This window comes from Henckelia pumila, chromosome 4 (assembly GCF_033568475.1).
Source record: "Henckelia pumila isolate YLH828 chromosome 4, ASM3356847v2, whole genome shotgun sequence".
NCBI lineage: Eukaryota > Viridiplantae > Streptophyta > Magnoliopsida > Lamiales > Gesneriaceae > Henckelia > Henckelia pumila.
The window spans coordinates 76,512,745-76,577,099 of NC_133123.1; the positions used below are offsets into that span (position 1 = coordinate 76,512,745).

Sequence of the window (64,355 nt, forward strand, 5' to 3'; positions counted from 1 at the left end):
ACCTTTCACAATTCAGTTCAATCCAATTTTCAAGGAATTTCTCGGCAAATCAACACTCTGAAAAGTTTATCTCAGAATATTCTGCGAAATCAACATGAAGCTCAAGCTCTACAGCGCAGTACCTCAGCAACTCATCAACAAACTCGTAGTTCATCATTTCACAGATCCTCTTCTGATCGAAGATAGTTTATCTGTTGTCACATCAAGATTATTATATTATCTACAATTGTATCTCTCCTTCCTGATCTATGCTTTTCAGTTTATCAAAAATAGGGAAGAGTTCGTGACTGAAACTGCATTTGCATAACAATGAATATCAGCTTATTATGATGACAATATATATCAGTTTATCATATAATAAATATCAATGTTTTGATAAACACAAAAAAGGGGGAAATTGTTGGGAAATTTAGTTTTGGTATTTACAAAAGAAAGCCAAACTACTTGAGCAACTACAAAAAAGTACTAAACTGATATTCAGGAAATGATGACATCTCTATGACCAACAGATACAGTTTACGTTGCCAAACTGAATCACTAAACTGAACCACCAACGACCGCGCTAAAAGGGATACAAAGCAGTTCACCTCACTAAACTGATTCCATCAGTTTAACCTTGCCAAACTGATTGCTTCAGGGATACAAAGTAGTTTACCTCATTACCGGCTAAATCGATGTGATTAAAAATCAACTGGAAAGCGCACCAGATCAAATTATAATATAGTGAACAAAAGTCCAGATGTCGAACCCACAGGGACTGTATATATATGAATACCAAAATATATTTATTTCTACTTAATCTATACTAATGAATAAAGGTGATTCAGATTTTAAACTAATAATAAAAAGTTGCAATTAAAATTAAATTAAATAAAACGCAACTGGAAATTTTAAATTTAAATCAAATTTGGAAAAAACTCGATCAAGGACACACGTAGGTACCAGAAAATTCAAGTAACAAGTAGTCGATCAAAGATATCAGACTTAATCTTAATTCACGAGAATTTTCCTAATTTGTTCGAATGACTATTTCTAGAACAATCAAACCTATTCAAATATTGATGAACTAATATTTCGTAATTCTAATAAAATTTGAATGCATGAATAACTATGAAAATTCAGTAAACACCTAAACCGCATAATGAAACCGAATTCTATTTGAAAGAGTGGGTGCCCGGTGAGCCAACTTGTGGCTAAGGGCTTTGATGACTCTATGTATAAACAATCTTTTGTTTAATATAATTTACACTTTTATAATGGCATGTACTTTATCTTTTATCATATTATTATGTTGTGACATACTATAAGATGTTTAGATGAAGACCTTGAATATACTATAGTGTATGTAAGATGTGGTGGCACATGGGGATGGCTATCATGAAACACATCTTATAGTCACTGTATATTCTAAACAGTTCCTAGTCGATTGAGCCGTCCGTTAATAAGAGATCGCTCGAGATTGAGACTAGCATTTGCGATGCCGAGTACCACGTTTCATTGGTATGGAACATAGAGATGTTCAAAGCATGCAAATGGATATTCATACGATGAATGATCGAACTACCCTATCCGGACTTTCCAAGTGGTTATCACTTATCGAGTGGATGAAGTCCGCGGTTTTGGTTGTACACCATTAGTCCTTACTACTTGAAACATCATTGAGACTCTATATGCTAGTACTGTGCTTTGACTCATTTACCGACTCTATTGGGGTCATCAGGTGTCGGGATTGGGTACAGTTACGACACATATAGGAGTCGATGCTTTGTTGTCAAGGATTCACCACATACTTGCTAGTGTGGATATCATATGCAATCTGAGGAGATATTAGTGTGACGAATCTCTGGCCAGAGTACATGATGTGTTTTACGAAATGGTTTCTTAGTAGCACATGCGATGTCACTATTTGATCTTCAAGATGCATTGCATAGTTATCGAATCTCGAACGACTCTCGATTTACCAATGGTTGTTGATTCGATCGGGATATATGGATGAAGGGACCGTACTGTACGCTAACCAAAATCTATTGGTTCTTGCAGGCACTATCAGTGATACCTAGGGAATCATAGGGCGATGTTGCTAGGCGCTCTTACCATGATTCGATGGGCAAGTCGGAAATTTTTGTTCCGAGTCACAAGGAGTTGTGAGCCCACGGCTAGCTGTATCCCTGAACCATTGAGGGTCACACAAGTAATGGATTTTTAATCCCCGTTGAGATAATTAAATTTAAAGAGTTAAATTTAATGAACAAAGAAGTGAGACTTCTTATTTAAGAGTAGAGAGAGTAAAATTTCCTAAAATGACATAGGGATGGGCATTTTTGGAAATCACTGAATTCGGATTCAGAAAATTTATCTTGACTTTAAAAGATGCAGAAATGGTTTCTGTGAACATTGGTGAAATTGGTTTATCAATCTGAGTCACGATGAATTTTATATTAATTTCTGAACATGCGGGCTTTGCTCGTCAGGCTTGAACTTATGACTAATGGGCCCTAAGCTGTTAGCAGCCCACATTATAAATAAGTTATTGTAGTACAGAAATTATACAACAGAGGTCACAAAATATTTTCGAAAACCCTAGCTGTTTTTCCCATAGTGGCCGCCGCCCCCTCCCTCTCTGTTCTGAAAATTCCAGCCTGTAAATTTTGAATTTGCAGTCTGGTTTAACGGATCAAATTCGTTAATTTTCTTCGTAGAAACTTCTGATAGATTTTATAGTGCAATCTATCAGAGGGATTAAACTTCTGTTCGTGGACCTGATTGAAGAATTGTTCGTCCATCAGTTCCTGGGATATACAACAAGAGCAGAGTAATCTGTTGGTGTCCATAATCTCGTTTCGAGATTCAAGGTAAAAATTTAATTGTTATTTAATTTTTACACGCACAATTTAATCGTAAAGTTTTGATACCCATGATATGGAATCGTTCCATATAAAATTTTTAAACTTCCGCTGCATCGGGTATCAATTCTGATTGATCTGATCACCATTCTCCAACAGTGGTATCAGAGCCAGGTTGCTCAGATCAAGCGATTAAATTAATCGATTGTACAAAAAGAAAATTTTTTTTTAAGCCTCGGTTTTTGAAACAAAATAAAATTAAAATTTTTGACGGGCAAAAACACGGGCAGCGATTGGATCGCTGCCCGGGGCAGCAATGGTCGCTGCCCAAGGGGCAGCAACGGGCTGCCCGGCCCGAGCCCCTTTTGGGGCGCGGGCTGCCCGGGATCGTCCCGGGCGGCCCGGGATCGTCCCGGGCGGCCCAGGAAAATTTATTTTTAATTTTAATTAAAATTTTAATATGTTAAAATTCTATTTTTGGTCCGATCGAAAATTGTTTTTGATTGGTCCACGAGGCGTCGGATCGAATTGTTCGAGTCCGAAAATTTTAAAATTGATTTTTGGATAAATTTGAATTTTTGGAAAATTTATAGATTTTATCCGCTAAATCAGATTTTATGAAATTAATTATTTTTGGTACAATTGATGATAAGATATGATCTTATGGATATATTGAGTAAAATATGATTTTATGTATAAAATTGGATTTTATATGTAAAATATGATTTTATTTGATAAAAAGATAAAATATGATTTTATATATAAAATAAGATTTTATATATGGAATATGATTTTATCCTTTTTAAATTTAATTGCCATTGCATGTTATCCAATAAATTAATTTTGAATTAAATATTATTGGATAAGGATGATCGATTGCCATGACCAATTTTGTAGGTGTATGTTAGGAATTTACATTTGTTTTTATTGTTGTTGGATTTATTAATGGGCCTAGTTTATGGCCCAATATGAATTGTCATATGTAATAAAAGTGGGCCTGGTTTATGGCCCGTTCCCACCCCTTAAAATGTATCCCCTACTTGTCATAGTTATTTATTGTAAATACATTAGACTTAGTGGGAGATGAAGATTTGAAGACGGAGGTGGGCCCAGCAGACAATAAAGACTGAAGAAATATAAATTGGAAGCTCAATGTAATAGGATTGCATTGCATACCTGCATATTACCTAGGATTGGACTTAGACTCGTGATTGGCAACCACGGGTCGATTAGAAATGAAATCGATCATCCTATATAATATATGATATTAACGTTGTATGCATGTTTTAGACTAAATTGTATGAATCCCGCAAGCATACAAATTTTAAATGATGAGACAAATTTTCAAAATTAAAATCCCTCATTTTAAATATGATTTAAAATTGATATCAAGATAAATAAAGAAAATTTAAATATTGTTTAAATGTTCCTACCTTCCATCAACGATCAATGTATGAGATGCTACCTGCAGATACGGTCCGGCTCATATTATTGGGGGGGCCCGTTCGTCGGAAAGCTGTACATTGGATCAACACATGTTGTAAGTTGGGTGGAACTCCCATAGGATCGGCTCATATTATTGGGGGATCCACATGGCGACCGTCCATCACTACTTAATATTGATGGGTCATCTTGACATGTCACAATAAACGGAGTCATATTATTGGGCCCTTATTGGACATGAGGTAAAAACGTGGAGGTTGCTTTGGAAACAATTGGGCTCTACCTTTTGAAAATTATGGTTGGCTGATATTATTCGGGACCATAGTTTGTCAATTGGACTCCATGTTCCCACTAAGGAAAACAGTTTCCCGTTTTCACTAGAGGGTAGTGAAATCGTTAAAATAGTGGGAGTGAGATTCATAAAATAAATTTCGCCTATTTTATGTCTTAGTAAATTAATTAAACAATCACTGATTATTGTCTGTTTCTTTTCAGTATTTCATTAAGATGAATTCGCGCAATCCACTATTCTCTATCCTCGAACAAAATAAACTGACTGGCGCAAACTATACGGAATGGTTCCGTAAGTTGAAGATTGTCTTGACCTCGGAGAAGATGCTCTACGTGTTAGAAAAATCTACTCCGAAGGAAGCACCAGCTGATATAAGTCCGGAAGAGTTGGCCAAACTTGATATATGGTGGGACCATGATATTAAGGCCAAATGCTATATGCAAGCCTCGATGTCTGATGAACTCCAGAGGCGATTTGAGGATACCGTGAATGCTGCTGACATTCACGTACAACTCAAGGAACTTTTTGGGGCTCAATCGAGAGCTGAAAGGTTCGCTACTGTAAAAGAGCTAATGACGTGTCGCATGCATGAAGGGACTTCGGTCCGTGATCATGGGGTACGAGTGATTTGGCTCATTCAGAAATTGGTAATGCTTGATTTGGTATTGGAGCATGAACTCAACGTGGACTTATTACTTCTCTCTCTTCCTTCTTCGTTTGACGGTTTTGTGGTGAATTTCAATATGAACAAGATAGAGGCCTCCCTTGAAGAGATGGTCAATATGCTTGTAACATATGAAGCCACTTTAAAGAAGGATAAACCAGTTCTCTTGGTGGGCTCCTCTTCTTCTGCTAAGAAGGGGCCAAGTACAAAGGGTAAGAAACGTTCTGCCCTACCCAAGAAAACCGGACCCGAGAAGAAGAACAAGACAAAGGCTTCAAACATGGAAAAGTCCAAGGATATTTGCCATCACTGCAAGAAACCCGGTCATTGGAAACGTAACTGTAAGGAATATCTAGAGCAGTTGCGAACTGCGAAGGGTATGTTCTATATTGAAATAAATGTTTCACTTAATACTACTTCTTGGGTATTGGATACCGGATGTGGATCTCACATTTGCAATGATTTGCAGGTGATGACAAGAAGTCGCAAGCTTAGAATGGGTGAGACCCAGCTGAGGCTATGAAATGGTTCTAGAGTTGAAGCCAAAGCTGTAAGAGACATTTATTTAATTTTGCAGAACGATTTTAAGTTACTTTTGAGAGATGTTTTATTTGTTCCAGATTTGATTAAAAACATTATTTCTGTTTCTATGCTTGATAGAGATGGTTTTTCTTGCAATTTTGTGAATGGGATTTGCAATATTTACAAGAATGAATGTTTGATTGGAAATGGACAACTTGAAAACGATCTATATAACTTAAAATTAAAAGGCGTTCCAATAAATTATGTTGATAAACCGGTAACAACGAACAAAAGGAAAATCGATAGTCAAAACCCGGCAAACCTTTGGCATGCTAGGCTAGGTCATATTTCCTCAAGGAGGATGAACAAGCTAGTGGGAGAGGGCATGTTTGATATGTCTGATATTAACTCTCTACCTACTTGTGAGTCCTGCCTGAAAGGAAAAATGACTAAATCTCCATTCAAGGGGAAACCTGAGCGTAGTCAAAATCTGTTGGATTTGATCCATACAGATGTTTGTGGTCCATTTAGAATTAGTACTCAATTTGGCCACACCTACTTCATTACCTTTACTGATGATTATTCAAGGTATGGGTATTTATATTTAATGAAATATAAGTCTGAAGCATTTGAAAAGTTCAAAGAATTCAAGGCTGAAGTAGAAAACAAGCTAGGTAAAAGTATTAAAGCACTTCAATCGGATCGAGGTGGAGAATACTTAAGTACCGAGTTTTTGGACTATCTGAAAGAGAATGGGATTCTCTCTCAGTGGACTCCTCCTATGACACCTCAGCTGAATGGTGTATCGGAGCGTCGTAATCAAACTTTGTTGGACATGGTTCGATCCATGATGAGCTTCACTGAGCTTCCACCTTTGTTTTGGGGCTACGCGCTTGAAACGGCGGTATTGTTGTTGAACAACGTCCACACCAAAGCAGTGGATAAAACACCATACGAGTTATGGAATGGAAAAGCTCCTAAGTATTCGTACTTGAGGATTTGGGGATGTCCTGCTTACGTGAAGCAGACAGTGGGAGATAAGTTGGATAGTCGATCCACCTTATGTTATTTTGTAGGGTATCCGAAGAATTCAATCGGATATTATTTCTATAATCCTACTGAAACAAAAGTGTTTGTATCAAGGAATGCCACCTTCTTGGAGAAGGAGTTCTTATTGGATAAGAAAGGAGAAATGATGGAACTCGAAGAAATTCGAGAAGAACCCGAAATACAAAATAATGATCCTACACCTCAGGAACCAATGATGGACACGCCTATACCTAAAAGATCCGAGAGGACTTCTAGGCCTCCTATTCGATATGGTCTTCTTCTTGAAGGGGATCAAGATGAACCTGACGTTGGATGTGATCCAAGAAACTTCAAGGAAGCAATTTCTGATGCGGATTCAAATTTATGGCTTGAAGCTATGCAGTCGGAAATAGATTCGATGCATACAAACCAAGTTTTGTCTTTAGTAGATCCTCCCGATGGAATTGTTCCAATAGGGTGTAAATGGATCTACAAGAGAAAGCTTGGGCCTAATGGTAAGGTATTGACCTACAAGGCACGATTGGTGGCGAAAGGTTATACTCAAAGACAAGGAGTTGACTATGATGAAACCTTTTCACCAGTTGCAATGTTCAAGTCCATAAGAATCCTTATTGCCATAGCTGCTTGGTATGACTATGAGATATGGCAAATGGATGTGAAGACTGCATTTCTTAATGGAAACATTAAGGAAGAGATCTATATGATGCAGCCTGAGGGATACACATCCATGGGAAGCGAGCATAAGGTATGCAAGCTTCAGAGATCGATCTATGGTCTCAAACAAGCATCAAGAAGTTGGAACCAGAAATTTGATGAAACAATAAAGGATTTTGGTTTCATCAAGAACCCGGAGGAACCGTGCGTGTACAAGAAAGTAGTTAAGGATGTTGTGACATTCTTAGTACTTTATGTTGATGACATCCTACTCATTGGGAATGATGTAGGGATGTTGCAGTCAACAAAGATATGGTTATCAGGTAGATTCTCGATGAAGGATTTGGGTGAGGCATCCTATATTCTAGGGATACAAATCTATAGAGATAGATCTAAGAGAATGATAGGACTCACTCAAGCAACCTACATCGACACCATATTGAAAAGGTTTTCAATGGATGGGTCCAAGAGAGGACATCTACCTATGTGTCATGGAGTTTCTCTATCCAAGTCTATGTGTCCCAAGACTGATGAAGAGATAGAGAAAATGACACATGTACCATATGCGTTAGCCATAGGTAGTATCATGTATGGGATGATATCTACCAGACCGGATGTAGCATTTGCTCTGAGTGTCACGAGCAGATATCAAGCCAATCCCGGTCAAATGCATTGGAAAGCCGTGAAGGACATTCTTAAGTACTTACGAAGGACTAAGAATATGTTCATGGTATATGGAGGAAGAGAACTGAAATTGAAAGGCTATACCGACTCTAGCTTCCAAAGTGACGTGGATGACTCGAAGTCAACCTCTGGATTTGTGTTCATGCTCAATGGCGGTGCTGTCTCTTGGAAGAGTTCCAAGCAGGACACCACAGCGGATTCCACCACTGAGGCAGAATACATTGCGGCATCAGCTGCTGCTAAAGAGGCCGTTTGGATGAGGAATTTCGTCCAAGAGTTGGGCGTTATTCCTGAAGTTGTTGGTCCAGTCCTGGTGTACTGTGACAACACGGGTGCCGTTGCTCAGGCAAAGGAACCAAGGTCTCATCAAAGATCCAAACACGTACTGAGGAAATACCACATCATCCGGGAGATCGTGGAAAGAGGAGACATCACTGTCGAGAGAGTGGCCTCTGCAAACAATATCGCTGATCCACTTACTAAGCCCTTGCCAGGACCATTATTTGACAAACATCGCGAAGCAATGGGACTGCGTAGTATGACTAGTTGGCTTTAGGGCAAGTGGGAGATTGAAAGATTGGGTGCCCGGTGAGCCAACTTGTGGCTAAGGGCTTTGATGACTATGTATAAACAATCTTTTGTTTAATATAATTTACACTTTTATAATGACATTTACTTTGTCTTTTATCATATTATTATGTTGTGACATACTATAAGATGTTTAGATGAAGACCTTGAATATACTATAGTGTATGTAAGATGTGGTGGCACATGGGGATGGCTATCATGAAACACATCTTATAGTCACTGTATATTCTAAACAGTTCCTAGTCGATTGAGTCGTCCGTTAATAAGGATAAGGATCGCTCGAGATTGAGACTAGCATTTGCGATGCCGAGTACCACGTTTCATTGGTATGGAACATAGAGATGTTCAAAGCATGCAAATGGATATTCATACGATGAATGATCGAACTACCCTATCCGGACTTTCCTAGTGGTTATCACTTATCGAGTGGATGAAGTCCGTGGTTTTGGTTGTACACCATTAGTCCTTACTACTTGAAACATCATTGAGACTCTATATGCTAGTACTGTGCTTTGACTCGTTTACCGACTCTATTGGGGTCATCAGATGTCGGGATTGGGTACAGTTACGACACATATAGGATTCGATGCTTTGTTGTCAAGGATTCACCACATACTTGCTAGTGTGGATATCCTATGCAATCTGAGGAGATATTAGTGTGACGAATCTCTGGCCAGAGTACATGATGTGTTTTAAGAAATGGTTTCTTAGTAGCACATGCGATGTCACTATTTGATCTTCAAGATGCATTGCATAGTTATCGAATCTCGAACGACTCTCGATTTACCAATGGTTGTTGATTCGATCGGGATATATGGATGAAGGGACCGTACTGTACGCTAACCAAAATCTATTGGTTCTTGCAGGCACTATCAGTGATACCTAGGGAATCATGGCGATGTTGCTAGGCGCTCTTACCATGATTCGATGGGCAAGTCGAAAATTGTTGTTCCGAGTCACAAGGAGTTGTGAGCCCACGGCTAGCTGTATCCCTGAACCATTGAGGGTCACACAAGTAATGGATTTTTAATCCCCGTTGAGATAATTAAATTTAAAGAGTTAAATTTAATGAACAAAGAAGTGGAATTTCTTATTTAAGAGTAGATGGAGTAAGATTTCCTAAAATGACATAGGGATGGACATTTTTGGAAATCACTGAATTCGGATTCAGAAAATTTATCTTGACTTTAAAAGATGCAGAAATGGTTTCTGTGAACATTGGTGAAATTGGTTTATCAATCTGAGTCACGATGAATTTTATATTAATTTCTGAACATGCGGGCTTTGCTTGTCAGGCTTGAACTTATGACTAATGGGCCCTAAGCTGTTAGCAGCCCACATTATAAATAAGTTATTGCAGTACAGAAATTATACAACAGAGGTCACAAAATATTTTCGAAAACCCTAGCTGTTTTTCCCATAGTGGCCGCCGCCCCCTCCCTCTCTGTTCTGAAAATTCCAGCCTGTGAATTTTGAATTTGCAGTCTGGATTAACGGATCAAATTCGTTAATTCTCTTCGTAGAAAATTCTGATAGATTTTCTAGTGCAATCTATCAGAGGGATTAAACTTCTGTTCGTGGACCTGATTGAAGAATTGTTCGTCCATCAGTTCCTGGGATATATAACAAGAGCAGAGTAATCTGTTGGTGTCCATAATCTCGTTTCGAGATTCAAGGTAAAAATTTAATTGTTATTTAATTTTTACACGCACAATTTAATCGTAAAGTTTTGATACCCATGATATGAAATCGTTCCATATAAAATTTTTAAACTTCTGCTGCACCGGGTATCAATTTTGATTGATCTGATCACCGTTCTCCAACACTATTTCTAGTCAGTTTTACATTATGTAGATAGTCGAAGTGATCAAAATCGAAACCTTCTCTGTCGAATTGGAATCAATTAACATGCAAGCAAATAACTGGCCAGAAAATTCACAAGGCAAATATAAATTCAATAAACAATAAATTCAAATCAAGTCTGAAAATCTCAAATAAACAAACGAGTTTTCTATATCAATTGTCTGGCCCAATCACGTAGCCTTGATCGAATAAAAGCTACTACTCAGCAAAAAACATGATTAAATAAATCAAGTCTAAAAACATAAAATAAAAAATACTAGAGTAGAAGAAAATCTGGAGAAATTTCTTCAGCAGCCGCCGTGTACTTCGCGCACTAAAAAAGACAAAAAGTCTATAAAAAGGGCATAAAATTTCTATTTATTGGTCCGCGCCAGTTGGAATCCTCGTAACATTAAAATTCTCGGACTTTGCACCTCACGAACACGCGCGCGTGCGCATGGCACAGCTCGCGCGCGTAGCTATAAAAAACAGTGAACCTTCAAATGCCTCGCGCGCGCGAGGAAGAAGCTCGCGCGCGCGTGACTTCTCTGCAACTCTCTGGTCATCTCTTCTGTGCGCGCGGGGCAGTAGCTCGCCCGCGCGCGCCTTGGCTCGGATGCCTCTGGATCCTTGAACTGCGCACGCGCGAGGTGTAGACCTCGCGCGCGCTTCATCCGCACAAAAATTCCCGAAAATGCTTATTTTCCTACAAAATTCAACCAGGAAAGTGTAATGCATGCACATAAAATAAAACACTAATAAAACTCACGAAATAACATAAATGCATGCAAAACAAATATAAAATGACATAAAATAATGCATATTAAACACACTTATCAATACCCCCATACTTAAACTTTGCTCGCCCTCGAGGAAGACATGCAACAACAAAATGCATAGATACAAGTATGAATGAGTCATGTTCAAATTAGCCTCAGACGAGTCCTAAGCCGATTTCCCAAAAACTAACACAACTTTCGATCGTCCATAATATATTGTCAGTTGAACGCAAACGTGTGTGTGTGCCATGTCATTCTAGTTTCATGTAACTTCAAAAGAATCTGTCCTAAAAATTCTTAACGACCTATGTCAAATCAGTGCAAGTGTCACAATCCAGCCCTCCATCATCTCAACAATCCCAAACAAAAACATGCACTTTCTTGAGATTAATTACGTACCTCCGGATTTTGCACCCGGTGTTTTTTTAATAAGCCCCAATAATTACCCGCAAACTTAGCTATAACTAAGATAGGATTTGAATTTCAATCCCCTCGTCTATAGCCCGGATGGAGCATCAATCCCATTTAATCCGCAAACTTAGCCATGGCGCAATGATTAGGATTTCAATCATTGTCCAAGCCCGGATGGAATTGTTATTTTAAATTTTAAAAAAAATTTAACCCCATGAGATCCGCATACTTAGTCAATAACAAATATTAGAATTTCAATCTCTGCTCGTAACCCGAATGGAGTTAACTTAATTTTCAACAAAAATTTTACAGGTACGCCCAAGTTCATACATGCAATGTCTAACAATCATCAAGAATCCAAAGGCACTATCATGATCAACAAACACCTGTTGTCGTGAAATGGTCAAACAAACACGAACTTCATCAATTACATCGCTACACTACACTAGTTTCACATGCGTGCTTAAAATTATTCACGAGTCAATTGACAGCTTTTTATGTGCAATCAAGAGCAAAAATTTAGCAAAAAATATTCAACACAATTTCTCTTTTCCACTCAATCATCATTGGCTAACAAAATTCATTCAACTCGCATCGATAATACAAACATCAACAAAATGAAATGCTATGAATACGACTAGATGCAACTAACGACACAAAACGAATGCAAACAGAATGAATACAGCACACGAAACTAAACAACTAAACCCCCCCCCCCCCCCATACTTATCCAAAGCATCGCCCTCAATGCTTCAAAATACAAACAACGACAACAAGAACAAAATGCAAACGAAACAACGAAAAGTGAAACAAAAAGACTCCCCTGGTAACTAGTCGTCGTCTTCTTCTTCAGGAATGGAGGGATCATGTGGTGCAGCCGGAGAAAATTGGGTCGGCATGTCAGACTGGAATGGGAATGGAGGTGGATAGTGTGGTGCTGCTCGAAAGCCCGAAGTATCAAGTCCCAACTGTGTCGCCATGCTGCGCATCATGTCTTCCATATTTTGTAGATGAGTGGAAGTGGCCTGAAAATAATCCATGGCATAGTGGTTGAAAGCAGAGCTCTCAACGGCCATGTCCTGAGCGGTGCGGCGAGGAGGAGTGGCCTGAGGCGGTGGTCGACTGCTAGAGGAGCTCCCAACATGCTGCTGACCGCTATAGAATTCCAAATTGTGCTTCGCCTGCTTAGAAGTAGCAAGCTTCTCATCTACGTTCTTCAAAGGCGGGGGAGCCACTCCTCATCGGGACTAAACTGCACACCCGCCTGGCGACATAGGGCTGTGATGGTGTGGGGAAAGTATAGTCCCACCGTCGGAGTCCGCATCGAATAAAGAATGGAATCGTGGAAAAGAGTGTCCACATCAACCGGCCACCTCTTCGTGATAGCATATACAAGAATAGCCCTATCTGCCTGAACGTCAACTGTTTGGAGTACGGGTAAAAGTCACCGGGCAATGAAGGCATACCACAACGCCGGCTCAAGTTTCATAAAACGCTCCGGAAAATGAGTGAACCGGAGGGGATCGTGCCAATGAACACCCACATAACACATCTCTCTCAACATCAAAGAATAATACGGATTCGCCTTAAAACTCCTAAATTGGCTATCATCCACAGCAGGAGTATCAAACAACCTATTCAATGTTTCGGCATCAAACGATACAAGTGTCCCTCGGACAAAAGCTTTCGAGTCCTCTCGGGCAGGGGCATTAGCATAAAATTCTCGAACCACCAAAATAATAGCTGGTTCGGGTACTTGACAAAATGCAGTCCATTTTCTCTTAATAATCTCCAAAGCAAAGAATTCATTACAATCCAAAGTTATTCCACGCTCACCAATAGGATTGCGATTGAGGAGAGCATGTTCGTACCTTTCTTGGGCTTCCCGAGAGAAGAACCTATTGGAGATGTCCGCGGAGGAAGAGGAGCTGGCATGGTGGTGGTCGACCGGAACAGAGGCAGCGATCGGCGGTGGCTGACGGTGGTGAGAGGTGGCGTTGCGGTGAGGAGCGCTAAATATGAGGATTCGGGCAGAAATTTGCGGACCCAAACTTGAAGAGCGATGATAAACTCCAACAATCTGCAAATTACGAGCAAGTATGTCAAAAATACATGGAGGAATTGGAGAGGAAAGATTTGGGGATTTAGGGTTTATGGGAGGTAGGAGAGAAAAGAGGTAGAAAAGAAAGGGAGAGAAAGAGAAACTCCCATCACTTGCAATCTGCGTCTCTCGCGCGCACGCGCGAGACTTTAAGTGTGCCTCTGGATGAATGCATTGCGCGCGCGCGAGCTTCTCGTGCCCCTTTGTGAGTCTCTGGAGTACTAGCCTGCGCACGCACGAGGAAGGGACCTCGCGCGTGCGCAGTGCATTAGGGCAGAAACTTTGGCCTGCAAAATAATTAAAACCCAACAAAAATACTTAAAAAATATAAAAATAAATAAAATAAAAAAACGAAATAAAACCAAAACAAAACTAAAATAAAAACAAACAAACCATAAAAATAAACACTGGGTTGCCTCCCAGATAGCGCTAAATTTATAGTCTATAGCTCGACTGTACCTCCCTTTTTAATTTAACGGGTCTTGCAAGTCGACGGTGGTATGTGTTTGATCCAAGATACCACCACGATAAACTTTTATTCTTTGCCCATTAACTTTGAATGCTCCTGTGGCAGGACTATAAATTTCTACTGTACCATACGGCATTACTTGCTTGATAGTAAATGGTTCTGACCATCTCGAACGTAGTTTTCCTGGCATGAGCTTCAAACGTGAGTTATATAATAAAACAGTTTGGCCTACCTCGAACTCACGGGAGACAATGCGCTGATCATGCCATTTCTTGGTCTTGTCTTTGTAAATTCTGGCATTTTCATAGGCATCCAACCTAAACTCCTCAAGTTCATTCAACTGTAGCAAACGTTCTTCACCTGTAGCCTGCACATCAAAATTCATAAATTTAGTAGCTCATAGTGCTTTATGCTCAAGTTCAACAGGAAGATGACACACTTTTCCATATAACAACCTAAAGGGAGAAGTTCCTATAGGTGTTTTAAAAGCAGTTCGATATGCCCATAACGCATCATCTAATTTATTCGACCACTCTTTCATGTTCGAATTCATCGTTTTTTCCAAAATTCTTTTCAACTCCCTATTAGAAATCTCAACTTGCCCACTAGTCTGGGGATGATAAGGTGTTGCCACCTTGTGAGTGAACCCATATTTTTTCAAAAGTGTATCAAATTGCTGATTACAAAAGTGGGTTTCTCCATCACTAATTATGGCTCTAGGGGTATCATATCTAGAAAATATGAATTTTTTTCAAAAATTTCACAACCACCCTAGAGTCATTCGTCCAACATGCAAGTGCTTCAACCCATTTAGACACATAATCGACCGCAACCAAGATATATTTGTTCCCTTCAGACGCAGAAAACGGCCCCATGAAATCTATACCCCATACATCAAAAACTTCACAAACAAGAATATTATTGAGGGGCATTTCATGCCTCTTAGAAATATTACCAACTTTCTGACAAGCATCACAAGCAAGCACATAGGTATATGCATCCTTAAACAATGAAGGCCAATAAAATCCCGACTGAAGTACTTTAGCGGCGGTACGACCCGCGCCGAAGTGACCTCCAGTCGAACCTGTGTGACAGTGTGATAGTATAGGGCTTACCTCCTTTGCTGGAATACACCTACGAATTATAATATCTGCACATATCTTAAATAGAAAAGGATCTTCCCACAAAAAATATTTCAACTCAGAGAAAAATTTCTTTTTCTGTTGATACGTTAAATGCGAAGGAAGAAACTTACTTGAGAGGTAATTTACTATGTCTGCATACCATGTTAGTTTTGTTACCTCAAACAACTGCTCATCTGGAAAATCATCATGAATTATTTGCGTTTCAGTTCCTTGATTTTTCAAGTGTGAAAGGTGGTCTACAACTTGATTCTCCGCGCCCTTCCTATCAAAAGTTTTCAAGTCAAACTCTTGCAACAGTAAAACCCAACAAATTAACCTGGGTTTAGCATCCTTCTTGCTCATCAAATACTTCAATGCCGAGTGATCCATGTGAACTATGACTTTGCTTCCCACCAAATAAGACCTAAATTTGTCCAAGGCAAACACGACTGCGAGAAGTTCTTTTTCAGTGGTTGCATAATTCAGTTGGGCAGCTGACAGGGTGATACTGGCGTAGTAAATCACATGAAGTACTTTTTCCCTCTTTTGTCCAAGCACGGCTCCCAATGCAGTGTCACTGGCGTCACACATCAACTCAAATGGAAGATTCCAATCAGGCGCTACTATCACTGGTGCAGTTGTTAATTTCTGCTTCAAAATCTGAAAGGCCTGCAAGCACTCAGCAGAAAAATTAAAAGGCACCTCTTTGATTAACAGATTAGTAAGGGGTTTAGCAATAGAAGAAAAATCCTTAATAAATCTCCTATAGAAACCCGCATGCCCAAAAAAACTTCGAATTCCTTTCAAATTCGTGGGAGGTGGAAGTTTTTCAATTACTTCAAGTTTTGCTCTGTCCACCTTCACACCTATCTCAGACACCTTATGTCCTAAAACAATGTCCTCTTTCACCATGAAGTGGCATTTTTCCCAATTCAACACAAGATTTCTCTCCTCACATCTCTGCAACACCTTTTTCAGATTTAATAAACATGCATCAAACGATGATCCAACCACAGAGAAATCATCCAAAACACTTCTATAAACTTTTCAACCATATCATGAAAAATAGCCATCATACATTGCTGAAAAGTGGCAGGGGCATTACAAAGACCGAACGGCATTCATTTATAAGCAAAAGTACCATAAGGACAAGTAAAAGTGGTTTTATGTTGGTCCTCATGTGCTATAGGAATTTGCATATATCCAGAATAACCATCCAAAAAATGATAAAACGCATGCCCAGCAAGTCTCTCAACCATCTGATCAATAAAGGGAAGGGGGAAGTGATCCTTACGGGTGGCATCATTCAATTTCCTATAATCAATACAAACCCTCCACCCCGTAACAGTTCTAGTAGGAATCAATTCATTATTTGCATTTTCAATTACAGTCATCCCTCCCTTTTTAGGCACTACTTTAATTGGACTCACCCATTCACTATCAGATATAGGATAGATAATACCTGCATCAAGGAGCTTTATTACCTCCTTTTTCACTACCTCTTGCATCGCCGAGTTGAGTCGCCTCTGTGGTTGAGTAGATGTCTTGTGCTCCGCTTCCATCAATATTTTGTGCATGCACATGGTTGGAATAATCCCCTTGATATCAGCCAAGCTCCATCCTATGGCTCTTATGTGCTCTCAAATCACCCGCAACAGCTTCTCCTCCTCACAACCTGTCAAAGAAGATGAACAAATTACTGGCAGTTTTTCATTCTTTAATAAATACAAATATTTCAAATTAGAAGGGGGGTGGTTTTAGTTCAAGAGTAGGGGGCTCTTCGGTGGATGGTTTCAGTGGTTTTGGAGTATGGTTAAGCTCCCCCATCTTGGTATTGATGAGTATGTCGAAGGGTAGACTCCAATCCAAATACCGTGCTACTTCATGAACTTCCTCACTGACATGCTCTTCATCAGTTGTACCTGTCAAACATATTTCTAATGGATCCACAGATAACTGTTCCTGCAGAGAACACTCAACCAAATCATCAGTAATATCAATTCTAAAACAATCAGAATTGTCTGCAGGATATCGAATGCCCTGAAAAACATTAAATATAACCTTCTCATCATTCATACGCAACATCAACTCTTCCTTATGCACATCAATCAATGCTTTTCCAGTGGCTAAGAACGGTCTACCCAAAATAAGAGGGATCTCACGATCCTCTTTCATATCAAGCACAACAAAGTCCACTGGAAATATAAACTTATCAACCTTAACTAACACATCCTCTACAATCCCCCTTGGATATTTTATAGATCTGTCAGCTAATTGCAGGGAGATAGTAGTTGGCTTAACTTCACCAATTCCTAGCTTTTCAACACATGAATAAGGCATAAGATTAATACTTGCACCTAAATCACATAAATCCTTGTTAAAAAATGATTTTCCAATAGTGCATGGAATTGAAAAGCTACCGGGATCCTTAAGTTTCGGAGGGAGTTTTATTTTGTAAAATAGCAGAACATTCCTCCGACAACTTCACAGTTTCAAAATCAACAAGTTTTCTTTTGTTAGACAAAATCTCTTTTAAAAATTTTGCATAACTGGGCATTTGATCCAAAGCGTCTGCAAAGGGAATATTAATATGAAGCTTTTTGAAAATCTCTAAGAATTTTGCAAATTGATTATCCAATAGCAGTTGCTTTGCTCTTTGGGGGAAGGGCAGTTTACTCAAATCAATATTTGGTCGAGCAAATACTACCACTGAAAATCAACCTAAATATATATATCAATTAAGCTCGAATATATCGCAAGTGCACGAGTCAAGTAATAATATAGTGTACAAAGTACGAGTATCGTACCACAGAGATTGATGTCTGACAAAATTACTCAAGTATTATTCTTTAGTTAATTAAGATAAGATGATAATAAATTAATAAACTAAAATAAAAGATGAAAAAAACAAAATAATAAAATTAAGTTCAGAAAATAAATAAACTATTGTTAGGATCTCGGTTCACCTACCCCTTTTTCTTCTCTAATGATTGAAATTCAGTTCTCAAGTCATGCTTTTGACGGAATTCCCTAATCTATCAATATACTCTGTCGAGTTATATTAATCTAATTAACAAATTGCAATAACCAAGTGTCCTTGTGTTATTTAACAATTGCAATTGCATTACGATTTGTGGAATCCTCTAGCTTTCGACCTATTGGACTATGACTATCAACATGTATCCAACCTCATATGTCTATGTAATTTGTAGATCCATGGACTATATTACCCTATCATGTTATAAAATCTCCTTTCAGTATCAATTATAACACATAAAATCAATTCGAAGTTGATCAATCTCCAAATAATCAATAAACACAGTAATATAATCAAGAATTCTTAAAAACCAAATTCAATCTTCAAGAAGAAATCAAAACATAGTTTTGGGGGTAAGATCCCCTAAATCCCAACAAAAATAAGAGAAAGAAGAAAAAAATATAAAACTAGTGTTTGCGGTTCTTGTTTCTGGTTGAGTTCTTCACGCCGTCTCTCTCTTCTCACGTTCTTTTCTCTCCTTGGTTGATGGAGGCTGCTCTCCTTTGCGTTTCTGATGTGTGGAACTTCGGAACCCTAAATTCTCCACCCCTTCTCATGTTCTAACTCTCTCCCTTAAATATGGGTTCAAAAAGCCCATAAAATAAAGCTCCAAAAAAATCGCAACTTTTAATGTTAGAAAATTAATATTTTTTCAGTCCGCGTCGCGCCATGGCGCAGAAAGTCACGCCATAGCGTGAAAAGTTCTGTCTCGATTCTCAAATTTTTACCAGTTCACGCCATGGCGCAGGAAAAATCACGCCATAGCCTGAAAATTTCTGCCTCCAGTTTTCAGCGCGTAGTTATCCTGAAAAATTCATAACTTAAGTTCTAGCCGTCGGATTGACCTGAAATTTGGACAGCAGCTTCAAAACATCTTGAACTTTATTTTGAACGGTGGAGATCGGATTTGGTTCTCTTTAAGTTAAATATGATTTTTCTACCAAAGCTGATCCATAATTCACACTTCAAAAATCCACTTTCCTACAAAATCAACACGAGGAGTGAAATACACACACATGCACTTAAAACACATAAAAATACATAAAATAAAATGAATGCACACAAAATAAACATAAAAATAACAAGAAATAATGCACACAAAATGCACTTATCAACACCCCCATACTTAAACCTTGATCGCCCTCGAGCAAGACATGCAAAACAAAATGCAAACAAAAATATAAGTAAGGACGATTCATAAATGTGCACAGCCTCCGAGAAGTTCAATTACCAACAAAAAAAATCACAAACATGCTCTCAACTTTTCATAATACACCTTCGATTTAACGTGAACATGTATGTGTGAAATGTCCTTCCAGTTTCATGCAACTTAGACCGAATTCATCTCAAAACTGCTTAGCAACCTATGACAAATCAGTGCAAGTATCACAATCTAGTGCTCATTCCTTCCAACGACCTCTAGACTAAACCCACCTTCCTTGAGATAATGAATTACACACCTCTGGATTTTTGCACCTGGTATTGCTTTAGCCCCAATAATTACCCGCTGACTTAGCTATAACTGGATAGGATACGAAAAATCATTCTATTTTTTTTTTCTAATCCCCTCGTCTATAGTCCGGATGGAGCATCAATCCCATTTAATCAACATACTTAGCCTTAAATTTAGTCTTTTATAGGATTTTAATCCTTTCAAGGCCCGAATGGAATTGAAATTTTTTTTTCTAGGTGCGCCCAAGATCATAAGTGTAAACTAGAGCCTCATCAAAATTCATAGAATACAATCAAGATCCACAAACCACCTATTGCCGTGCAATGGTCAAACAGACAGAAACTTCATCAAATCTTTTGCTACAATTCACTGGTCTAACATTAGTGCTTAAAAATATTCACGATTCAACCTACAGTTTCTCATGTCAAGTCAAGAGCAAAATTTTTCAAAAATAAATTTTTTCAACATAAACTTCATCATCATTGGCTATTATGACTCATCCCACTCATGCAAGCAACACAAACAAACAAAAATAAACAATATGAAAACAAACAAGAAACATGACAGATGCAAAACAAACACACAAATGCAAAACTAGTCTACCCCCCATACTTATCCAAAGCATTGCCCTCAATGCTCCAGAACAATGAACAGAATGCAAACAAACACACAATGCAATGAAAAACAAAAATAAACACAATGAAAACAAAATAACACTCCCCTGGTCAATCATCGTGGTGTATATTCATCTGCCGCTGCTGCACCACATTTCTTAGGCCATCAATATTCTTAAATATCACCTTGAAAATCCAAAATTTGAGGGATTAAACATGATCAACTCAACACGAAACGACACTAGATAAAAAACTAAAATTAAATAAACAAAACAGAAAGAATTAGAATTCTTGGGTTGCCTTCCAAGTAGCGCCTGATTTTCAGTCCTTGGCTCGACCCTCAGAAGCACTCATCAAAGAGCGGTTGACGCCCAAAGTAAGTGTCATATGACACCACCAATGGGTGTTTGTTCTATGTGCCCTCAAGCTTGGCCAGATAAATGTGGTTTAAATTCGTCACCTCAACAACACCCCATAACAGCTGGTAAACATGGGAAGAGAAAATCTCTGTTGTCTCTCCATGTTGTTGGGTAAAACTCGTGAATACTTGTCGATGGATCATCTCAAAGTATTACGCCAGATGAATTCCTGCAAGAATAGAATATACAACGATAGATCACGCAGGAATATAATTGAATTAATAAAAAAAAGAAATTAACTAAAGAAAATAATAAAAAGTAAAATTTGTCTATTTCAATCTCCGGCAATGGCGCCAAAAACTCGGTCAAGCAAATACTACCACTGAAAATCAACCTAAATATATATATCAATTAAGCTCGAATATATCGCAAGTGCACGAGTCAAGTAATAATATAGTGTACAAAGTACGAGTATCGTCCCACAGAGATTGATGTCTGACAAAATTACTCAAGTATTATTCTTTAGTTAATTAAGATAAGATGATAATAAATTAATAAACTAAAATAAAAGATGAAAAAAACAAAATAATAAAATTAAGTTCAGAAAATAAATAAACTATTGTTAGGATCTCGGTTCACCTACCCCTTTTTCTTCTCTAATGATTGAAATTCAGTTCTCAAGTCATGCTTTTGACGGAATTCCCTAATCTATCAATATACTCTGTCGAGTTATATTAATATAATTAACAAATTGCAATAACCAAGTGTCCTTGTGTTATTTAACAATTGCAATTGCATTACGATTTGTGGAATCCTCTAGCTTTCGACCTATTGGACTATGACTATCAACATGTATTCAACCTCATATGTCTATGTAAGTTGTAGATCCATGGACTATATTACCCTATCATGTTATAAAATCTCCTTTCAGTATCAATTATAACACATAAAATCAATTCGAAGTTGATCAATCTCCAAATAATCAATAAACACAGTAATATAATCAAGAATTCTTAAAAACCAAATTCAATCTTCAAGAAGAAATCAAAACATAGTTTTGGGGGTAAGATCCCCTAAATCCCAACAAAAATAAGAGAAAGAAGAAAAAAATATAAAACTAGTGTTTGCGGTTCTTGTTTCTGGTTGAGTTCTTCACGCCGTCTCCCTCTTCTCACGTTCCTTTCTCTCCTTGGTTGATGGCGGCTGCTCTCCTTTGCGTTTCTGATGTGTGGAACTTCGGAACCCTAAATTCTCCACCCCTTCTCATGTTCTAACTCTCTCCCTTAAATATGGGTTCAAAAAGCCCATAAAATAAAGCCCCAAAAAAATCGCAACTTTTAATGTTAGAAAATTAATATTTTTTCAGTCCGCGTCACGCCATGGCGCAGAAAAGTCACGCCATAGCGTGAAAAGTTCTGTCTCGATTCTCAAATTTTTACCAGTTCACGCCATGGCGCAGGAAAAATCACGCCATAGCCTGAAAATTTCTGCCTCCAGTTTTCAGCGCATAGTTATCCTGAAAAATTCATAACTTAAGTTCTAGCCATCGGATTGACCTGAAATTTGGACAGCAGCTTCAAAACATCTTGAAATTTATTTTGAACGGTGGAGATCTGATTTAGTTCTTTTTAAAGTTAAATATGATTTTTCTACCAAAGCTGATCCATAATTCACACTTCAAAAATCCACTTTCCTACAAAATCAACACGAGGAGTGAAATACACACACATGCATTTAAAACACATAAAAATACATAAAATAAAATGAATGCACACAAAATAAACATAAAAATAACAAGAAATAATGCACACAAAATGCACTTATCAACACCCCCATACTTAAACCTTGATCGCCCTCGAGCAAGACATGCAAAACAAAATGCAAACAAAAATATAAGTAAGGACGATTCATAAATGTGCACAGCCTCCGAGAAGTTCAATTACCAACAAAAAAAATCACAAACATGCTCTCAACTTTTCATAATACACCTTCGATTTAACGTGAACATGTATGTGTGAAATGTCCTTCCAGTTTCATGCAACTTAGACCGAATTCATCTCAAAACTGCTTAGCAACCTATGAAAAATCAGTGCAAGTATAACAATCTAGTGCTCATTCCTTCCAACGACCTCTAGACTAAACCCACCTTCCTTGAGATAATGAATTACACACCTCTAGATTTTTGCACCCGGTATTGCTTTAGCCCCAATAATTACCCGCTGACTTAGCTATAACTGGATAGGATACGAAAAATCATTCTATTTTTTCTTTCTAATCCCCTCGTCTATAGCCCGGATGGAGCATCAATCCCATTTAATCAACATACTTAGCTTTAAATTTAGTATTTTATGGGATTTTAATCCTTTCAAGGCCCGGATGGAATTGAAATTTTTTTTTCTAGGTGCGCCCAAGATCATAAGTGTAAACTAGAGCCTCATCAAAATTCATAGAACACAATCAAGATCCACAAACCACCTATTGCCGTGCAATGGTCAAACAGACAGAAACTTCATCAAATCTTTTGCTACAATTCACTGGTCTAACATTAGTGCTTAAAAATATTCACGATTCAACCTACAGTTTCTCATGTCAAGTCAAGAGCAAAATTTTTCAAAAATAAATTTTTTCAACATAAACTTCATCATCATTGGCTATTATGACTCATCCCACTCATGCAAGACAACACAAACAAACAAAAATAAACAATATGAAAACAAGCATGAAACATGACAGATTCAAAACAAACGCACAAATGCAAAACTAGTCTACCCCCCCCCCCATACTTATTCAAAGAATTGTCATCAATGCTCCAGAACAATGAACAGAATGCAAACAAACACACAATGCAATGAAAAACAAAAATAAACACAATGAAAACAAAATAACACTCCCCTGGTCAATCATCGTGGTGTATATCCATCTGCCGCTGCTGCACCACATTTCTTAGGCCATCAATATTCTTAAATATCACCTTGAAAATCCAAAAATTGAGGGATTAAACATGATCAACTCAACACGAAACGACACTAGATAAAAAACTGAAATTAAATAAACAAAACAGAAAGAATTAGAATTCTTGGGTTGCCTTCCAAGTAGCGCCTGATTTTCAGTCCTTGGCTCGACCCTCAGAAGCACTCATCAAAGAGCGGTTGACGCCCAAAGTAAGTGTCATATGACACCACCAATGGGTGTTTTTTCCATGTGCCCTCAAGCTTGGCCAGATAAATGTGGTTTAAATTTGTCACCTCAACAACACCCCATAACAGCTGGTAAACATGGGAAGAGAAAATCTCTGTTGGCTCTCCATGTTGTTGGGTAAAACTCGTGAATACTTGTCGATGGATCATCTCAAAGTATTACGCCAGATGAATTCCTGCAAGAATAGAATATACAACGATAGATCACGCAGGAATAAAATAGAATAAATAAAAAAAAGAAATTAACTAAAGAAAATAATAAAAAGTAAAATTTGTCTATTTCAATCTCCGGCAATGGCGCCAAAAACTTGGTCGAGCAAATACTACCACTGAAAATCAACCTAAATATATATATCAATTAAGCTCGAATATATCGCAATTGCACGAGTCAAGTAATAATATAGTGTACAAAGTACGAGTATCGTCCCACAGAGATTGATGTCTGACAAAATTACTCAAGTATTATTCTTTAGTTAATTAAGATAAGATGATAATAAATTAATAAACTAAAATAAAAGATGAAAAAACAAAATAATAAAATTAAGTTCAGAAAATAAATAAATTATTGTTAGGATCTCGGTTCACCTACCCCTTTTTCTTCTCTAATGATTGAAATTCAGTTCTCAAGTCATGATTTTGACGGAATTCCCTAATCTATCAATATACTCTGACGAGTTATATTAATCTAATTAACAAATTGCAATAACCAAGTGTCCTTGTGTTATTTAACAATTGCAATTGCATTACGATTTGTGGAATCCTCTAGCTTTCGACCTATTGGACTATGACTATCAACATGTATCCAACCTCATATGTCTATGTAAGTTGTAGATCCATGGACTATATTACCCTATCATGTTATAAAATCTCCTTTCAGTATCAATTATAACACATTAAATCAATTCGAAGTTGATCAATCTCCAAATAATCAATAAACACAGTAATATAATCAAGAATTCTTAAAAATCAAATTGAATCTTCAAGAAGAAATCAAAACATAGTTTTGGGGGTAAGATCCCCTAAATCCCAACAAAAATAAGAGAAAGAAGAAAAAAATATAAAACTAGTGTTTGCGGTTCTTGTTTCTGGTTGAGTTCTTCACGCCGTCTCCCTCTTCTCACGTTCCTTTCTTTCCTTGGTTGATGGCGGCTGCTCTCCTTTGCGTTTCTGATGTGTGGAACTTCGGAACCCTAAATTCTCCACCCCTTCTCATGTTCTAACTCTCTCCCTTAAATATGGGTTCAAAAAGCCCATAAAATAAAGCCCCAAAAAAATCGCAACTTTTAATGTTAGAAAATTAATATTTTTTCAGTTCGCGTCGCGCCATGGTGCAGAAAAGTCATGCCATAGCGTGAAAAGTTCTGTCTCGATTCTCAAATTTTTACCAGTTCACGCCATGGCGCAGGAAAAATCACGCCATAGCCTGAAAATTTCTGCCTCCAGTTTTCAGCGCGTAGTTATCCTGAAAAATTCATAACTTAAGTTCTAGCCGTCGGATTGACCTGAAATTTGGACAGCAGCTTCAAAACATCTTGAACTTTATTTTGAACGGAGGAGATCGGATTTGGATCTCTTTAAAGTTAAATATGATTTTTCTACCAAAGCTGATCCATAATTCACACTTCAAAAATCCACTTTCCTACAAAATCAACACGAGGAGTGAAATACACACACATGCACTTAAAACACATAAAAATACATAAAATAAAATGAATGCACACAAAATAAGCATAAAAATAACAAGAAATAATGCACACAAAATGCACTTATCAACACCCCCATACTTAAACCTTGATCGCCCTCGAGCAAGAATGCAAAACAAAATGCAAACAAAAATATAAGTAAGGACGATTCATAAATGTGCACAGCCTCCGAGAAGTTCAATTACCAACAAAAAAAATCACAAACATGCTCTCAAATTTTCATAATACACCTTTGATTTAACGTGAACATGTATGTGTGAAATGTCATTCTAGTTTCATGCAACTTAGACCGAATTCATCTCAAAACTGCTTAGCAACCTATGACAAATCAGTGCAAGTATCACAATCTAGTGCTCATTCCTTCCAACGACCTCTAGACTAAACCCACCTTCCTTGAGATAATGAATTACACACCTCTGGATTTTTGCACCCGATATTGCTTTAGCCCCAATAATTACCCGCTGACTTAGCTATAACTGGATAGGATACGAAAAATCATTCTATTTTTTCTTTCTAATCCCCTCTTCTATAGCCCGGATGGAGCATCAATCCCATTTAATCAACATACTTAGCCTTAAATTTAGTCTTTTATAGGATTTTAATCCTTTCAAGGCCCGGATGGAATTGAAATTTTTTTTTCTAGGTGCGCCCAAGATCATAAGTGTAAACTAGAGCCTCATCAAAATTCATAGAACACAATCAAGATCCACAAACCACCTATTGTCGTGCAATGGTCAAACAGACAGAAACTTCATCAAATCTTTTGCTACAATTCACTGGTCTAACATTAGTGCTTAAAAATATTCACGATTCAACCTACAGTTTCTCATGTCAAGTCAAGAGCAAAATTTTTCTAAAATAAATTTTTTCAACATAAACTTCATCATCATTGGCTATTATGACTCATCCCACTCATGCAAGACAACACAAAAAAACAAAAATAAACAATATGAAAACAAACATGAAACATGACAGATGCAAAACAAACACACAAATGCAAAACTAGTCTACCCCCCCATACTTATCCAAAGCATTGCCCTCAATGCTCCAAAACAATGAACAGAATGCAAACAAACACACAATGCAATGAAAAACAAAAATAAACACAATGAAAACAAAATAACACTCCCCTGGTCAATCATCGTGGTGTATATCCATCTGCCGCTGCTGCACCACATTTCTTAGGCCATCAATATTCTTAAATATTACCTTGAAAATCCAAAAATTGAGGGATTAAACATGATCAACTCAACACGAAACAACACTAGATAAAAAACTGAAATTAAATAAACAAAACAGAAAGAATTAGAATTCTTGGGTTGCCTTCCAAGTAGCGCCTGATTTTCAGTCCTTGGCTCGACCATCAGAAGCACTCATCAAAGAGCGGTTGACGCCCAAAGTAAGTGTCATATGACACCACCAATTGGTGTTTGTTCCATGTGCCCTCAAGCTTGGCCAGATAAATGTGGTTTAAATTCGTCACCTCAACAACACCCCATAACAGCTGGTAAACATGGGAAGAGAAAATCTATGTTGGCTCTCCATGTTGTTGGGTAAAACTCGTGAATACTTGTCGATGGATCATCTCAAAGTATTACGCCAGATGAATTCCTGCAAGAATAGAATATACAACGATAGATCACGCAGGAATAAAATAGAATAAATAAAAAAAAGAAATTAACTAAAGAAAATAATAAAAAGTAAAATTTGTCTATTTCAATCTCCGGCAATGGCGCCAAAAACTTGGTCGAGCAAATACTACCACTGAAAATCAACCTAAATATATATATCAATTAAGCTCGAATATATCGCAAGTGCACGAGTCAAGTAATAATATAGTGTACAAAGTACGAGTATCGTCCCACAGAGATTGATGTCTGACAAAATTACTCAAGTATTATTCTTTAGTTAATTAAGATAAGATGATAATAAATTAATAAACTAAAATAAAAGATGAAAAAAACAAAATAATAAAATTAAGTTCAGAAAATAAATAAACTATTGTTAGGATCTCGGTTCACCTACCCCTTTTTCTTCTCTAATGATTGAAATTCAGTTCTCAAGTCATGCTTTTGACGGAATTCCCTAATCTATCAATATACTGTGTCGAGTTATATTAATCTAATTAACAAATTGCAATAACCAAGTGTCCTTGTGTTATTTAACAATTGCAATTGCATTACGATTTGTGGAATCCTCTAGCTTTCGACCTATTGGACTATGACTATCAACATGTATCCAACCTCATATGTCTATGTAAGTTGTAGATCCATGGACTATATTACCCTAACATGTTATAAAATCTCCTTTCAGTATCAATTATAACACATAAAATCAATTCGAAGTTGATCAATCTCCAAATAATCAATAAACACAGTAATATAATCAAGAATTCTTAAAAACCAAATTCAATCTTCAAGAAGAAATCAAAACATAGTTTTGGGGGTAAGATCCCCTAAATCCCAACAAAAATAAGAGAAAGAAGAAAAAAATATAAAACTAGTGTTTGCGGTTCTTGTTTCTGGTTGAGTTCTTCACGCCGTCTCCCTCTTCTCACGTTCCTTTCTCTCCTTGGTTGATGGCAGCTGCTCTTCTTTGCGTTTCTGATGTGTGGAACTTCGGAACCCTAAATTATCCACCCCTTCTCATGTTCTAACTCTCTCCCTTAAATATGGGTTCAAAAAGCCCATAAAATAAAGCCCCAAAAAAATTGCAACTTTCAATGTTAGAAAATTAATATTTTTTCAGTCCGCGTCGCGCCATGGCGCAGAAAAGTCATGCCATAGCGTGAAAAGTTCTGTCTCGATTCTCAAATTTTTACCAGTTCACGCCATGGCACAGGAAAAATCACGCCATAGCCTGAAAAGTTCTACCTCCAGTTTTCAGCGCGCAGATATCCTGAAAAATTCATATCTTAAGTTCTAGCTGTCGGATTGACCTTAAATTTGGACAGCAGCTTCAAAACATCTTGAATTTATTCTGAATGGTGGAGATTGGATTTGGATCTCTATAAAATTAAATATGATTTTTCTACCAAAGCTGCTCCATAATTCACACTTCAAAAATCCACTTTCCTACAAAATCAACACGAGGAGTGAAATACACACACATGCACTTAAAACACATAAAAATACATAAAATAAAATGAATGCACACAAAATAAACATAAAAATAACAAGAAATAATGCACACAAAATGCACTTATCAATATTCTCATTAATAATTGGGTGAGAGGACTTACCTTTCTTGCCCGTAGGCGTCGAGTCTGACTGGTTGGCACTTCCTCCATCCCTTTTTCCTTTCTTAGCTCGCTTGCTTCCTCATCCTCAATATTTTTCTAAAAGAGTGGGTGCCCGGTGAGCCAACTTGTGGCTAAGGGCTTTGATGACTCTATGTATAAACAATCTTTTGTTTAATATAATTTACACTTTTATAATGGCGTTTACTTTATCTTTTATCATATTATTATGTTGTGACATACTATAAGATGTTTAGATGAAGACCTTGAATATACTATAGTGTATGTAAGATGTGGTGGCACATGGGGATGGCTATCATGAAACACATCTTATAGTCACTGTATATTCTAAATAGTTCCTAGTCGATTGAGCCGTCCGTTAATAAGGATAAGGATCGCTCGAGATTGAGACTAGCATTTGCGATGCCGAGTACCACGTTTCATTGGTATGGAACATAGAGATGTTCAAAGCATGCAAATGGATATTCATACGATGAATGATCGAACTACCCTATCCGGACTTTCCAAGTGGTTATCATTTATCGAGTGGATAAAGTCCGCGGTTTTGGTTGTACACCATTAGTCCTTACTACTTGAAACATCATTGAGACTCTATATGCTAGTACTGTACTTTGACTCGTTTACCGACTATATTGGGGTCATCAGGTGTCGGGATTGGGTACAGTTACGACACATATAGGAGTCGATGCTTTGTTGTCAAGGATTCACCACATACTTGCTAGTGTGGATATCCTATGCAATCTGAGGAGATATTAGTGTGACGAATCTCTGGCCAGAGTACATGATGTGTTTTAAGAAATGGTTTCTTAGTAGCACATGCGATGTCACTATTTGATCTTCGAGATGCATTGCATAGTTATCGAATCTCGAACGACTCTCGATTTACCAATAGTTGTTGATTCGATCGGGATATATGGATGAAGGGACCGTACTGTACGCTAACCAAAATCTATTGGTTCTTGCAGGCACTATCAGTGATACCTAGGGAATCATGGGGCGATGTTGCTAGGCGCTCTTACCATGATTCGATGGGCAAGTTGGAAATTGTTGTTCCGAGTCACAAGGAGTTGTGAGCCCACGGCTAGCTGTATCCCTGAACCATTGAGGGTCACACAAGTAATGGATTTTTAATCCCCGTTGAGATATTTAAATTTAAAGAGTTAAATTTAGTGAATAAAGAAGTGGGACTTCTTATATCAGAGTAGAGGAGTAAGATTTCCTAAAATAACATAGTGATGGACATTTTTGGAAACCACTGAATTCGGATTCAGAAAATTTATCTTGAGTTTAAAAGATGCAGAAATGGTTTCTGTGCACATTGGTGAAATTGGTTTATCAATCTGAGTCACGATGAATTTTATATTAATTTCTGAACATGCGGGTTTTGCTTGTCAGGCTTGAACTTATGACTAATGGGCCCTAAGCTGTTAGCAGCCCACATTATAAATAAGTTATTGCAGTACAGAAATTACACAACAGAGGCTCATAATTTCGAACACTAGGGTTTTTGAGACCTATAGTGGCCGCCCCCTCTCTGTGTTTTCTCTCTGAAATCTAGTCTGTGAATTTTGAATTTGCAGTCTGGTTTAACGGATCAAATTCGTTAATTCTCTTCGTAGAAACTTCTGATAGATTTTCTAGTGCAATCTATCAGAGGGATTAAACTTCTGTTCGTGGACCTGATTGAAGAATTGTTCGTCCATCAGTTCCTGGGATATACAACAAGAGCAGAGTAATCTGTTGGTGTCCATAATCTCGTTTCGAGATTTCAAGGTAAAAATTTAATTGTTATTTAATTTTTACACGCACAATTTAATCGTAAAGTTTTGATACCCATGATATGGAATCGTTCCATATAAAATTTTAAAACTTCCGTTGCATTGGGTATCAATTCTGATTGATCTGATCACCGTTTTCCAACATTTTCTCCACAGTATCTGCTTGCAATCTAGTCACCGCCAGAATAGCATTGACATCCTTGGGATTCCTATCAGTATTTTTAGGCAACAATCCTGCTGGCCTAGTAGACAGCTGTGTTGCTATCTGACTCATCTGTGTTTCTAATTTCTGCAACATTGCCTCCTGATTTTGTAGACGGGTCTCAGTACCAGCTACATATTTCATCATGATTTCTTCAAAGGAGGGCTTCTTCTCGACTGGCTTCGATGTATTAGCTGTAGGATCTGCAGCTTTCCAAGAGAAGTTTGGATGGTTCTTCCAGCCAGGATTGTAAGTATTGCTGTAGGGGTTGTATTGCTGTCTCCCTTGATTCCCCATAAAATTTGCATCATCAACTTCAAATACTTGCTGTTCGTCAGGCTGTTGGACTTGCACTTGGTTGGCTGAAGATGTCTGCATAACTGCCATCTGATGAGTAAGAGTATCGATCTTGGAATTCAGTGCTGTTAGTGCATCAACTTCTAATACTCCAGCTTTTTTCTCTTTTTTAGCATCTGGCCATCCAATGTTGCTTTCAGCCATATTTCCAATGATTTCTCATGTCTCTGCCGGTGTTTTCCTGAATAGGCTTCCATTAGCAGCGGCATCCAACATGGATCGAACAGATTGATCGGCCCCATTGTAGAAAGTCTGAGTCTGCTGGCTCTGAGTAAGATTATGTTGAGGACACATTCTCAACATCTTTTTGAATCGAGTCCAAGCAGCATGTAAAGATTCAGCTTCCTTCTGCCTGAATGAGATGATATCGGAGTACATTTTAGCCATCTTTGTAGGGGGAAAATACTTATTCAGAAAGGTCTGAACAAGTTGATCCCATGTAGTAATTGATCCAGCAGGCAAATCGTCGAGCCACTCAACAGCTTCTCCTTATAGAGAGAATGGGAATAACCGCAGTCGCACTGCATCAGATGTTACCCCATTCACCTTGAACGTGTCGCAGATCGATAGAAAATGCTCCAGATGAGCGTAGGGGTCTTCCACAGATGTACCCCCAAATCTAGCCTGCAATTGAATCAGCTGAATAGTAGAAGGTTTCAGCTCAAAATTGTTCGCCTCAACAGCGGGGCGAACTATGCTAGATCCATAGCCTTCAGTTGGCGGACGAATAATATCCCAAATAGTACGGTTGTCTGCCATCTCTACTTCAGATTCAGATTCTGACTCTAGTTCAAGATTGATAGATTTCTTGACTTTTCGTATCCTGCTAAGCGTGCGTTCGATCTCCAAATCAAGTGGTAGTAATTTCCTTGATCGAATGCCAACAGAAGGTACCTGAAAATCACCAAGAAATAATAGTCAGAAAATTAAGAAAATAAATAAGGTCTAATCTCAAGCGAAATAAAAATTATGATATCAAACAGTCCCCGGCAACGGCGCCAAAAACTTGACCGGCTAAATCGGTGTGATTAAAAATCAACTTGCAAGCGCACCAGGTCAAATTATAATATAGTGAACAAAAGTGCAGATGTCGAACCCACAGGGACTGTATATATATGAATACCAAAATATATTTATTTCTACTTAATCTAGACTAATGAATAAAGGTGATTCAGATTTTAAACTAATAATAAAAATTTGCAATTAAAATTAAATTAAATAAAATGCAGCTGGAAAATTTAGATTTAAATCAAACTTGGGAAAAACTCGATCAAGGACACACGTAGGTACCAGACAATTCAAGTAACAAGCACTCGATCTAAGATATCAGACTTAATCTTAATTCACGGGAATTTTCCTAATTTGTTCGAAGGACTATTTCTAGAACAATCAAACCTATTCAAATATTGATGAACTAATCTTTCGTAATTCTAATAAAATTTGAATGCATGAATAATTATGAAAATTCAGTAAACACCTAAACCGCATAATGAAATCGAATTCTATTTCTAGTCAGTTTTACACTATGTTGATTATCGAAGTGATCGAAATCGAAACCTCCTCTGTCGAATTGGAATCAATTAACATTCAAGAAAATAACTGGCCAGAAAATTCACAAGGCAAATATAAATTCAATAAACAATAAATTCAAATCAAGTCTGAAAATCTCAAATAAACAAACGAGTTTTCTACATCAATTGTCTGGCCCAATCACGTGGCCTTGATCGAATAAAAGCTACTACTCACTAAAAAACATGATTAAATAAATAAAGTTTAAAAAAATAAAATAAAAAATACTAGAGTAGAAAAAAATCTGGAGAAATTTCTTCAGTAGCCGCCATGTGCTTCGCGCGTACTCAAAAAGACAAAAAGTCTGTAAAAAAGGCATAAAATTTCTATTTATAGGTCCGCGCCAATTGGAATCCTTGTAACATTAAAATTCTCGGAATTTGCACCTCACGAACACGCGCGCGAGCGCATGGCACAGCTCGCGCGCGCGTAACTATAAAAAATAGTGAACCTTCAAACGCCTCGCGCGCGCGCGAATTCTCTGCAACTCTCTGGTCATCTCATCTGCGCACGCGGGGCAATAGCTCGCCCGCGCGCGCCTTGGCTCGGATGCCTCTAGATCCTTGTACTGCGCACGCGCGAGGTGTAGACCTCGCGCGCGCGCTCCTCATCCACACAAAAATTCCCGAAAATGCTTATTTTCCTACAAAATTCAACCACGAGAGTATAATGCATGCACATAAAATAAAACACTAATAAAACTCATGAAAATAACATAAATGCATGCAAAAAAATATAAAATGACATAAAATAATGCATACTAAACACACTTATCACCTCGCTAAACTGAATCCATCAGTTTACCCTTGCACGTCAGGTGTCCACAACAGTTTACTACCGTGCTATTTCCGGATAAGATCATCCGTACTCTGACATCTCTGCAGAAGGTAGTGCCGCGATACTAAGGGAATGTCGGCTCCAGAAATCGTTGATGATAGTGACAAATCCAACGGGAATAATTCAAATCTCATCAGAAGGACAATTCAAACTTATGACCGTTGGCAATCCAAAGGGTATAAATAGAGATCTTGATCAACATCAGAAGGGTAGTGGAAAAATACGCACTGAAAATTATGTCATTCTTACGAAGAACACGAAAAGCTCTTTTCGATCAAGATCGGATCAAGAAACTCAAAACACAAACGATCAAAAGCATTATTCTGATCATTGAAGGGTCGATCTTTGTGCTAAGAACTTCAAGTTACATTTACTCTATTGTTATATCAGTCTAGGACTGAAACTAAGGTGTCATACTAGGAGTTCTTGTTTAGGCGGTGTTTAAGTCCTAAACTAGATTGGGTTTGTGCAAATTACTTGTATAAATCAAAGTTTTTTAGTGAAATCCTTTCGAAGTGGAAGAAGGGGTGACGTAGGAGTGTTTGAAATCTCCGAACATTCATAAACAACTACTTGCATCATTTCAATTTACTCATCACCAACACACATCCTAAACTGATATTCACTCAGTGTTTTAAATCTGCAGTTTGACATATTTCCGCACATATTTTGTTTGCCAAACTGCATTCGACACTAAGATAAGCCTCGAACTCATTCCTTAAACTGATTGAGTTCAATATTTCCTACTAAACTGCTTGAAAGTATATTCACCCCCCCCCCCCTCCCTCTAGACTTTCAACCGATCCTAACAGATGCCATTGATACAATAGTATGAGCTTCTTAGAGACAAAATAATCCCTCTCTTATACCACTTGTTAGGATCGGTGCAGAGTCTTTAGAACCCGGGGAGGGGGTGAATGAACACTCCTAATTTTTCTTTTCTACTGGGCCTAGAACTTGAATTAACAGCTTTGCAGTCTAGTCTCATTCTGAATGGCAAATCAATAGTCTACTTGTAAAGTGCGAAAACAAGTTATTGATAATTGCTGAAGATTGAGTGATAAAGTAAGGAAGTAACAACACCAAATTTGTTTATGCAAGTTCGAAGGATAACACCTTCTACGTCTCACCTTCTTTTTTCAAAAAAATATCACTAGAAAATTTGATTTATACACTCACTCTTGATACAAAACCCACTTCAGTAGAGCTTATCTACTACCTACTGAAACTCCTAGTACTCACAACATTTTTACAACTCACACACTTTTGAATGAATTTCCTTCAAAAGTTTACAACGCAAATACTCTGATAATACAATGAATCAGATGGACAAATGATATAAGGTTCTGATGTATAATTTGTTGAGTGTGCATGAGTATTTTCTCGAGTATATTTGAGACTGAAGTATATAAATTGATCACTGATTTTCTCTTATCTGATGTATAATTCAGTTATTATTAACATTATTAATCTCATCATTTCACGCTACTATAATAAAAAAATAACTAATTAATCATTAATTTTTTTTAAAAAAAATTACACTACTACAATAGTTGTATTTAAATTATATATATATATATATATATGTTTATTATTATTATTATTATTATTAAGAATAATTTTTAAATTTAATATAATAATAAAAATACACTATATTATAAAGAAAATAAAAAAACTATGTTATTTTTTTAGCCATCAAACACAATATTTTAATTTTTTTTCCAAAACATCATATTGAATTAATTGGTAAAGTTTTAAATTTTTTTTTCTTTTTGGATAAAAAAATTTGTAAATTTAATCATCTATACTATTGTAATATAAGTGAAATCGATGAATAAACTATATATATATATATATATATATATATATATATATATATATATATATATATTAAGAATTAATTTTATAGTTAATATAATAATAAAGCACATTATATTAGAAAGAAAATAAAAATATTATGCTACTTTTTTAACCCACATCAAAACACAATATTTTAATTTTTTTTCAAAACATCATATTAAATTTGTAAAGTGAACTCTCTATACTATTGTAATATAAGTGCAATCGGTTAATAAAATATTTTGATATAATCTATGTATTATTATTGAAATTATTAGCCCTATTTCTCACTATCACAATAAAAATAACTAATTAGAAATATTTACACATATGAAAAAAATTGTGTCAAACATATATATGTAAATCCTTTATCTTTGAAAATTGTTAGATGGAAGTTAAAAGTCATCTATCTGGGTTTAAAAATACAAATTTTGAAATTACTTAGATAAAATCTACAATTATTTTAAAATAATTATGACAACTCGAAAATTCTTAAAATAAATTTTATCTACATTTTCTCAACTTTTAAGTATTTAAAATCTTTAAATAAAAGATACCACAACATCCTCGGCTCCCCCTCGTTGGCCCTGAAATAATGCAACGTTTAAATAATAAACATAACGTTTAAAATAATTTAAATAAAATAGATGAATATTTAAAAATCAATTAAATAAATACACAAACGGAATTAAAAATCTTTTAATTGGACAATCAAAATCTTTTAAATAATTAAGCTATACAGTGAAAATAATTTAAATAGTTAACCGATAAACTCAAGTCATTTTAAATAAATAAGCTGGACAATTAAAATCATTTAAATAAGCAAACTTAAACTTTTAAAATTATTAAAACAAATAAGTTGCAATAAAATCATTTAGATAAATAATTAGCATTTTATTAACGCATAAATCAAATAAAGAATTTAGATCAATTAAACTTAAAAAAATAATCATAATATTTATTTAATTTTATGCATACGATTTAGTAGATTGGATTTCTGGCGCTATAATATTTTTATTTTTCTTTTTAATATTTTTTTTGGTTATCTATTCTATCAAAATTTCTAGTAAAAATCCTTTTGAAAATAGGGGGAAAAAATAGAAGTCCAATGTTCTTTCCATACAATTTAAAGTATTAAATTTGCAATCATGAGCTATTTATTAACAGTAAATAAGCAAATGTTCAATTCTACATATACATTATGTTTAATAATTAAATAATATTAATTGTATTAACAAATAAATTTCGTCGTGTAACGGACAATAATAAAATTAATTTTAAAAAAGTAAAAACAATATAATCGTATTTAATTTAAAGAATTATTAAATATGTTTAAAGAGATTGATTCAAATCGGTAAGAAAAAATATTATTTGATGTGTTTATCAATTTATCAGCATTACTCTCAAAAAAAACAAAAACAAAATTTATCAGCATCACTTTTGTTACCCACTTTTATTTTGTCCAGTAGATTGAAATGTGCTTCCATTTTCTTTTAAATAATTAATATAAATAAATAGCTACATGATTCAAAAAATAAATAAATAAATAGCTTCTAGAAACATAATTTTTCACCAAGTCAAATATTAAATGATAGATTATTATAATTTTTCTAGTTAAAATATTATGTGGTATACTTTGGTGTTTGCCCATATTGCTCCCTCCTTCAGGTTACTTTCGCTCGTCCACATCTATCAATTTAACCTCGTATGAACCAAGAGGTCTTTCATTCTTGTGGAATGAGTCTCGATCATTCTTTTTTTATTATTAATAATAATAATAATTTATTTAAATAATAATAATAATAATAAAAAGAAACACAAAACGCATACTTTCTCTCAGTTTCACCAATCTACCTGATTCAAAGGGCTGGTTAAAAAAATAGGACTCCCATGGGTATTATTTAAAAAATAAAGATCTTGACTTTTTTTTAAAAAAAAAAATGAGTTGACTCTCTTAACCTAAAACTAAACCTATTACCTTAATTAGTTAAGTTAATTAATAATATGTCATCTTCTTCTCCAAAATTCGTTGCACGCTTGTTCTCAAAATCCAAAAATGGATCAACCAAAAAAAAATGGAAGACCATGGACGAGATCTGTAGTGTAGGATTTTTGGGTAGACCATGGTCTGCCCAAATAAATTATTGGTCTGCCATGGTCTGTCATGGTCTACTACCTACAAGGTAGACCATGAATTCTTTTGGTCAGACCATAGTTTACCCATAATTCTGAAAAACCATGGTCTGCCATGGTCTGCCCAAATGAATTATGTGTTTTCCATGGTCTGCCAATTGGGTAGACCATGTTAGACCATGACAGACCCAGAACTCTTCATAATTTTGGGTCTGCTATGGTCTAACATGGTCTACCAATGGGTAGACCATAGGTAGACCATGTTAGACCATGACATGGTCTACCTATGGTCTACCCATTGGGTAGATCATGTTAGACCATAGCAGACTCAAAATTGTGAAGAGTTTTGGGTCTCTCATAGTCTAACATGGTCTACCCTGTTAGACCATACTAGAACCAAGATTATCTTGAGTAGACCATGAATATTTTTTGGTTGACGGTAGATCATGTATTATATTTATTTTTATTTTTTGAAGGGGTATTGTATTTATTTTCAAAAACATGTAAATATAACATAATCGTTAAATAATTTTATTTTTATATTAAAGTATGTATAGTCATATAACATAATTGTGAAAATTAATCGATTAATATGTTACAATATGTATAATCATATAACATAGTCATGAAATCAGTTGATTCATATGTTACAATATGTATATCGCATAACATAATCGTGAAATTAGTCAAATTATATGTTACAATATGTATAATCATATAACATAATAGTGAAATCGGTTGATTCTTATATTAAAATGTGTATAATCATATAATATAATCATGAAATTAGTTGATTGATATGTTACAATATGTATAATCATATAACATAATCGTGAAATCGGTTGATTAATGTGTTACAATATGTATAATCATATAGCATAATCGTGAAATCAATTGATTCTTATATTAAAATATGTATAATCATAAAACATAATAGTGAAATCGATTGATTCTTATGTTAAAATGTGTATAATCATATAACATAATCATGAAATTAGATTATTGATATGTTACAATATGTATAATCATATAACATAATCGTGAAATTTGTCGATTAATATGTTACAACATGTATAATCATATAACATAATCGTGAAAATAACGGATATATATGTTATAAATTATGGATTCATATGTTAAAATATATAAGATTATAGAACATACTTGTCAAATTATGGATTCTTATTTTAAAAACATGTACGATTATAGAACATATTTGTGAAATTAATGGATTCATATTGTAAAATATATACGATTATATGTAACATGCTTGTGATATTAGCAGATTCATATGTTAAAAAAAGTATGATTTTAAAACATACATGTAAAATTCGCGGATTCATAAGTCACCATGTACGAATATAAAACATACTTGTGAAATTAATGGATAAATTATAAAAACATGTACAATTATCAATGAATATTGGACAAAATTTTGTAATTACGTGTAAAATTATGTAATTATCGGTCAAACTTTTGAAATTAGAGGATTCATATGTTAAAATGCTAGAACAAACTTGTGAAATTAGTGGATCCATATGTTGCAACATGTACGATTATATGTCAACATTGGTCAAAATTATGTAATTACAGATAAAAATTATGTAAATATTGATCAAACTTGTGAAATTAGTAGCGAAAAAATTATTTGCCTACCTAATTTTTTTGACAAACAGAGCAGCTAAAAATACAAATAAATGCGTTACAAATAAACATGTATTATGGAATTGATAATCGGTGTAACCCATTATGTTTCGCATCCTGATTTTGATTTTTCTGCGTACCTATTTTCCGCGGCGCACTTTAGGTCTTTCCACAGCGCGCCGGCGCGCCGTAGAAGAGTGCTTTTCGCAGCACGCCTGTTGGGTCTGACAACTTGTGCATGGGTCTGGTGTCAGACCCAAGCACTTGTGTTTGGGTCTGACAAATTTTGGTCAGACTCAAACATGTGCATGGTCAGACCCAAGCACTTGTTTTTGGGTCTGACAGACCCAAATATGTGTTTGGTTAGACCCAAAATGAGGGAAAAAAAAGAAGGGAGAGAAATGAAAATGACAAGAGAATAATTTAAAATTAAAAAAATATGTTAAAATCTATAAAAATAGTTAAACTGAAGGACAAAATGGTAAATGAAGAGATCGAATCATTTTTCTTAAATAAATTAGAATCAAGTCCCTTTTCCCCAATTTTCCCTTCAATCATCCTTCTTCCATTGTTGAAGTCTTATCAAGCTTTCTCCAAGTCCTTTTAGTTATGGCATCCGCAGCTGTAGATTCTCTTAGCAAGCTCTTAAACCAGATCTTACCCAATCTTCAATCCTATTTCCTTCTTTGTCCCGGAAATAAGATGGCATCCCTCCATGACAACCTCGTTTTCTTGCAAGATTTTCTTCAAAATTTCCCGGAAAACAGTGGCGAATGGGATGCTCGAATCCGGGATGCTGCGGATCAAGCGAAAGATATAATCCAATCCCACGTCTCAAAGAAAGACGCAGCTCGAGACGAAGACGAGTTTGGTGCATTCCAACGTTGCATCGACGAAGTTGATTCGATCGTGGCAGAGGCCGCGAAAATGAAAGAAATTCCGGAGAAAGAAGATAATCTGCCTGCCAAAACTTCATCGGTTCCCAAAGAAACCATGGTGGGAGTGGATCAAGACTTGATTCAAATAAAGGATCGAGTCATGGGAGATGAGCAGAATCTCCAAATCATCCCGATCACCGGGATGGGAGGTATTGGCAAGACAACTCTGGCTAGAAATGTTTACGAAGATAAATCGACCGTCGACTTCTTCGATACTCGTCATTGGGTGACGATATCCCAAGAATATAGTGTCCCAGATATTCTTGGAAGCATCCTTTCTGTCAAAGGGGCAGAAGCAGAGTTTTTAATCGAACGTGTGTACAAAAGTTTAAAGGGTAGGAGATATGTTATCGTGATGGATGATATGTGGCATTCAGAAGTTTGGGTTAAAGTCCGAAGGGCATTCCCCGACGACTCTAACGGCAGTCGTGTGATTATTACGACGAGGTTGTCTGAGGTGGCCTTGAACATCGATTCTGACAGCCGCCTTCATCGGATGGGACTCTTGGATGAGGATCAAAGTTGGGCTCTGTTCCGAAGTAAGGCTTTTGCAGACGAGTGTCCTCCTAGCGGCCATATGGAAGAAATTGGCAAATCCATAGCGAGAAACTGCAAAGGACTCCCCCTCGCGATTGTGGTGATGGCTGGAATGCTTAAAGCTAACAAAATGAGAGAGTACTGGGAGAATATTGCAGAAAACGTGAACGTAGCATCCACCATAAATGATGATCGATACTCGAGAATCTTCTCTTTGAGTTACAGTAACTTGCCTCGTCACTTGAAGTCGTGCTTTCTATATATGGGAGTCTTTGCAGAGGATTACGAGATCCCTGTCAAAAAACTGATTAAATTATGGGTTGCCGATGATTTTCTGGAACCATCATCATCAGAATCTAAAAGCTTGGAAGAGTTGGCGGAGGAGTACATAAAAGATCTGGTCGAGAGAAGCCTCGTTTTGGTCGCGCGTAAGAGATCTAATGGCAGGATTAGATGTTGCAAGATCCATGATGTCTTGAGGGATCTAATCATTACAAAAGGTCGAGAAGAAAGGTTTGTTCAGCATTTCACCTACATGGAGAGAAGCAACATTACTCTTTCGAAACTGGTTGAAAGCCAACACCGCCTGATTATTCACACTGATGAATCGGGCTTCATAAAGACCAAAATTCGCAACTCAACAACAGTTCATACTCTTCTATATTTTGGCTCAAAAACCAGTATACTCTCCTCATTTGCTTCAAAGCTAACATCACTCAGGGTGTTGGACCAACTACTTGTAAATTCCAGGATTTTCCCCGACCAAATCTTCGAACTAGTTAACTTGAAGTACCTTGCTTTTACCTATGACAAAAGCGATAAATGCGCGATTTCTCCATCCATCTCCAAGCTACAGAATCTCCAAACCTTGATCATCCGACCGGGATATTTTAGTGCCGATAAAATGTGTGAAGTAATTCTGCCACTTGAAATTTGGAAAATGCCAAGATTGAGGCATCTCGTCCTGATGAGGAATACTTCCTTGAGCTTTCCCTATCGCGATGGGCTAGGTGGAACATACTCGGCTCTAGAAAACTTGCAAACCCTTTCGAATGTAATGAATTTCAAATTCACCAAGGAGACAGTGGAAGGCTTTCCAAACCTAAAGAAACTGAAGATCCAATACAATAGCATTGAACCTAAACACTGGGCAATGTTTGGGCTTGACAATCTTGTCTACCTGCAAGAACTAGAGGAGTTAAATTTCCGTTCCCTTCCTGGCTCCACACGTGAAGGTAGTAACCTTTCGGCTACAAATCTTGCCTTTCCACAGATGCTTAGGAAGCTCACTTTGACGCGCTCTGGAATCCCATGGGAGAAGATGTCGATGGTGGGTTCCTTGCCGAATCTTGAAGTTCTCAAACTGATGAAAGACTCATTCGTGGGTAAGGAGTGGGAACCAACCGAAGGGGAGTTTGTTGTACTAAAATACTTGGAGATGGAGAGCACAAACCTGAGGGACTGGAGGGTCGAAAGCGACCATTTCCCATGCCTCGAGACACTGATTATTCGATGGTGTCACAAACTGAAGGAGGTTCCATCCAGCGTGGGAAACATACCAACACTTGAGAGTTTAACAATGCATACTTGCAATTCGGAAGCAGAGGACTCCGTGAGCCTAATAGAAGCTGAACAACAGAGCCTGGGAAATGATGTGCTCAAAGTTTGGATACTCTATCCATCAGAACGAGTAGAAACTACATCCCAACAGAGGAGACGAAACCAGAGAGTTGCTCGACTGCGACGAGGTCGGCTGCATTCTTAATCTAGCTATTTCAATTTCTATACATATATACTAGAAATCATGTATGTGTGTTGTGTGTTGCAGGTGAAAACATGTATGTTAACAATTTTATTTGAAACAAAATTAGATGGCCAACAAAATGAAAATGACATTGATATTGTAAATTTTCACAATTCACAGACGTCAAGGTTCTCAAGATCTATACGTGTCTCTCCGGATTCGGAAGTCCGTCTTATCTGGTTCGGTCGATCTAAACCCCTATTGATCTCCAGGCCATTTATAAACGATTCGATATAGATTCTTCAACCTGATTTTCTTAATTAATGATCCCTTAACATGTTTTAATATTTAAGACTGTCTGTTTGAATACAAAAATTATTGGCTTAAAAAAGCATTTACATGTAGGGCTGATCAAATTTAATAAAAACCGCCCAAACCGACCGAATCGAACTGCACTACACCGCTATGTTCAATTTTTTGATCAAAACCGCAGTTGAAAAAAAAATAGCAAACTGCGTCGTATATTATGGTGTGGTGGCAATTTTAGAGAAAAACCGCATCGGCCGCACCGCATAAATAAATAAATAAATTGTTTTAAAATTATTTATGATATATATTTTGTTGATCAAAATTATTTATGATATATTAATATAATCATGGATATCGTTTATATAATTTATTTTAAATTCAATAGAGTGATTCAAATTAAACATTACTATGTCTATATCTAATTATAATATCATAATATTGATAGAAATTCAAAAATTATGTAAAGAAAAAAAACTATATTATCATAAAAAAAAATTTCTACTATTTTCTTTTTCAAAAAAAGTTTTGTTTTGCCTTTCTTATAATTTTTTTTTAATCTTGAACGTTGACAAAATATGAGGAGATTTTTATACATTTTCTTTGAGAATTTGTTTATTTATTTTCATGTATTATACCTTGAAACTCGAAAGTAATTTTCGATGGAACAATAAATTTGAGTTATAAGATTCCATGATTAAAAACTTGACTATTGTTTTATGTCATTTATTTTTTTAATGATTTAGAATTTTTTATTATATTTTTAAAATAATCTTTATATTTTCATGTCGGAATGAACAAAAATATATTATAAAATTCTTTAAATATTTTTATATCAATTTATATTTTTTTTGGTGTTATTGTATTCATATATTATGTATTTTTTGTCTACTTGATGATCCTTCTTCTTTATTAAAAAACCCCTAAACCGCCCGAAACCGTCCAAAACCACCCCAAACCTCATATCTACATTTACATGAAAAACCGCGATTAGAAACTATCTTTGAAACCAAATCGTGCATAGCAATTCGGTTTGAATTTTATGAAAATACCGCCCAAACCGCACAGTGATCACCCCTATTTACATACGTCCAGCTTTTTAAAGTGCTTTTATTAAAAAAAAGCAGAAACAATTTTAGTATTTGGATAAATGTTAAAAAGGTGATTTTTTAAATTAAAACAGAAGCAGAAGCCAAAAAAAATCAAAATTTCTGGCTTTTAAAAAAACATTTATTTGGGCTTAAATAAGTGATTTTTTTTAAAAAAACGACTATTGTAACAAAACACGTAACTTTTTAAGAAAAACACTTTTTTAATAGCTTATAAGTTGTTAGGTCTTATTTTAAAATAAGTTGTTAAAGTGTTTGGATAAACTTATTTTAAACAACTTAAATATTTTGATGAGTTTGGTATTATAAGATCTTTTTATTAGAAAAATTACCAAAAAAGATATAATACTATTAATGTAATGTGAATAGATATATATATAAACAAACGAAGTAGTTTTGCATTTTTATAAATAAATTTTAAACTTATATATATATATATATATATATATATATCTATATCTATTTTATATTTAAATTTAGAAAAACTGGAGAAATAAATTAAATGCCAAGATATGAATCATTCAGTATCATATAAATTATATTATCGCTAACCATTATAGTTTATTGTGTATATATTTGTTGTTATGAGGAAAAACAATAAATTTTTGATAAATATTTTGAATAAGAATAATATAATAGGGAAAAGTGACAACCTTCGTTTTTTTTTAAAAAAAATTATTATGTTTTTTTTAAAGTAAAATTTATTATGCTTTGAGAGTTGAGACTATTGATGTGGGGAATTAGCCGGGAAGAGATGATGTGGGATGGGGAAGCGGCATAGAGAGATTAGAGTGTAAAAATATTTGGAGGATAAGATGGAAATTAAAAAAAATAAAGAGGGATTTTTTGGGAAAGAAAATTATTAAAATAATCTCATTTGGAAAAAAGTAATATCTCTTTTACTTTTTAAAAAAACAGTTTATAAGCGGTCAAACATCTTATTTTCACAGATTATAAGTTGTTTTTAAAATTTTTTACCAAACATATTTTTGGAGCTCAAAACAGCTTATAGTCAAACACCCACTTAATTGCATAAAATAAACTCGGATAACTACAAATACTAAGGATTATGACCAAACTAATTATTTAGATGTTTGATTAATAATTTATTAGAATTTTTTATAGTGGTCAATACCAAATGTAATTAAGTCCATATAGCCTCAAGCCCACAAGATTCTCCAAAAATTTATTTATAAATACTCTCATGTGCTCGTTAATCTATTAACATGACCAAGATATTTAACTAATAGATTATTACATTATTTTACCGTATAAATAGTATAAATTATAAAATAATCATAATTTCCATTTTGATTATTTTTATAATTGTTAAAAAGACAAGATCCTTGAATGGACTGAAACTCACGATATACATCTTCGATTACAAAGAAGAAAATTTATTGAACACAGACTAAAGGAAAGCCTTCTGCGAGCCTACATAAGGCTGAGAAGAATAAAGTTCGATCCAGCAAGCTTGGATGTATTCGATCAAACCGCCGCATTGAGTCAACTAGAGGGTGATGCTCTTATGATGACTTCTACTATTGAAATGATGAGAAGGGATTTCCCAGCTGAGGACTCATCTGTGAAACCAGCTCAATCTCTTTCATCTGACGATTGTTCTGATCCAGAAAATTTTGATCCGATCATCAATGAACACTCTGATGATCATGATTCACCTCTTTCATCTCCTACCGTATCAAAATCTCCTCCAAAAGAAACTCAGAAGACTGACCCTGGTTTTGAAAAACCCTTGGCGGATCAATATTTCATTAAAGAAATTTTGTCTGAGATTCAGACTGAAGAACCGATTGTTGATCAAACAATGACTGACTCTCACATTGAATGTCACTGTTCTGAATACATAATCTTTCAGGTTGCTTCCATTGAAATTTCAGAACAGTTAATGGTTTCCAATTTCTCTGAGAAAATCATTTTTGATCCAGATACGGCAATCGTTCCCTTTATTCTACCTGCAGAACAAACTCCAAATTCATCTGCAGAATTTTTGAAGACTGGTTTAGAAGGAAGTGTAGGGTTGGATCTTCCTCCTATCTTCAAGGTACTAAGGATTGATCCGATCCACACTTTATTCAAGCTGATTACTTTTTTATTCAAAAAAAGACTGATACTACCAACTGCAACATTGTCTGAGATTTCTATATCAGATCGAGTGACAACATCTGATATTATGGAAAATATTGTTTCTGAGTCTGCTGTTATCACTCCGCCACTTCTTCAGATATGTGATTTTGCCTTTTCTGAAGATACTGCTCCTTCTTCTCTGCATCAAATTGATGACAAGCCCAACCAATTCCTATCTGAATCTCTCAATCAACTGTTCAATCTAGTGACTGAATTGCAGACAGAACAAACTCAAACGACTACAGAATTGAGAGACTTCAAGGCAAGTATGCTAAAGATTGTAAAGGATATCTCTGAGTCTGTGCTACAAGTACGAAGAAAACAGACAGCAGAATATTCAGATATTCTTCGAAGACTAGATAGCATACAAGCTTCAAATGAAACCACAATCAAAAGCTTCATGACACCTTTGGTACCCAGCTAACGGTCATTCTTGATCTACTATCTGAAGCTGGTGATGCCAAAAAGGGGGAAAAGGCTATCTCGTCTAAAGCTAAGGGAAAGGGAAAGAAGTAACATATCAGAGTAGGACAAGCAGATCAAAGTTTGATGATTTTTTACGATTATTAAGTTTTGACATTTATTTTGTCACAAACGTCTATTCTATCTATGAAAGAATACTTTTGGAAAGTCTTATTGATCTGGCTATTGATAAAAGTAACTTGGTTTTGACATCACCAAAAAGGGAAAAATTGTTGATGATTAAATTACAAGTTTTGGTGAGATCAGATCAAACAAAATCAAGTACTAAAATAAATAAGATCTTAAAGAAAAGGAAATTGGACCTCAGATCTATCAAGAACTAAAAGACTATTACAGATCGAACTCAACAAAGTTGATTCTAATATCCAGATCAAGTTTTCGGTAAAAATTGATGTTCCGGATAAATCGAGCATTTGCTCTATGTTCTCCTCACCAAGAATTACTTCAATAGATCAAATGACCATTCCCTAGAAGAACCATCCAGATCAATCAAAATACGAAGTACAAATCATATTCAGATCATCTACTTATACTTTACCCAGATCAAGTGTAATAACCATCAACCCAAATCAGATCAAAAAGACGGACGAAAGCATCGGTTGCAGAAGTTGTTGAGCTAGACGACAAAAGCATTTATTGAAGATTTAAACATTGGCAAGCTTTCCTTAAAGTCAAGATTTGTGAGCCAATTTATGAGATACGTTGGCGGCTCATTCTCAAAAGATGTTGGCGGCTCACTGGCTAGTCTTTGAAACTATAAATAAGCGATGATTCAAAGATTCAAGGCAGAGTGAACAATACGAGAAATCAAGAACTAAAAGCTTGCTCTTCAATTCATCCGAAAAGTCAACAAGTCTTCACTCAATATTTCAACTCAGAAATTCATCTTACCAGATAAAAGTTTCGAAGCCGTGAGTTGGAGAAAAATATCAAGATCGATCGAGCTCAAAGAAATTCATTATCAAAGAACGATCCAAATCAAAGTCTCAAAGCATATTGTGTTGCTTCCTTTTGTAACTCAAAGCAGAGTGTTTAATCTGCTTAGAGAGAGTGTTGCTAGGAGTTCCTCTCATAGGGTTGATTGGATTGGATTTGTACAAAGTATTGTATAAATCAAAGTCTTCTAGTGGAATCTTTCGGGAAACAGAAGAAGAGGAGACATAGGAGATTCAGCTCCGAACTTCCAGAAACAATTTCTTGCCTTATACTTTTACTTACTGCACTTACAATATTTGATCTGCCTTAGTTTATTTAAGTTCAATCTGCAAGAAATATTCTTCCGCATGATATTATCAGATCTTTCGAGCAGAACAAAGTGTTAAGCAAATTAAATCCTCTGTCTGATTTTTACGAATCAGATCGAAGCATTGATTAAATTTTAAAAAAATGTAGTCATCTCTTCTACACTGTTTTTCGATCCTAACAATTATTTTTAATAAGGCTGCCATAATTAAGAAAGAGTAACTTGGTTGTATGTGACTATCCTAAATTATTTTATTAATTAAGGTTTTGTTTTATTGGTTGAATGTTCAATATATTTATACGCAAAATAGTTAATCATATGTGAATAAATTTTTTAATTCCTCAAAGACAGTGGATAATATAAAATTGTTATAAATTAGAATATAATATTAAATAGTCTTTAAATATTGGTTTTTAAAATATATGTTTATAATTTGAATAATACATGTGGTTTTAGAAGTTTTCTTTTGTGATTCTTCTGCTCTAGATAAGCACATCTCGAATTCAAGCTCAAATCACACCTGTAATATGGGCAATTACTTTATATAATTTTAATTTAGATCAAGATTGTATATGTACTCTAAAAACAAAATACATGTGGTCTTTGTTCCAGAAACAAAAACCAATATAATCGTATTTAATTTTAAATTATTATTAATTATGTTTATAATGAGAACATAGAAAAAATGGTACTAAGAAAAAATATTATTTTATGGGTTTATCAATTTATCAGCATTACATTTCTTACCCACTTTTATATTGTCCAGTTGATTGAAACGAGCTTCTATTTTCCTTTAAAAAAAATATATAAATAAATTGAGTTATTTGTACCAAACACCCCCGTAAAATATTAAAAATGCATACTTCTTTCCTGTGAAATTTTAATAGGCATCTTCAACCCTGACCTTTTAAAAAATTAGCACACTCGCCCCTTCAGATGAGTGATTGTTGCGCATGCGCCTAGCACACTCGCCCCTTCAGATGAGTGATTGTTGCGCACGCGCCTCTCATGCGATTGGGCAAAGATTTTGATATTTTTTTTGCACCAAATACCCCTGTGAAATATTAAAAATGCATATTTGACCCCTTTAAAAATAATTTTTAAATTTATTCAATCCATAATATAAAATTTTTATTAAAATCTAATTATAAAATATTTAGCAAACACTTTTCGTTTTATTAATTTTATTTTTAATTTTAAATTTATTATGATTATATATTTATTTTCTAAAAAATATAATTATTTTATCTTGTTATCATTATTTTATTAATTTTTCTTCTTTTTTCCAACTTTTCGATTAAAAATGCATTCATAAACGAGATTTAAATACCTAAAAGCACCAAAATATTAAATCAAAATGATAATTTTATGCATATTACTTTTTAATTTAGGATTATAGATTTTTGAACCAAAATCTAAATTTTTTAAAATGCAATGCAGAATTTGCATTAAATAATAATACACAATATTTATTAAGATCTAATTATAAAATATTTTTCAAAAATTTTTAATTTTATTTATTTTTATTTTTTAATTTAAATTTATAATTTATAATTAATTTATTTCTAAAAAAATTATTACTTTATCTCGTTATCATTATTTTATCAAATCACTTCGTGTTTTCAACTTTTTCATTAAACATGATTCATAAATAAGGATTTAAATATCGAAAAATACCAAAATATTGAACCAAATGATAAGTTCATTAATGTTACTTTTTTGATTTAGAATTATATAAGCATGTTATTTTTTTATTATTTATTATAAATTGTGCAATGCATATTCTCGAAAAATTTAGATTTTGGTTCAATAATATATAGTTCTAAATCGAAAAAGCAATATGTTTGAACTTATCGATTTAGTTCAATATTTTGGTACTTGAAATTATTTAAATACTTGTTTATGAATGCATGTTTAATGGAAAAGTTAGAAATAAGAAGAAAGTTTAATAAAATAATGATAACAAGATAAAATCATAATATTTTTTAGAAAATAATTATATAATCATAATAAATTTAAAATTAAAAATAAATTAATAAAACAAAAATTGTTTGCTAAATATTTTATAATTAAATTTTAATAAAAATTGTGTATTATGGGTTGAATAGATTTATAAATTATTTTTACAGGGTCAAATATGCATTTTTAATATTTTAAAAAGATATTTGGTGCAAAAAAAATATCAAAATCTTTGCCCAGTCACATGAGGGACGCGTGCGCAACAATCATTCATATGAAGGGGCGAGTGTGCTAATTTTTTAAAAGGTTAGGGTTGAAGATACTTATTAAAATTTCACAGGAGAGAAGTGTACATTTTCAATATTTAATAGGGGTGTTTGGTGCAAATAATTCTAAATAAATTACTTCTAGAAAGTAGTCAAGTTGTTTTTTTTTTTTTTTTTTTAAGTTTTAAATGACAATAATAATATAAAAAAATTAAAACGTATTACAAGTTACACGTCAGCCTACCTGATTCAATCATCTTCTTCCATTGTTGAAGTTTGACCAAGCTTTCTCCAACTCTTTTAGTTATGGCATATGCAGCTGTAGCTTCTCTTACCAAACTCGTAAACCAGATCTTCCCCAATCTTCAATCCTATTTCCTTCTCTGTCCCAGAAAAAAGATAGCATCTGTCATCCCTCCATGACAACCTCGTTTTCTTGCAATATTTTCTTCAAAATTTCCCGGAAAACAGTGGCGAGACCATCAGCGAATGGGATGTTCGAATCCGGGATGCTGCGGATCAAGCGAAAGTTATAATCCTATCCCACGTCTCAAAGAAAGACGCGGCTCGAGACGAAGACGAGTTTGGTGCATTCCAACGTTGCATCGACGAAGTTGATTCGATCGTGGCAGAGGCCACGAAAATGAAAGAAATTCAGGAGAAAGAAGATAATAATCTGCCTGCCAAAACTTCATCGGCTCCCAAAGAAACCATGGTGGGAGTGGATCAAGACTTGATTCAAATAAAGGATCGAGTCATGGGAGATGAGCAGAATCTCCAAATCATCCCGATCACCGGGATGGGAGGTATTGGCAAGACAACTCTGGCTAGAAATGTTTACGAAGATAAATCGACCGTCGACTTCTTCGATACTCGTCATTGGGTGACGATATCCCAAGAATATATTGTCCCAGATATTCTTGGAAGCATCCTTTCTGTCAAAGGGGAGGAAGCAGAGTTGTTAATCGAACGTGTGTACAAAAGTTTAAAGGGTAGGAGATATCTTATCGTGATGGATGATATGTGGCATTCAGAAGTTTGGGTTAAAGTCCGAAGGGCATTCCCCGACGACTTTAACGGCAGTCGTGTGATTATTACGACGAGGTTGTCTGAAGTGGCCTTGAACATCGATTCTGACAGCCCCCTTCATCGGATGCAACTCTTGGATGATGATAAAAGTTGGGCTCTGTTTCGTAGCAAGGCTTTTGCAGACGAGTGTCCTCCTAGCCGCCATATGAAAGAAATTGGGAAATCCATTGCAAGAAACTGCAAAGGACTCCCACTCGCGATTGTGGTGATGGCTGGAATGCTGAAAGCCAACAAAAAGAGAAAGTACTGGGAGAATATTGCAGAAAACGTGAACGTAGCATCCACCATAAATGATGATCGATACTCGGGAATCTTCTCTTTGAGTTACAGTAACTTGCCTCGTCACTTGAAATCTTGCTTTCTATATATGGGAGTCTTTGCAGAGGATTACGAGATCCCTGTCAAAAAGCTGATTAAATTATGGGTTGCCGATGATTTTTTGGAACCATCATCAGACTCTAAAAGCTTGGAAGAGTTGGCTGAGGAGTACATAGAAGATCTGGTCGAGCGAAGCCTCGTTTTGGTCGCGCGTAAGAGATCTAATGGCAAGATTAGATATTGCAAGATCCATGATGTTTTGAGGGATCTAAGCATCACAAAAGGTAGAGAAGAAAGGTTTGTTGGGCATGTCAACTACATGGATAAAAGCAAAATTACTCTTTCGAAACTGGTTGAAAGCCAACAACGCCTGATTATTCATACTGATCAAGCGGGCTTCAAAAAAACCAAAATTTGCAACTCAACAGTTCATACTCTTCTATATTTTGGCTCAAAAACTAGTGCACTCTCCTCATTTGCTTCAAAGCTTACATCACTAAGGGTGTTGGACGAACTACTTGTAGATTCCACGTTTTTCCCCGATCAAATCTGCAAACTAGTTAACTTGAAGTACCTTGCTTTTACATATAACAAAAGCGATAAATGCGTGATTTCTCGATCCATCTCCAAGCTCCAGAATCTGGAAACCTTGATCATCGAACGGGGCGGTCTTCCTGCGGATTATATGTGTGAAGTAATTCTGCCACTGGAAATATGGAAAATGCCAAGATTGAGGCATCTCGTCCTGATGAGGAATACTTCCTTGAGCTTTCCCTATCGCGATGGGCTAGGTGGAACATACTCGGCTCTAGAAAACTTGCAAACCCTTTCGAATGTGATGAATTTCAAATTCACCAAGGAGACAGTAAAAGGCTTTCCAAACCTAAAGAAACTGAGGATCCAATACCATAGCATTGAACCTAAAAACTGGGCAAAGTTTGGGCTTGACAATCTTGTGTACCTGCAAGAACTAGAGGAGTTAAATTTCCGCATCCATGCTGGCCCCGCACGTGTAGGTGGTAACCCTTTGTCTACAAATCTTGCCTATCTGCAAGAACTAGAGGAGTTAAATTTCCGCTTCCTTGCTGGCTACGCACGTGTAGATGGTAACCTTTGGTCTACAAATCTTGCCTTTCCACGGAGGCTTAGGAAGCTCACTTTGAGGCGCTCTGCAATCCAATGGGAGAAGATGTGGATGGTGGGTTCCTTGCCGAATCTTGAAGTTCTCAAACTGATGAAAGACTCATTCGTGGGTAAGGAGTGGGAACCAACCGAAGGAGAGTTTCTTGTACTAAAATACTTGGAGATGGAGAGCATAAACCTGAGGGACTGGAAGGTCGAAAGCCATTATTTCCCATGCCTCGAGACGCTGGTTATTCGATGGTGTTACGCCTTGAAGGAGGTTCCATCCAGCGTGGGAGACATACCTACACTTGGGAGAATAACATTTCATAGTTGCAATATTGAAGCAGAGCACTCCGTGAGGCTAATAGAAGCTGAACAACAGAGCCTGGGAAATGATGTGCTCAAAGTTTGGATAGTCTATCCATCAGAACGTTTAGAAACTACATCCCAACAGTGAAGACGAAACCAGAATATTGGTGGGACTGGACGACAAGGCCGGATCAGAGAGTTGCTCGACGGCGGCATTCGCGAACTGTTCCAACTTCATCCTTGATCTAGCTATTTCAATTTATATACATATATACTAGTGTGTTTTTTACACACACATATATACTAGCGTGTGTTTTTTCAAGTTCATTTTATTTGAAACAAAATGAAAATGGGGAATGGATCCCCTACTGTGGCCCTTGCCACAGTAGGGGGTGCTGTGGTGTTAAAACGACACCACAGCACTATTTTCCTTTTTTTTTTATTTTTTTTATATAGAATTTGATTTGATTTGATTTGTCTTTTGTTTTCTTTTTTTACCTTTTTTTAATACAGTTTATTTTTTTTTTTAGTTTTTTTATATTATCAATTTTTTTTAATCAATTTTTTAATTATAATTTATCATTTTACAATATATATTATAATAATACATCAACTAATAAAATATGTCAATATGAAAACAAAAATAAATAATTATACGTTTTATAATAAAAAATGAAATAAAAAATGAAAATAAGCTAAAAAAATTTTAAAAAAGAAAATTTTGAGAGGGTATAAAAGAAAGATGAAAACTAAAAGTCCAAAAAACTAAAATTTAAATAATATATATAATTTAAAGAAGAAAATTGTGTAGTAGTGCTAAAAAATTATCAGTATAAAAGTATATATATACTAGTTTATTTTTATTTTTTTTTAGTTTATATATTTTAATTTTTTTTTTACACTTTATGACTTTTTGTTTTGTTTTGTTTTTATTTTTAATACATTATAATTTTTTAAAAATATATATATTTTTATATATATACTATTTTCTTTTTATCTTGTCAAATTTTATTGTGTAATTTTTTTTTTATAATTTAACTTTTATACTGATAATTTTTAGTACTACTGCACAATTTTCTTCTTCTATTCATTTTTAAAAAAATTATAACAGGAAATGAGAATATTTAATATAAAAAGTTTGATTTTTTTTATCATTTGCATTTCAGTTTTTTTCTAATTGTTTGATTACCGAGCTTATTTATTTTTGAAGTAAAACATATAATTATTTATTTATAATTCCATATTGACATATTTAATCCATTGATATATTATTATATTATATATTTTAAAAGAATAAATGTTAACAAAAAATTGATACAAGAAAAATTGACAATATATAAAAATTAAAAAATTAAACTGTATTAAAAAAAGATAAACAAAAAGAAAAAAAACAAATAAAATAAAATCAAAATATATATATTAAAAAAATGGAAAAATGGTGATGTGGTGTCGTTCTGACAGCACAGCATCCCCTACTATGGCCTTGCCACAGTAGGGGATCCACTCCCATGAAAATGACATTGAAATTGTAAATTTTCACAATTCATGTTAATTATACATATGTAATTAACTATAAAAATAAACACGCTTGTTTAATTTTTACTTTTTTTAAAAAAAAAAATTTGGTCTGAAACTTTGATGACTTATGTTAGTTGCATGTTTCAGCCTTTTGACATGTTTCTGGACGCTAGAGTTTTCAAGATTCGAATTGTTTCTAGAGTTGAACCCAAATCGACAGGTCAGAACTATACGTGTCTCTCCGTATTCGAAAGAGATTGGATAGTCCGATCTTGGTTAGGTCGGTCTTATCCGGTTTGGTCCTTCCAATCCGGTTCGGATCTCCATGCCATTTATGAACGTTCGGATATAGATTTTACAACCTGATTTGCCTAATTAATGACCCCCTTAACATGTTTTAACATTTAATTGCATAAAATAAAACTCAAGTCACTGCACATACTAAGGATTATGACCAAACTAATAATTTATATGTTTGATTAATAACAGGGGCGTAGACAGAAAAAAATTTCACCATGGGCTGACTGATTCCATGAAAAATTTAAAATAATTTAAATAAAATATTTAAAAATTAAAATATATTAAAAATATAATTTATAATCAAAGAACACTCGCAAAAAATTAATGATACTATAAATATTATATAGTGACAAAAAAATATAATCTACTAAAGATGTGATCAACGTTACAAGTGAGATGACTTTGAAAAAATGTTGGTGGTTGTAAAAAAAATTAAATTTTATATATATAATATATTAAACCATTGCATTCAATTGATATCCTTACAATATACTCAAAATGAAAAATATGATGTCTCAAATAATATAATACATCATGAAAAAATTTAAAAACCACTCAAAAACACCTCATTTATGATCAAAGAAAAGAATAAACTTTAAATATATAAATCCTAAAAATAAATTACTTGAAAATACAAACCATTTCCATTTTCCAATTAAAAAAAATACAAAAATGTCATAGAAAGTCATAGAAACTAAGATTAAATCATTTCAAAAAGTTCACTTCACAATTATTTACAAGAAACCCACAATTACACACATCAATAAAATCAAGCAGTTCAAAAATAACAAAATATAATTTTAGAAAATACAAAAGTCTTGATAAAAATTGAATTTTTAGAGAAATTTAAAAGAAACATGACTGGAAGAATATCTGTTTTCTCTTTCTTTGAATTTTTTTTAACAAATCAAACGAAACAAAACTCACAAATATATTTTAAAAAATAAGTTGGACCAAATATTTGGCTAATTAAAAAATTTAACCTGGGCTAAGAGTACACATATATTATAACTAATAATTTAAAAAAAATTGACCCTGGGCTGGAGCCCACCCCAGCCTTTGGGGTGGCTCAGACCCTGATTAATAATTTATTAGAATTCTTTATAGTGGCCAATACCAAACGTAATTAGGTCCATATAGTCTCAAGCTCACAAGACTGGATAAAATTTTCTAGATTCACAGACTTAGCCTACTAATGTTGTTTTACGTGCTCTTTATTACTACGGATTTGCTTGTCTACTGAAAGTGTCTTATGGTATTGGTTGTCATCATCAAAACTAAATTACTTAACAAACATTAAATCAGACAATGACAAAGAAATAGGAAAATCAGAGTTGATTATAAGATTGGGGAATTTAATTGAACATAACAGGAAAAATAAAAATAAAGGATAAAAAACATTGAATGATTCGAAAATCAAACAAGAAAATGATTTAAGAAATCATAGTTGTTTAAAATATAGATAAACTGTGAAATAATATTTGATATTGAATAAGAAGTGAAAAATATTGTATATCAACTTTCATTTGCAAAATTTTACGACTATTCATAATGCATTCAAGTTTGATATTCACGTACAACGCACATACCTGCTATTAGTTTTTTTTTTTAAATGACCAGATAATTAACTAAGAGATTATTACATTTTGTTTACTATATGAATAGTATAAATTATGATGCCCCAAAAAATATATAAGTCTGATCCGACCAAAACTCGAACCCGAACCCGAACCCGATAGCCCATACTTTAGGAAAATTCCCAAAGCCCATTTAGTTTTTCCATGTTTAGAAGTCCAAGCTAAAAAGGGTTCATTCGATGCACAAGGTAGATCCCATGGTTCAAACCCTAACGCCTGAGTCCATTGGTCCAAGCCCTGTTAGAGAAAGATAGTTGACCGGCCTAGGCCCAAAAATGAAGGTTTGGAATATCGGTAGCATTTGAGAATCTCTAATAGATAGAGATAAACTACCACAACTCCGGGATTATGATAAGATTGGTAAGTCGATTCAAGAGTCCTAGCCGCCATAATAATTGAGTCCTACCTTAGCACAAATTCTATCCTGATAAGGTAATTCACCTCTCCAGCCCCTATAAATACAGGTATTATTTATGGTTTTATAGATTCACTTTCCACTCACGCATTCAGTCACTCATATTCTCTTGATTTACATTTTTCGTCTTATGATCAATGACTTAGGCATCAGAGGGGTCACACCGAACACACCATCGAAGCCCCCAACATTGTTTTTATCTGTGCAGAACCACGCTACGCCCGAACTGACCTGTTTTTTGAAAGATTTGAAGACCCGTTTTACCCATAAATTTTTGGTATCATCAGTTGGCGCTTTTGTAAGAATTTGAAGGAGAAAGAGTCAAGATGGCTAACGACAATATTGATGGAGGAAATCCATCTATTGATCCGGAGGTGCTTAATCAACTGATTGCCACCTCTGTGGAACGAGCTCTAGTAGACAGGGAGAGAACCATCTCCTCCCAATCACGATGCGCAGTTGGAGGAAATCAAAACACTAAAGGAGGAGATGGAACTCTTGAATAAAAATCAATCCGGGTATCTAGCAACGTCCCTTTTCCCGGAGATATTGGAGGTGAAACTCCCCAAAAATTTCAAGTTTTCGCACATAAGGGAATATGATGGAAACGGGGACCAGGAGGAACACATTTCCATTTTTGAGAACACTGCCCTGTTGCATTGGTACTCCGACCCGATCAAGTGTCGGGTCTTCCTCACCACTTTGATAGGTCCAGCCCAATAGTGGTTTAACCTACTCCGATCAGGAGATATTCATGAGCTCTAGGACTTCACCAAAACCTTCCTTCATCACTTTGCTAGTAGCGAAAAACATCGTACAACTACTTTTAGTATTTTCGCTATTAAACAACGGGAGCAACAGGGTTTGAGGGCGTACATTCGAAGATTTAATGGCCTATCCCTCGAGGTTCCGTCCGCCATGACTGATTTACTCATCAGTTCCTTCATCCAGGGGCTTACTAGTAAAGATTTCCTAAAATCTGTAATCAAGAAACCACCTGCCACATATGAGGATTTACTGGCCCGTGCTGAGAAATATGTGAATTTGGAATAAATACGAGCTTCTCCAGGGGAGAAGAAGAGAGATCAGCATAAAAGCCCTAGAAGAGCCAGGCCACCTGTCCTGCTCCTGATATGTGGACCACAGCTCGACCCAAACTATTGGGGAAGTTCGCCTCTTTCACCCCCTTATGGATGAGTAAAACCCGCGCCCTTCAGATCTGTGATGATAGACAACTCACGAAGTGTAGTGACCCAAATCCAAAATTAATTATTAAGTTGTAATTAATCAAGTGATCATGTTTAAGAAAGGTAAACATGATTAAGAGATTTTAGATGGGTCTAAAGAGTTCAAAAATAGATTCAGAACATTCGAAAATGGGACAGGGAGCCCAAATCCCAGGAAGAGTTTGGAGGGTTCGAAGATGGGCAAGTTCGGAAGCATAATTGATGTACGGAACCAAGGGAGATTAGAATGTCCGATCCACATTCGGAGCTTCCGAACTCCACAGGACAGCTGTCCAAGGATAAGGTTAGCAAGATGATGTCGGCGGTCGTGAGATCGGAGCTTCTTAAGGTGATCGAGATATTTTGATGTGCTGGCAAGGACACTTGTCGAAGAACCATTACATGTGCTGCGCATGAAGATCGGAATGTCCGATCAGATGATCGGAGCTTCCGATCAGGTAGTTCGGAGATTCCGAACCAGGAACGGAGCTTCCAATCGAGGTCTATAAATATGAGGTCAAGGGGTCTCATTCCTTGCTCATTTCCAATCCATGTCTTCTCATTTTGAGGGCTTTTTAGGGGATTTTTAGCCATAATCGTCAAGGGTCAGATGATAGGCAGGCATCCCGGGTAGTAGTGGAGTTGTGTCCAAGTTGTGGGGCAGTTGACATCAACTGGCTGACGATGGAAGCAGTTATAACTTTGGATCCCTAAAATTATTAGGGTGTATGTAATAGTTTAGTTAAGAATTTTAGAGCATAATAGTTGATGCATGAATATTTTGAATTGTAGTGCTGGACTATAGATGCAGAGACATTTAGGGTTGAGTTGAGGTACGTAAGTATAACTGAGATTGTTAGCGGATATGCATGATTATGTATTGCATTTATGTGTCATGATTTGCATGTTATTGCATGGATATATTATGCGGCATTTGCATATCATATTGAGCATGTACATCTTTTGAGATGAGCCAGTGTAGGGTCGCTCAGCCCTTGTTAGGATGTTGTGACACTAAAAGTCCTGCCGACCAACGGGTTGCCCCAACTCTAGTGATCCATGGAAATCTTATATCCACGTCCAGCTAGGAGTGAGTGGTTGGGTCCAACGGTTTTGTAGCACCTAGATTTTCATAATTTGGATTTCATGCCTATATTCGTTTAATATTTATACTTTAAATTCTCAAGAGTTAGTTGCCTTAAATTTCTTTAAAAGTATTAGTTGCTCAAATATTTTAAGTTATTTATTTTTGAGATTCTTGAGTTCAGTGACTTCCAGTTCCGGCATACGGCGATGGTGGATTTCGGCGATAAATTTCAAGATTTTATTTCAAGAGTTATAAGTTGAGAGAAATGAGCAAAATAGATGAAAATTTGATTTTAGAATTTTCCGAGTGTCAAAAATCACTTTTATCGCATTTTTAAGCTTATTTTTAAACTTTTTGAAAATTAGCATTTTTTTAAATCCGGACTAGTAAAAATCCAATTTAATATTTTAAATTGGGAATTTCAAACTTAGAAATTTTATAGTGCAAAGTTTAATTAAGGGAAGAGTTGCAACTTTAGGATAGCACTTTTTAAAACACACTTACACACACCTACCAATAGATACATACACCTATACATACACACACATATACACCTAACACTTAATTTATATCACAAAACAAAATAAACTCAAACCCTAACACAAACCCTACACTCTAGCCGCCTCTTTTTCATTTCTTTTCCCCCATTTTTCTCTCCAATCGACCGTCCCCCTTCCTCCAGCTTTTCCGGCCACCGCCGTCCTCCTCCCACTGTCGCCGTTGTCGGAAGTCCACCTTGGAAGACCACATTGAGCTGCTGGTCTAGTTTTAGCTTCATCCCAGCTCATTTCTTTGGGTTTTTGTCAAGTGAGGCAAGTATAGGCTTTTCTTTGGCTTCAAGCTAGCTATTTAATCTTGTGTACTAAGGTTCTTGATTAATTTCGAAATGTTCATGATTTTTGGCATGTTATGTTCGGTTTTTAAAAATTCCAGCAGGTTTTATGCTTAAAATTCGAGCTATATTGAATATGTTTTGAGGTTTAAAGAGTTGTATGATGAATTGTGACATGAGACTTGAGGAGTTGTGATTGAATTTTGATTTTTTCAGAAATTTCAGATGTGTATATGGCCAAAAATCAAGATTTTCAATGTGTTTTGATTGAGTTTGAATTTGTGTTATGAGGAATTTTTATGAAAGTCATTGGTCTTTTTGATTGCCCAAGTGTTTGTTGCATTTTGGTGTGTGTTCTTGGCATGTTCGAAAAATTGGAATGTGGTGATGTTAGGGGCTGCCTTAGTGCATGTTAAAAGTCCAAAAAGATGATATTAGGATGGTGTTATGGGATGGAAAGGGTTAGAGTCAAGGAAGAAGGGGCATAGAGTTGGGTTTGGAAGTGTAGGTGAAGTTGGTTGATTAAGCTTTTGCGTGTGGGCTGTTGGATTTCTGGGCAAGGGAGCGGTTTCATTAGGTCTGGTCGAGTTGTGGCTTAGTCCTATGTCGAGTTTAGGATGTCGTGGTTGTGTCAGTTCAAATTGGGCTCGATTCGGTTAAGTTTCGGATATGATAAGAGTCATTTAAGTTAAAGGGTTGGAGCAGAATATTTAGAGCAATGTGTGAGCTGTTGGATTGGTTGCTTAAAATAAACGGTTTGGGAAACTATGGATGTTTGAGGGCTGGTCCTAAGTCAATTTTAGGATGTTTTGGTCATGTCTGTTCAAATTGGGAGCGAATCGGGTTAGTTTTGGTCAAGTTAGGAATTTCTCAAGTTGGGGTGACTAGTGCAGAATTTTGACAAGTTTGAGGGCTTCCCGGAAATCCATTTTGATCGGGTTGCTCGGGTGGTCTTTGAAGGTCATAACCTAGTCCTTTGGTTAGTTTGAAGTGTGTAAAGATTGTCGGTTCAAGCGGTATTGAATTTGGTTAAGGTAAGATTGAATTAAGGGCTTTTCGGTTTGATTGATCGGGTTAAGACATGCATGTTTGAGGAGAAATGGAGTATAAGTTGGGTAACCATATTAGAGTCAGCCACTCACTCACCAAATATTTCTTATTTTAAGTTGGGTCTCATCCCCTAAAAGTCACCTATTCGTGTGTGTGTGTATGTGCATTCTCATTTTTGTGTTGCATCAAGTTAAGCAAGTTGAGTTCTTTCCTTTGCATTGCGAGTAAAAGTTAAAAGTTTAAAGTTAATGAAAGTAAATTTTTGAATGAAGTGAATTGGTTGTGACATAGAGGGGCAATGATGGGTCGAGGGATGCCTTGGCGTACTTGCCAAATCTGAGGTTTTAAGGAGGGGCCAGGAGACATCCTGCTTCCCCTACTCGGATAGTGGCATTGTGGTGCTGGGAGAAATCTCAGTGTCATTGTCATAGAGGGGCGTGTGGGGCCAGGAGTAATCTCAGCAAGCATGCCATAGAGGGGCAATGTCGCGTCGGGAGTGATCTCGGCGTCTTGCCGGCAAAGTAATTCTCAGAGGAAAATAAATTTAAAGTTAACATAAAAGTTATGAAATTTATATTTGGAGGATGAGTCAAGAATAATTCAAAATGTGAGTTGGCGTGAGTTCATGACATGTAGTGAAGTGACCCGCGCCGTGATCACTTACTAATCAAAACTTAAGCATGCAATTAATCAATAAAATAACCTTAAATCAGAGTAACTGCGGAATTAAAGTAAGTCAAATACCAGGTAAGCAAAACCTAGTGGTCAACCCCGCTATCCAGCCTTGGTCACCACCTAACCTCCATGTCTCCGGGAAAACTACCTGCATCTGCCCCATGGAATAGGGCATCCAGCCAACAGAAAACAACCGGAAGTGAGCCTAACATGCTCAGTACGAGAGTATGAGTATACACTATTATATGCGCATGAATGCTAATGAACTGGGTATCAAGACACGAGGTCAAGAATATCTGATAGAGAATAACTTGGGCCTTGGTATGTACCACACTGAGCTATCGCTACAGGGGGTGACAGACATACCTAGATGCCCCGATGGTGACCTAACACAAGTCCACATGTCCAACCAAATATCAGTGACCTGACACGAGCTCATGTGTCCAACTAATATTGGTGACCTGACACGAGCCTATGTGTCCAACCATCTACTGACAAGGTAAATATCCCAATACCGGATATTACAAGGATAAAGGATCAATATTCTCATGTATGCAACATACAGTCGTGACATGCTGTATATAAAGGCATATAAAACATGCAATCACATAATTCATGCAAACACATAATACATGCATACTCAATCTGGATATCTCGAATAATACTTCCGTACCTTTCTAAGGCAGATCCTAGAAGCTCCCATCTAGGTCCAAGCCTACCATGCAACACTACAACAAAAATAACCATGCATTACCTAGCATGCCAAACATCACCTACTAGGCTCTAAAAGCCTTAATTAAACTATAGCCTACTCCCTATTTACTATAGGGAACCAACGCCATACCTTCGTCCATCGTCAGCTCGCTGATGATGCATGCCCCAGAGCCTGGGCATAGCCTAACTACGACCACTAGACGCCTCGCAAGAGCTGTAAATTTGGGTTAGGCCCGCCGGGTTGGCCCGGCCCGCCACATAATTTAAGTGGGTTGGGTTGAAATTTTTTCAACCCAACAAAAGGTGGGCCTAGATGGGCCAAACTGCCAAGGCCCGCGACCCGTGTGGGTTGGCCCGCGGGCCTGGGGAATTAATAATTTATTTTTATTTTTATTGTGATATATGTATTTTATAATAAAAGTTGTGAATTTTTTTTGTATTAATTACTTTATATAAAATTTACACACAGGAAATCAATAATTAAAATTTTTATTAATATGTTTTTATTAATATTTATTTATGAAATGATATTTATAATTAATTATAATATTATTTATTTATTTTTATTTGTCGTGAGCTAACCCGCGGGCCGGCCCGCCTAACCCGCAACCCACATTGGGTTGGGTTGGGTTGAGGATTTTCAGCCCGCCAGGATGGTGGGTCGACCCGCCAAAAGGTGGGTTTTTGGTGGGCCGGCCCGCCCCGCCACGTGTTGGCCCGTTTGACAGCTATACGCCTCGTCAGAGCTCCGCCGCCTGGCTACTACTGCGGACACTGTCCGCTATAAAAATACTATTTCCTACTCCAACTCTTAAAGAAAGAGTCCCGAAGCCCTTAAAATAGAGCCATTACCGGGAGAGGAGAGGAAATTGATATTCCAAAATGAGAGCCTCAGACTCCTTTTTATAGGCCTGGGTTCGGAGGCTCCGAACCGGGCATGATTCCCACGTGTAGAATGCATTTTTGACACTTCAATCTGGCGGGAGTTCGGACGGTCCGAACTGGGTTCGGAGGGTCCGAACTGCCACTTGTCCGAGCCACTTTTGACACATGTTCTGTACTGAGTTCGGAGGGCCCGAACTGGTCCGTGTGCTCCGAACTGTTTGGTCCTTCCAAAGTCATTTTTTTGACCCCCGGGACCTACCTTACCATTTTCAGACGTTCCGGATCTGATTTTCCGCTTATTTTCACCAAATAAGGTTTCCTTAAACATGTTTTGATACTTTTAAAATTATATGTCATTTTCTAACATGTTTAAAATCACTTAATCTTGTAAAATGGAACCGGGCTACTACATGTAGCCTACTTTCCATTTGTTCAAGTCTCAGTTACTTTTATCATATAACCTTTTTGAGTAAGTTTCAAAGTATTATACGTACTGTATTTTTAGTATCTCTGCTGGTATTTTTAACCCATGTTATGGCACTGTTTATACTTGCTGAGTCTTTAGACTCACTATGCTTTCTTAGTGCAGGTGAGTTTGATGTTCAGGATGAGGGGCAGGATCACCAGGGCGCACGGCGGTGTACACCCTAGACCGTTGCTTCCGTTATTTTCCGCAAATTAGTTGTTTGTAATAATGAATTAAGTATTTAAGTATTTTCAGTAGTTGGCAGGATGAGTTTCCCTGCACTTAAATATTTGGCATGTAAACTTGTTAACATTTTTTCCGTAACTGTGTGGGGTTGACTTTCCTCTTGGAGTTTATGTTTATCATGTTTGGATTTATTGAGTGGGTGTTTAGTTCATTTAAAATGCTGATTTGTGACAGGTCGGTTTAAGTATTTACAAAAGGGCCATGGCAATTTTTTTTTAAAAATCCGCAATTTTCTTTATTTATTTAATTATATTAGAGGTGTGAGTCGTCTCTGGTTTGATTTCCC

The 64,355-nt window shown here is 35.8% G+C and overlaps 2 protein-coding genes across 2 annotated transcripts; both read left to right on the forward strand.

Annotated features, from left to right (window-relative positions):
- Positions 1 to 40,005: 40,005 nt before the first annotated feature.
- Positions 40,006 to 42,985, forward strand: LOC140864784 (putative late blight resistance protein homolog R1A-10). The gene is made up of 2 exons (XM_073269140.1): positions 40,006 to 42,670; positions 42,847 to 42,985. The coding sequence occupies exons 1-2, from the start codon at positions 40,057 to 40,059 to the stop codon at positions 42,918 to 42,920; spliced, it is 2,688 nt and encodes an 895-aa protein (XP_073125241.1). The 5' UTR covers positions 40,006 to 40,056; the 3' UTR covers positions 42,921 to 42,985.
- Positions 42,986 to 50,153: 7,168 nt separating this feature from the next.
- LOC140864427 (putative late blight resistance protein homolog R1A-10) lies at positions 50,154 to 53,455 on the forward strand. Its single transcript, XM_073268605.1, has one exon. The coding sequence runs from the start codon at positions 50,821 to 50,823 to the stop codon at positions 53,164 to 53,166; it is 2,346 nt and encodes a 781-aa protein (XP_073124706.1). The 5' UTR covers positions 50,154 to 50,820; the 3' UTR covers positions 53,167 to 53,455.
- Positions 53,456 to 64,355: the final 10,900 nt, after the last annotated feature.

What these genes read in the sequence shown, in the direction of transcription:
- LOC140864784 (XM_073269140.1), top strand. Translation starts at nt 40,057, where the DNA reads ATGGCATCCGCAGCTGTAGATTCTCTTAGCAAGCTCTTAAACCAGATC. An exon ending in AGTTGCTCGACTGCGACGAG is followed by an intron (nt 42,671 to 42,846) that starts GTCGGCTGCATT and finishes CACAATTCACAG; the next exon opens with ACGTCAAGGTTCTCAAGATC.
- LOC140864427 (XM_073268605.1), top strand. Translation starts at nt 50,821, where the DNA reads ATGAAAGAAATTCAGGAGAAAGAAGATAATAATCTGCCTGCCAAAACT.